Genomic DNA, 65,105 nt, shown 5'->3' on the forward strand with positions numbered 1-65,105 from the left:
GAGCAAGCTCCAGGAAATGTTGAAGGACAGGGAAGCCTGCTGTGCTGCAGTCCACGGGGTTGCAGAGTCGGGACACGATTTGGAGACTAAACAACAATCTGTTCTTCAGTGTTCATGAAGAGATCTGAGATCACGAATACAAACTCCAGAGAATGATGCATTCATGTTTAAGTTAGAAAAAAAATCAGAATGTCCTTCTCAGCCACAAGGAGTTATCTTGGCTAAGTTTGACACTTAATGAGTGACAGCTTCCAAATGATGGCCTGTGACAGCCGTTGTTCACAGTACTTAGGCTAGAACAAGCTCTCCCCGTTGGACTGGGTTGCTAAGGAAACCATGCAGACCCTCCCGGGGTAGACAGGAGACAAGGAGGCAACCGATGATTCTTTATCACTTACAAAGCCATATGGCTCTCCCACAACTGTTATCAGAGTTACTGCTTTTGCACCTCATTTCATTTGATATTATTCAGTTTGCACATGCCTGATTTATTTTCGGTCATCCCTTAGTTTTTAAAACTTCTGTTGAATCTTACACTTTGTGTCTTTGAAGGAATTTGTCTATTTCACCTAAGACATCTTTTTCATGTCTGGGAAAGGGTTAGTCTACAGTGACCCCCTCCTTCCTTCACTCTAGATGTTGATAATTTGTGTCCTCTCTTTTATTCTTGGTGAATATGGCTAGAGGGGTTTTCTCATTGTTTTATTTTGTTTTTTTCTGTGATTTGGGGTTTGCAGGATCTTACTTCTCCAACCAGCGACTGAATACAGGCCACTAGCAGTGAAAGCGTCGAATCCTAACCACTAGACTGCCAGGGAACCCCCTAAGCTTTTTAGTAAAGTTCTCTCCTGTTTTGTCTGCTAACAGAACCCCAACAGAAACAAACCTGTTCTTTTTAGCCAGCCTGCTCACCCTTCCTCACTGGCTGCCTCTTTATGGGGTGGGTTCCCTCAGCCCCCACAGAAGTCAGGTTATTGAAAACCACGGTGAGTTTTTGTTGTTTTGATTTGGTTCTGGTTTAGGTTTGCCCTGGTTATATCTGAAGATTAGTATTTGTTTACAGAACAACTACAAAAATTACTGCTTAGAAATGGATACAGTGAAACGAAGACAGAGAACAGTGGTCTAGACATTCTTTTCTTGCCCTGATGCAAGAAATTTGTTCTATGAAATTTATTAAACTTCTTAGCCTATGTGTTCATTTATATAATCAGTGTAAATCAGACCTCTTACAGATCTTTTTAAACTTCGGCATTCTATAAATTGAAAACCATACTGTTACAAACATCTAAAGACACTCTTGAAACTGACAACAAACAGATCTGAGAAGATATCAGGTTAAGCCTCCATGTCTGGACCCTGCATCCCCTACCCCACCTTCTTGCTAGACACACTCAACAGACAAGGTAAGTATAATATGCCAGGAGGTATCCATGGCTAGGGGCAGTGGCCCAGGGTGTGCTTTACGGCAGGGCTCTCCAACCTCCGGTATCTAATGCCTGATGATCTGAGGTGAGCGGATGTCACAATAATAGAAATAAAGTGCTCAATAAATGTAATACACTTGAATCATCCCGAGATAACCCCCCACCCCGCCCTGGTCCATGGAAAAATTGTCTTCCACGAAACCTGTCTCTGGTGCCAAAAAGGTTGGGGACCGCTGCTTTAAGGAATAGACATTATCTGGGACCTTCTTATTATGTACATTTCTTTCCAGTAGACCTGAGGCAAGGAATGAGATTCTTCATTCTACTCCCCCAACAACAAAAAGAAAGAAAGGGAAAAAGAAAAGAAAGGATGGGATGGGAGGAAGGAAAAACATCTGGTAAATGAAGTATGAAGTCACACTTTCAAAATTGGATAGCTAATAAAACTATATTTTATAGTTTTATTAATTTCAAAGTCTGATAACTGTATCTTTCTCTGAGACACACTCTTGCAGGACTGGGTGAAAAACAGCAGAGAAAGAAAATTGCCGAGTAAATCAAGATCTATCTTTCATTAGATGGAAAGGAATGTAAGAGTACTTGCAGGCTTACCAGAGAGTAATTTGCTGCAGAAAAATGAACAGCCGTCCAACACTTTGATCACAGTGCAAACCCGCTGAGAAGGGTGTGTGGTAGGGATGGGGGCACCCGTGGGCATAAGAGGCGGGGCAGAGATGCCAGAGAAAGCAGGTACCAGAGGTGTGATAACAGAGCCTGGTGAGCACCTGATTGAATAAGCTGGGCAAAGGTTAGTATAGCACAGAAGGAAGTTACTAGCTGCTATCTTTCTTGTTAGAAACTTAATGTGTGAACAGACTGACCCCAAACCAGAGGCTCCAGCTCTGCAGTCTTTATCTGTACCGCTGGTGGTCCCTGCTGGTGCTGATTCTATGCTGACCTTTGCCACTACCCTTTGGAAGATGAAGAATAATAACGGTAAGTGACACGCCAATAACGGCTGTGCTATTTTTTTCTTGCTCTTTCCCTTTAAGATCTTCTACCCTGAGTCCCTGGGGTACACTCTTTGGAGAAACAGTAAAAGCAGTCAGGATGACTCATTTTGACCAGTGACAACAACATTTTAGAGGCTCGTTAGAAATGGAAAGTACTTGTTAAATGGAAAGCGTTAAGTGACACAAATTTGGGCAAGAAGTGCAATCAAATGGCTCCACAGAATGGAAGATTCCCCTAGAAACATGGTTCAAATCACTGGTGTAGAAGCAGGTTGTCACTTAGAGTGGGACAAGGATAGCAGCTTCTAAAACATCTCATGTCACACCAGAGTACATTAGCAATCTGTTAATCAGATGGCCCAGATGGACACCAGCAAGGGAGGCTCTGAAAAGGTGATTCTCTGGTATTTATACTCAAACAGATGGGTTCTTCCAAAGTAATTTAGTTTGCCACATTGCCAAATCAACAGCTATGAAAATTAACACAGATTGGGCTTGCTGCATAAATGGTCCTCTGTAGCAGGCTTCTTTCTCCTTTCAAATTGCTGCTTAAATTTCACCTCTTTCCTATAATCTTTACAGGCTGATATCGCCTGGCAAGTCATCATTCAATATTTCTTCCTTTTAGCTGTTAATACATACATGGATACCCACATAGTTCTCTGCTACCCAGCATGACAGAGGGTGAGGTGTTGGTGAATCAACTCACTGATGGAGATTCACTGTGCTTAAACATACATAAATTAGCAAATTCCAAAGTTAGAAAATAACATGCACCTAACACCAAATCAGCTGATAAAAAACCCACTTGCCAATGCAGGAAATGCAAGAAACTTCGGGTTCAATCCCTGGGTCCAGAAGATCCCCTGGAGAAGGAAATGGCAACCCACTTCAGTATCCTTGCCTGGGAAATCCCATGGACAGAGCAGCCTGGTGGGCTATAGACTATGGGGTTGCAGAGTTGGACATGACTGAGCGTGCACACACACCACCAAATAAATCGCTTTAGTATCAATTTTTAAAGTATTAAGCTTCATCACAATTTACTATATCATTTTGTTATTATTATTTATTGTTAATTGCACACTTTTGAACTTCTATCAGCACCCAGCATTCACAACAGTCATAGTATGGTTATTATTTATATGTATACACTGTGCTGACTATACACTCATGCTCTCATTAGTCAATGGAGGGGGTACAGTCTATTAACCACACTATATTTCTTTAATACAAATTTATATTTATGACCAAGTGAGATGGATTTATCCCAGGAATGCACAGTTGCTTGTAATGTAAACTCCTGACAATTATTATTTTTTTTATTGTACTCTGAGAGCCTAACATTAAGCTTTTTGAATGCCAGGCATCCACTTGGAAGGATGCTATCTCCACAAAACACATTGCCAAATACGTAACCACACAAAGACCAGGCCACCCCACCCATGCAGCTCCGCTTTTTAGAAAGTGCTCAATGACTTAAACGACTGACCACTTGTCTACTTTTCCATTCCTGTGCTTTAATTCCTGCTCTTATATTTAAAATTCACCAATAAAAATGAAGCCTCGAAACAGTAGGCCCCGCCACTGCCAACCTCAATAAAGGCAAAACCCAGGTCCACACTTTCTCTCTCGAGACCTCGCAGTGCCTCTGGGACCTGTGAGAAATAAGCCTTTTTTTTTTTTTTCCCAAGTTCTCTCTCTGGTGGTTGTTTTGAGGTGCTTCCTGTAATCAGAATAAAAACCACAAGGGCTGGTCCAGCCACACTTTGGCTGTGGTCTGGGAACTGTCCTTGGGGGCTGCCAGTCACATAGCCCAGGTGAGTGCCGCAGGCATGTCCAGTCCATAGCATCACTATTGATAGACTGAGACTGACTCCAAAACTGGTCTAACATCTGAAAAGTGGATCAACATAACGCACCATATTAATAGAATGGTGGTGGTGGTGCTTTAGTCGCTAAGTCATGTCGGACTCTTGCAACCCATGGACAGTAGCCCACCAGGCTCCTCTGTCCATGGGATTTCCCAGGGAAGAATACTGGAGTGGGTTGCAATTTCCTTCCACAATATGAACATAATAAAGGATCAAAATCACACGACCATCTTGATAGGTGCAGAAGAGGCACTTAACAGAATCTAACTCCTTTTCACAATAAAATTGCTGAACAAACTAAGCATAGAAGGAATTTGTGCAGGTGCATCTATTAAAAAAATACATTATTTCATGTAACGGACAAAGGCTGAATGCCTTCCCTCAAGGTCAAGAATATTTCTGGCTCCAAATTTCAAGATCCAGGGGAGATGAATCAGCCAAGCCAGGTGCCCACTCCCTGCCGGGTTGGGGAGGACAGAAAAGTAATCTGTCCTTGGGTACCGGTAGGAGGTGGGGACTTGGCTCCCACCAAGACCACAACAGTGAGGAAGTAATTCTCCACAAGGAAATTCAGGGGCTGCAGGGAAGGGGCCCAGATATCAAGTGGCAAAAAATCCACACAGTATTGCTTTATAGTAATAGTCAGGCCTTCTCACTCCTGTTCCATACCATTTCACAATATTTCAAAAATATCTTTGATAACTCAAAATATTTAGAGGTCCTAATTATGAACATTGATATCATTAAGCAGTCTACGGCCCCACTGAACTGTAGAGTAGAAAAGAGTTAAAATAGTATGCTTTGTATTATGTGACCATTATTTCACCACAATGAAAAAAACATTAAAGAAAAAAAATCTATGGCCATTGGGTTTTGAAATAAATGTAGTTGCCGGTTCTGGCCTCCAGACCATTTCTTTCCTGGCAGATTCTGTTTATGGTGGCTCCATGCTTCTCCTGGGGCCAGTGAAGGGAAGCCTGTGGCATGTATGGGTTCTTTTGTCTTCAATTGCTGGACCACTGCCCCCATCTGATCGGAACTCCTAGAGTAGCTCCAACTGGGTCCCCTCTTGATGTTCTTGGCCTGACCTTAGTTGGAATCTTTGTACTCCTACTTGACGTGGAAGTGAAAGTCGCTCAGTCGTGTCCGATTCTTCGGGACCCCGTGGACTGTACAGTCCATGGAATTCTCCAGACCAGAATACTGGAGTGGGTAGCCTTTTCCTTCTCCAGAGGATCTTCCCAACCCAGGGATCGAACCCAGGTCTCCTGCATTGCAGGCAGATTCTTTATTCTTTACCCTGAGCTATCAGGGAAGCCCATGTACTCCTACTTAGAACTGGCTTTAGAATGCCAGCTTATCACCTCGAATGGCCCAGTCTCAACCAAGCTGCAGCCCTAATTCTCTCCTTCCTTCTTCCTCCCCTCAGCTCCCTTACCCTTCTCCTTTGCAAGATGCTATGGAAAAGATGGCCAAGGTATTGTTTCTAAATCACTGCTCCTGGGAAGTCTTGAGGAGGTTCAGAGCAGTCCTCCCAGGAGGTTATGAATTTACTATAATGACATTTCCATAACATGTTTACTTTTTGTTTTTTGGACTCTGAAAATTTTCTGCAGGACCACTTTACAAGTCACATACAGAATGAAATTCCACTGTAACTATACCTTGAATATTATTAAATTGTTCTTTTGAACAGTTTAGGCCCCTCCCCTACTACAAAAGAAAATTTATGACAAATCTAGATAGCATATTAAAAAGTTTTGCTGACAAAGGTCCATACAGTCAAAGCTATGGTTTTTCCAGTAGGCATGGACAAATGTGAGAGTTGGACCATAAAGAAGGCTGAGCGCTGAAGAAATGATGCTTTTGAACTGTGGTGTTGGAGAAGACTCTTGAGAGTCCCTTGGACTGCAAGGAGATCCAACTAGTCCATCCTAAAGGAGATCAACCCTGAATACTCATTGGAAGGACTGATGCTGAAGCTGAGTTCCAATACTTTGGCCACCTGGTGGGAAGAGCTGACTCATTGGAAAAGACCCTGATGCTGGGAAAGATTGAGGGCGGGAGGAGAAGGGGACGACAGAGGATGAGACGGTGGATGGCATCACTGACTCAGTGGACGCTAGTTTGAGCAAGCTCAGGGAGATAGTGAAGGGCACAGAAGCCTGGGGTCCATTGGGTGGCAAAGAGTAGAACACAACTTAGCAAATGAACAACAACTGCTACAAACTGTCCCAAAGGTTCCCCAGAACTTTCCTTGCTCCAGCCCATGGCACTTCATACCCTGGGATCTGCCCATTTGCCGAGCTTCATGGCTATCCATCACCCGGTGAGAACCCTCACTCCAGCCATTCTGCAGAGGCAGCAATTTCTCAGAACATGCTTCCAGGCCTTTGTGTTTTTCTAGTGTCTGCCTGGAAGTTTCTTAATCTGGATGACATCTTTCAGAAATATGCTCAATGTCATGCTCTCTGTGAAACCTGCCAGATCATGCCTCTCCCAGGCCCATCTCTGTCTCCTCTTTGTTTTCTCAGAATATCCACACATTCCCCTGTCACACGTATCACACCACACTGCAGTCATGGGGATGGTAAACTGTAGGCATGTATCTTAAATTATTTTGAATCTCCAGTGCTGGGTGCTTCTTAAAATTATGGAAGTGTCTACTGAATGGGGAGAAGGGTGGTGCACCTTAACATTATTTTCCCTTTAAATCAAAAAGAACTGATAGTAAGTGCAGATTTATTATTACTGATGATAGTCATGAGACTTTTAAAGATTAGTTTCAAATCAACTGAAGTCATAAAGTATCTTTTAGCTTTCAGGACAACACTTATTTTCCAGATCTGATCAGAAAGTTTTGGCATTAATTAAAAACTCAGGATTAAGGGGGGGGGGGGGAAACCTCAACAGCAGATCATCAACAGAAGTTCAACCCAGTTTAACATTTGTTGTGTATATCCTGTATGCACAAATGGCAACCTACTCGAGAATTCTTGCCTGGGGAGGCCCATGGAGAGAGAAGCGTGAGAGGCTACAGTCCATAAAGTCGCAAAGAGTTGGACATGACTGAAGTGACTTAGCACACAGCCTTATATGCAAGACACTGGTTACTAAGATATTGGTTCGGTTTCACCAGACACTGAATTTCATAAAATCAGTGAAAATATAAACTTTCAGAATGAAAATACTTTCAGTTTTTCTGCATAAATAGATTCCAACTCTAAGTGTCCAGCAATGCAAATTATGTTACATGATTCTTCTCTCTTGTTTTGTTTATACGAGTTGAAATTTTGGGATATGACCAGAAATGCAAATATCTTGTTAGCGCATATATATATATATATATATATATATATATGTAGGAGAACAAATAACAAAATTTTTTCTAGGCAGAATCCTGAATATGCAAAAAAAAAAAATTTATCTACTAGAACTCTAGAGGCCCAGGGGCTAAAGTCTAGATTTTGGTTTTACACAGAGTTCCAATTCAGAATGGCATTCATTTCATAACACAGCTGTATTAGGGTTCTGCAGAGAAACAGGTACTTTCCTTCATAGCTCAGTTTGTAAAGAATCTGTCTGCAAAGCAGGAGACCTGAGTTTGATTCCTGGGTTAGGAAGATCTGGAAAAGGAAATGGCAACCCACTTCAGTATTTTTACCTGGAGAATCCCATGGACAGACGAGCCTGGCAGGCTACATACACCCTGTGGGAATCACAAAAGTTGGACATGACTTAATGACTAAACTACTACTACTAGAGAAACAGGGCCAATAGGATGCATTTAGATCTATGTGTGTGCGTGCTAAGTCACCTCAGTCATGTCTGACTTTGTGACCCTATGGACTGTAGCCCGCCAGGTCTTTCCATGGGATTCTCAGGCAAGAATACTGGGGTGAGTTGCCATACCTTCTTCCAGGGATTTAGATCTGTAAGAGAAAGTTTATTATGGGAATTGGCTCACATGATTATGGGGGTTCAGATATGCTATGAGATGCCATTCACAAGCTGGAGAGCCAGGAAAGTCAGTGATATAATTCAGTCCAAGTAAGAAGGCCTGAGAACTGGAGGTCTGCTGGTGTAGCCGTCTGAGTCCAAGGCTTCTGATACTGAAGGGCAGGAGAAGACGGACACTCCTCTGCTTTTTTGTTCTATGGGGTCCCTCAATGGACTGTGGATGCTCACCCACATGGGAGATGGTGGATCTTCTTTACTCAGTCCACGCATTCAAATGCTAATCTCTTCGCTTCTGGAAACACTCTCAAAGACTCACCCGGAAATAACGGTTTCTCAGCTATCAGGGCATCCCTGAGGCCGGTCAAGTGGACACACAAAATTAACCATCACAGTTGGAGCAGGAGGCCACACTAGGAGACAGCAAGATGTGCCTTGTTGGGCCACACCAAAGGTCAGTTACACATTTGTACACCAACTCCTGGAGCACCTGGGCTATTACAAGTGCCTTCAATGGGAACAAAACAGTTGGCGCCTCTGTTTAGAAGTCATTCACTCACACATTCACTCACTCACTCACAATCATTGATTCTTTGTTTATCATACATCGAAGATGTGTTAGATGCTGGAGCTCAAAGATTATAAAGACAAGGTTCATGCCTTGAACCTCAAGGATATTAGGGAACAGAAGTATAAAGAGAAAGACTGCAATAATATCAGAAGCAACGGTAGCATGACCCCATAAAGACTGCCTAAGAAAGTCTTTAAATATTTTGAGTTTATTGCTTATCATGTAATCAAAGAAATGTTTATGCAATTAAGGTCTTCATATCTTAAAATATGTATGTATGTGTGTATATATATATATATATATACTTCATTAATAGAAATATACTGTATCTAATATATACTTAATATTAATAAAAGTCAGTACATTTTTATAGCTTTAGTATATATCCCGTACTGTCATTTTTTACTTTTTTTGCTTTTCCACTTTGACTGCTTTACTTGGTAGCATAGACAGAAGATACCAACTGTTACATTGCTTATAGGCATATTAGCATATTCTCTTATTAATTTCTTTTTTGTGTGTGGGGGCTCATGCGAGGTCTTGGTTCCCTGACAAGAGATTGAACCTGTACCTCCTGCATTGGAAGTGCAGAATCTTAACCACTGGACCACTAGGAAAATCTCTCACTAGTTTCAGCATAACTTAATATTTATTAAGTTTTATGAATATAGCAAATATTTTCTTTATTTTCTAATACTTTTTATTATACTGCTTATTTTATCTTGCTGCATTAGCTAGGATTTCTAAGACAATGTAGAATAATCATGGAATTTATGTGTTAGCATTTCATTGTTTATTACAATCCTGGCTGTTGTTTTCATTTAGTCTTACACTACTTGTGAAGATTTCTTTATTCCTATTTTACTTGTAAAAATTTATGAATGGCTGCTGAATTTCATTGAGATTTTGAGCATATATTTACAAATGATATGGATAATATAGTATTAATCCTTTAATATTTAAGGTAATTAATAAACATCTTAATGGTGAATCAACTTTGCATTACCAGAATAAACCCTACTAGCTATTTAGTATTATGTTCTTTTAAACTACTTGACATAATTTCATCTAATTATGTTACTACTTAATTTTTTAGACTTTTACCTCTATTTTCATATGTAATGCTTGTCTATTATGAAGAATTAAAATTACAGTAATCTCATAAGACAAATTGGCATTATTTCTATATTTTTCTCTGATGTGTAATTTTTTTATAGACTGTCTTAGTAGTTTTCAAATTATTTATCCTTTAAAGGTGAGATAGGATTCAAGTTAAAAAAAAAAGTCAACTGAGCCTAATTCTTTAAAAAAATAAAAAACCATCTCTTCAAGTATAGTTTACAATAAAATGCCTTTAATGACAGTTAAATGAGTTTCAACAAATCAATATAGCTGTGCAACCACTATCTCATGCAGGATGTAAAATATTTCCATCAACTCCAAAAGTTTCCTTGCATATTTTTTCAGTTAATCTCACCAGTCTCAGGCAACCAGTAATCTGAACTCTAAAACTGTAGCTTCCTTTTTTCTGTTCTAGACCATCATATAAGTGGAATCATATAATATGTACTCTTTTGGGTTTGTCTACTTTGCTTAACACAATGTTTCTGAGATTTATCCATGTTATTGGACCTATCAGTAGTCATCCTTTTTTTTTATCATTGAATAGTATTCTGCTGTTTGGCTATACCCCGCACATTGCTGAACAACTCATGTTTTGATGAACATCTATGTTATTACAGTTGGGGGCCACAGTGAAAAAAGTAGCTACAAAATTAATGTGTATTAATGTGAAAGTCTTTTTACAGACACATCCTTTCTCTTGGTTTAATATCTGGAAGAGGGATTGCTGAGTCATATATTAAGTGGATGTTTAATTTCACAGGAAACAGTCTGTTTTCCTAAGCTGGTTGTTCTATTTTACATCCTCACCAGCAAAGGATGACAGTTCCAGATGCTTCACATCCTGCCTAATACGTGATGCAAGTCTACAAGGTCAAAAAGGGAAAAACAAAACAAAAATCTCTATAACCTAAAAGTATAGTTTATAGGTCTGCAAGGTCAAAACTGTTTCCAAAATAAAACCAAAGTACGATGCACATTTTTGGTGTGCTGACATTTGCACTGATGGTAAAACAAACAAAAAAAACTAATGGTGGGTAAAACTACTGACTCCTTAGTATGCATCAAGGTGGTAGCATCAACCCGTACTAGTGGTCATACCTTTCACCACTACACGCTTTGAGTTTTAACAACTGATTGACTAGAGAAATATTAATATGTCTTTTGTTACCTGAACGTTATTAATTGGAGACAGTTCAATATTTGCTTACATAGCAAATCACCGGCCACAGCCATTAGTTTCTACAGATAACCCCCAGTCAATACTGTGTTAAAATATACCCGTTTCACTTAAGAATGTATTTAGTGATGTAGTAAAAATTATTAACTTTATTAAATTTTAACCCTGATGTGCATGGCTTTTTAACATTGCTACTACATCAGCACAGCACGGCACATAGTACTTACTACCTGGGACGTTTGCATAAGCCCTTCTGGGGAATGTCAAGATTTGAGGAGGAAAAAATCTTGTGCATTTGCAAGCGTACCTAGCAACTCTTTTCACAGAATATCATTTTTACTGGAAAGAATGACTGATAGACATCTGGTTATTCAGATTTGTGTGCTTGGCACACATGTTTCTCAAAAAACAAGGAGTGTGTATGTGTCACTTTAAGGAAAATGACAGTTTTTTCCCCTAATGATAGAATTTGAGCTTTCAAGGGAAAATTAGAAGTTTTGAAAAATTGAATCCATCATCATGAGCTTGATAGTTTCATGATAGTTAACATCGCTACAAAAGTCATCAGAAATTAATTTAACAGGTTCAGTTTTCAAAATATTGTACAGTGGAAGGTGTCAACATTTGGAATATCAGCGTAACTTAATGAACCAATATTTTTCAAATGAGCAACGTATGAAGTTACAGTTTTGCATGGTTAGAAGATCCACTTAAAGTACAAAACAAGCCAATAGCATTTTAATGAGGACAGTATGAAATGCTTGTTGATATGGTTTCAGATTTCACACGACAGCTAACCTTTGAGAAATTATTTCTTAAGTGTTGGTATCTACATTACTTTCATAGAGCTGACATACCCACAAACTAGATGGCTTAGAAGAACACAAATGTATTACGTCACATTGTGGAAGCCAGAAGTCTGAAATTAAGCAGGTACGTGCTCTCTCTGAAGGCTCCATCAGTAGTATTCAAACTTCAGGATCTCATGCCTGATGATCTGAGGTGGAGCTGATGTAATAACAATGGAACAAAAGTACACAATAAATGTAATGTGCTTGAATCATCTTGAAACCATTCCCTGCAAACCTAGTGTGTGGAAAAATTGCCTTCCACGAAACCGGTCCCTGGTGCCAAAAAGGCTGGCGACCACTGCTCTAGGGGAAGAATTCTCCCCTGCCTCTCCTAGCCTCTGGTGGCCCCAGATGGTTCTCGGCTTGTGGCGGCCTAATTCCCATCTCTGCCTCAAATACCGTCTCATAACATTCTCCCCATGTCTTTTTCTCTTCACAGTGTTTTCCTTCTCTGTATGTCTGTGTCTGAAATTTCCTCTTATCAACACACCAGTCATAATGTATTAGGAGCCACTCTAATGCCCTCATCTGAACTTGATGAAATCTGTAGAGAACCAATTTCCAAGTAAGGTCAACATTCTGAAGTCCTGGGAGTTAGGACTTCCTTCCTGGGGGGGAAACACTATTGAACCCATAACAGTATCAAAGAAGAATATTTACAATGATCTGAAAAGGCTTGTGAAATATTTCTGTGGCCAACACCTATCACTGTGAGGCCAGATTTTCCTCATATACGGCAACCAAAACAACATATCATAACAGATTGAATGCAAAACCACACATGAAAATACAGCTGTCTTCTATCAGTCTCATTAAAAAGATTTGCAAAAATGTAAAATCCTGCCGCCACTCTAACTTTTTTTGTAGTTTGGGAAGTGTGATTATTTTTCATAAAAATATGTCATTTATGTTAACATGTAATCAATTTATTATTCTGTCTAAATTAATCATGTTTAAAATTCTGTTTTAATATGATATAGAAAATATTGATAGGTAGAGGGAAATACTGTACCTCTTTGATTGGCACCTAAAACCTCTTTGGTTGTGGGGGGAGTCTTTAATAATTTTATGAGTAGTCTTAAGGGCTAGTGGCCTTGTAGGCATCAATAGAATGTTCCAGGTGTTCAACAACTGCTCCAATGTCTTGAACCCTTTCAAGGGCAGGAGTTGTTCAGGTTATAACCAACTCTTCAGTGGTCATTCTTCATCTGGACCCACAGAATCTCACTGTGTACACAGACAGCTTAGAATTCAGCCGATGAACCCCTCGGCAGAAATTTTTCTATGTGGCGCCCTACTCTCCAGCACTCGGCTCCCCACAATTCAGCTGCGTCCGGCTCTCTGGACTCTGATCTGTCCCTCTGGCCCCGAGACCACCTGTCTCCCCTCCCTCTGCAGGTTTGGCAAATGCCTCCAGGGAGAATGCTTTTCTCAACCTACATGTTGAGTCTAGAGGATAGAGCACAAGAGAGATTGCTTTCATCATTAGGCCTGTTGTTCTGCTTTTGGGTCAAACTACACATACCACTGCCCCTCCGAATCATTTCTGGAATGTAAACCTTATTGCTTTTGTTCCGTGATGTATCCTCAGGGCTTGAATAGTGCTTGGAACAGAGGAGGTGTTTGAGAATTTGTTAAATGTGCAATGATGTAAAGTAATTAGCCTCCAACTAATAAAAATAAATGGAAAAAAAAAGAAAGAATTTGTTAAATGAATTCAATGAAGGTGTGAATTTTCATGCTTGTCACATAGGACTTGCATGAAAACGTTCGATAGAGAGAATATAATGATTTAAAGATAACCTGCTAAAAAAAAAAAAAAAGATAACCTGCTTAGTGGCTAAGTCGTGTCTGACTCTTTCATGACCCCTGTGGACTGTAGCCCACCAGGCTTCTCTATTCATGGGGTTTCCCAGGCAAGAATACTGGAATGGGTTGCCATTTTCTTTTCCAGGGGATCTTCCCAACCCAGGGACTGATTTCTGCATTAGCAGGGGGATTCTTTACAGTTGAGCCACCAGGAAGCCCAAAGATAAAGAGGACCCTTATTTAAATCACTTGTTTCTATCACCTGTGTCTGTGGCATCCTCAGACGGTATGGGTTAAGAGCTGATGTTGGCTGTATCAGAGCATCAGCTTTTAACCCGTACCATCAATAAAGCTGCTATCCTCTCTGTGCATATGGTCTTGTTTAGCTAAGACTGGAACTCAGGTCTTTCATATCCCCATCCCAAGTACCTTACCACTAGCTTCAAAGCCTCTTTGAGGACCAGTGAGGAAAACTGGTCTATATTCTTGTACCTCTGTGTCACTGAACACTATTAAGCATCTCAAATAATCTTGTTCCAAAGCAGCAACATTTCAGCAGAAATTGATACATCTTAGATTTTTGTTAAAAGCAGAAGGGTCCTTTTAATTGGCTTATGTAATCAGAGCCTATGATGACTTTAAAGTTCCATAGCATATGGCATTCCGATACCTTCAAAGTGTGGTTTGATGGGACCAGCAGCGAAAATGAAGAGGAGGTATGATTTAAAAGAAAGCTGTTGGAGGACTGTGTTGCAAATAAAACCTAAGAAGGCACTTTGCAATTCGATTTTCTATTTTTTTCCTGGTGTTTTACTGCTCCCTTTCATTCCCAGACACTGTAACTGTTCCCTGCCAGTTTCCATCTAAATTCAAACCTCATCGTGTTCTCTCCAAGAATCTGACACTTCTCCTGGTGGACTGGAAAGAAGGAATGTCACAGCTGAGCTGAGGAAGGGGGTGGGAGGGCGGTCTGAGCCTCTCTGGCATGTGTCACACAGTCTCATTTTTATCCAACATCTCATTCCTAAATGGCAGCATTTGGGTAAAATGACCCCTGAATTCTTCCAGTCTTCTAAGTCAACCATCCTACAGGGATTATGTGCGACTCTGATTCAGATTCATTAAATTTGATACAAGTCCATATCCAACTTTTTTGGATGTGGACCATTTTTAAAGTCTTTGTTGAATCTATTACAATATTGTTTCTGTTTTATCTTTTGATTTTTTGGGCCCTGAGGCATGTGGGATCTTAGGTCCCCATCCAAGGATTGAACCCACACCCTCTGCCTTGAAAGGCGAAATCTTAATCACTGCACCACCAGGGAGGTCCCCCAACTGTTTATTAAAGCATTTTCCTCCTGGCTGTGACAGAGGCTAAAAGGGGAAGAGTGTTTTTCAGGACTTTTGCGCTGTTACTCGGTATTAACAGCGTGCTGATCGCCAGCTAAAGAGGACGGCTGTCTCAGCTGTCATTACAGACCCGGGTCAAGAAGGCCTCACCGCCCAAGTGGGAAGACAGGGGGCAGCAAGGGGTCCAAGCAGGCCAAGAGCCCAGAGCTTTGCAGTCACAGTGATGCCCTCAGTTTGTGGCCCTCACACCCCTGCTTTTTCAAAGTGAGGTCTGAGGGCGACCAACAAACCCATCACCTAAGAGTCTGTTAGATTCTCAGGCTCCTCCCTGGGCCTGCAGGAGCAGAGTCTGCTTATTTAGGAGGTTTCCAGGTGTTTTCTGGACACATAAAAATCATACCAACACACTCCCCCTCCCCCCCAAAAAAACTTAAGAGGTGAAAATTCTAATATGTTGAGAACTATAAAACATGAACAAAGGAAATTAAAGATGATTCAAATAAATGGAAATATATCTCATGCTCTTGGATTTGGAAGACTATTGTTAAAATGGTCATACCACCCAAAGCAATCTACAGACCTAATGTGATCCCTATCAAATTACCCATGACATTTTCACAGAACTAGAACAAATAATCCTAAAATTTATATGGAACCATAAAAGACCCAGAATAGCCAAAGCAATCCTGAGGGGAAAGAATAATGCAGCAGGCATAATCCTCCCAGACTTCAGACAATATAAAAAGCTACAGTAATCAAAACAGTGTGATATTGGCATAAAAACAGACACATGAATGAATGGAACAGAGAGGCCAGAAATAAACCCACACACCTATGGTCAATTAATCTTCAACAAAGGAGGCAAGAATATACAGTGGGGAAAAGTCTTTCTAGCAAGGGGTGTTGGGAAAGTTGGACAGTCAATGGAAATCAATGAAGTGAGAATACACATACACAAAAATAAACTCAAAATGCCTTGAAGATTTAAACATAAGACATGCCATTATAAAACTCTTAGCAGAGGACAAAGGTAAAACATCCTCTGACATAAACTATACCAATGTTTTCTTAGGTCAGTCTTCCAAGGCAATAGAAATAAAAGCAAAAATAAATGGGATCTAATCACTTACAAGTTTTTGCCTAGCAAAGGAAACCATAAACAAAATGAAAAGACAACCTATGGACTGGGAGTAAATATTTGCAAACAACGGACTGACAAGGGCTTAATTTCCAAAATATACAAATGGCTCATACAACTCAACAAGAACAAAAACCAAATAGCCTAATTGAAAATGGGCAGAACTAAATAGACATTCCTCCAAAGAAGACATACAGATGGCCAACAGACACATGAAAAGGTGCTCAACACTGCTAATTATTAGAGAAATGCAAAACAAAACTATAATGATGACACCCTGTGATCAACTCTTCTCTTGACTGGGCTTCCAAGGAGGTGCTCCTGATCCTGAAAACCCCCAGGAACTTGTTCACAGTCTTCCTCATCTATCAGTGTGTATCTGCCAAGACCCTCTTGTTCCTACTCCCACCAGCATGGTGGCAAGCATTTTCTTTATTGATTGTTCTGAGAGACAGAGTGGCTGCTTGGACAGAGCCAGAGGCCAGATCAGTCCGACACCCAAAGAGTGTGGGGGCAGTGACTGGATGAAGGATGCAGAGTCTGCTTGAGTCATCCCGCTCCTCTGACATATACAAGCTCAACCTTCTTAGCCTCTTGCCCTTACTGGGGCCTTATGAGGCCTGACTATGGCCCAACCAGGCCTAGATGCTTTAGCTCAGAGCCTTCTAAGTCCTGGAGGCTGACATGTCACCCAGAGTCCAGGACCGGCTCCAAGAAAGCCAGGCCTGTTTCCCAAGAAGAGGGGGCCACCTTCCCAGCCCTGTATGGGAGCCCCACAGCCCCAATGCCATCTTGTTTGAGACACAGATACTTAGGCTTTTTGCTATCTTTCTTATTGTTACAGTGTTTTTTAACACAATGAACACACTATATTTTTTATTACTCACTTGATTCCTCAAGTTTATTTCAGCAATCACTTGGACAGTCCGTTTGTGTGAAAGCTCCCCTTCTCCCCCTTTTCAGATATATTTTCCATTTGGCTATACACAACATATACCTTGGCAAGAAATACAATTCCAAAATCATTCACGTAGCATGAGTAATAAATTTGAAATGTATTTTGAAAGTGTTAAAAAAAGATAGTTTGAATTGCAAAAAAAGAACTACATAAAGGTACCACCTCACACCAGTCAGGATGGCCATCTTTAAAAAGTCCACAGATAGGGCTTCCCTGGTGGTCCTGTGGTTGAGAATCTGCCAGCCAATGCAAGGGTCATAGGTTTGATCCCTGCTCTGGGATGATCCCACATGCCAAGGAGCAACTATGTGACCGTGTGCCACAACTATTGAGCCTGTGCTCTAGAGCTCAGGAGCCACAACTACGGAGCCCATGTTCCTCAACTGCTGAAGCCCACGCGCCCTGGAGCCCGCGGTCTGCAACAGAAGTCACTGCAGTGAGAAGCCCGCGTGCCACAAATGGAGAGTGGCCCCCGATCTCCACAAACAGAGAAAGCCCGCGAGCAGCAACGAAGACCCAGCACCGTCCAAAATTAAAAAATAAATCTTAAAAAAAAAGTCCACAAATAACAAAGCTGGAGAGGGAGTGGAGAAAAGGTTACCCTCCTACACTGTTGGTGGGAATGTAAGTTGATGCAGCCATTTATGGCAAACAGTATGGAGGTTCCTCAAAAAAACAGAGTTGTCATGAGTCAACAATCCTACTCCTAGGCATATATCCAGATACGACTACAATTCAAAAAGATACATGCACTCCTATGTTCATAGTAGCACTATTCACAATAGCCAAGACATGGAAACAACCAAATGTTCAACAGATGAATGGATAAAGAAAATGAGGTACATATATATGATGGAATATGATTCAGCCATAAAAAAAGAACAAAATAATGACATTTGCACAGTCCAGCAGGCCCCTATGGGACCTTCCCAGAGCAACTACCCCCACCTTCATGTCCTCAGCTTGCTTTTTGTCTGCAAAAAAGACTTTAGTCAAAGAATAAATTTAATCAAAGAAGTGAAAAAATTCAGAAAAAAAGGAAAAACAATGAAGCAAGACAAAATAATAATGGTTTAACCATTAGACAAAATCTAGGACCTGTAGTTTCTCAAGGGCTATAAGAGACTGTTCTGAGCCATGTCCTGGGAGTTGTTTTGCAGATACTGAAAGGGCCATCAGGTGGGAAAACTTAACTATTCATGTTTCCCATAAGCAAGCAGATGACAGACTGGTTGCACCCAGGTTAGTGATGTTGACTCCTGATTACCTTATCATCAGCCAATCAGAAGAATGTCCAGGAGCTGATAACACCCCCCACAACCCCCTCCCTAACTCTGTCTTTAAAACCCTTTCCCTGAAAGCCTTTGGGAGTTTGGGTCTTTTAAGCACTAGCTGCCCTGGAAGGCTTGCTTGGCCTTGTAATAAAGGCTCTAAGGTCCTTTTACCACAACCAGGTGTTTGAAATTAGATGGACTTTACTGCCCTGGGGCAATCAGACCCAAGTTTGGTTCAGTAAAATCTGCAGCAACATGGATGGAACTAGAGATTATCCCACTAAATGAAATAAGAAAGGAAAAGGCAAATACCATATGATATCACTTACATGTGGAATCTAAAATACCACACAAACGATATCTGGGAAACAAACAGGCTCACATGGAGAACAGACTTGGTTGCTAAGGGGAAGAGGGATGGGGGCACGATGGAGTGGGAGTTTGGAGTTAGCAGATGCAAACTATTATATATAAAATGCACAAACAACAAGGTCCTACTGTGTAGCGCAGAGAACTATATTCAATATCCTCTGATAAACCGTAATGGAAAAGACTATAAAAACCTATATATAACTGAACCACTTCTCTGTACCGCAGAAATCAACACAATGTTGTAAGTCAACTCCACTTAATTTTTAACAAACAAAGTTTGACAAGCCTTAAGTATGGTCGACCATCCCTACCTTGACCTTAAGTGTGACAAGGACCTTGAACCAGCTGAGCGTCGGCTGCCCTGCTGCAGGAGGGGCGCGAGGGTGCCAGGCACTCACGGTCCCCGAGCACCTCCGAGGGAGACGGGTGCGAGGCGCCCCGGCTCAGTCTGCAGCCCCACTGCGTCCCTGCTGCTCTTCTCGGGGATCTGGAGACGCCAACTCTCCTCACACCACGCCCTCAGGCGCCGGCGTTCCCCCTGCTGGGCGGGAGCGCGAGTGAAAGCCTCCTGGGCGCCCGGGGCGCTCCGCCCGCCCGCGGCATCTACGCGCAGCGCGCCGCGCGCCCGGGTCCCGCGCTGTCCCCTCGCGGCCATGGGACGCCAGACGCTCCTTCTGCTTTTGCTTCCCGTGCTGGCCGCTCTGGGCGGCCTCGGGGGCTCCGCGACCGGTGAGTGGGGCCCCCGGGGAGGGACACTGAGGGGCGGGGGCAGAGGAGAGCTTGGGGCGTCCTCGCTAGGTGCGCGCGCGGCGTCTCCCCGGTCCTGCGGTGACCTTTTATCCGGGAGGGCGAGGCTGGACCATCTGGAGGGGCCCCTGTTTCTCAGTCCTTAACTCCTTAACAAGCCCCGCTGGGTGGGTTGGCTCAGCAGACCAATTGGCTGTCTTGTCCTCTCTGGCCCTCAAGCCGCAGGGTAAGGAAGCTCCCTCCGCACCTGAGTGCTTGGCACACCCGCCCTCCTAGGTTCTTTCTTCTCCGAGCGTCCCGGGGACTGGGGTTGGCTTTCTAGCCCGGGTCTCTGATGCTCCCGCCGCCGAGGTTTAACCAGGCAGCAAATTTAGCCTCTTGGAGGCCCGAGACCTTGGGAGGAGATGCTTCTCTCTACCAACAGCCGCGGGGGCGACGGAGCCTGGTCCTAAGGTGTGGTCAGCAAGCAACTTGGAGGGGCACTTGTTAATACCACTTAGGTGCAGGCGGACCGCAAGGCAGAGGAGAGCTGCGCCGGGTCCCAGGGTGATTGAGACACTCTCAGCTCCCGTAGGGTCGGTGGCTGGTGACTTAGCCGGTGCAGGAGCTGCCCAGCGTTTGTCAGACCACCTGGCCTGCAGGAGTGCATCTCTCCTGACAGGTGCTCCTGATTGGCCCTCAAGGATGAAGGCAGGCTTGAAATCATTTGTTAAAGTACGCAGGCGCTTTCTTGGTCAAGGTACTGTGAACTGGTTTGCAGGAGATGGCCCTTCATCTCTGAGTTGTTTGTCTTCCAGGAGCGATTGTAACGCTCAGGGTTTCCCCCTAACTTGGTGGAGGGTCTCTGTTGTGGCAGGAAGCCCCTACCTGTGTGTGGTCTGTCTGCCCCACTCCTGAAATGGGATTTAAAGTTACTTGCATTTTACACTAAGCAGTGTTTCCTGAAGCCTTCTGGTGTGAAGACATCTTCATGACGTCTGTTGTAGAACAGTGTGTGATCTGCTCTGTATATTGTACACAATACACTTTGTATATTGACAGACTATGAGAATGCTACTGTAAATTTAATATGTAATTAGATTAGTAAAGTTTAAATTTATTCACAGCAAGCCTGTACCTAAATTTGAAAAGTCATGTTTGAGACTCACCTACAGATGGTGTGTAGAATCCATGTGCATACTGTGTCATCAGACTGAGAATCCCCAGGGCAGAATAGTGTTCTAGGTGGGACTTGCCTAACAGTGCAAGTCTCTGAGGGTTGACTGCAATCCTAATTGGGATCCTTCTGGAAGAATCTGCTAGAAGAGGTGGCAAAAAAGCCCAGGAGCATTTATTTGCTGGGTTTATGCCAAGTGATTTTGTTCTCATTTAATCCTTGAGTTTTCCTCTTAGAACTACTTATTCACTATCCTCACTTTATAGACAAGAAAACCTGAGGCAGCAAGTCTCCCAGGATGATGTTGTTAGTATTCTAACCAAAACTCCAAGTGAGTAGCCTGACAACTGAGCCTGGGATACATCTTAGGGGTTGCTGACCTTATCTGCTCTCAGATGGATGGTTTTGGTCCAGTTAAATGGGATCGCTTGGATAGTATGTGAGTAGCTGGCAAAGTTGTGAGCTATTCAGTAATAATCAGTACCTTCTGAGTCTTTCAGTTATAATGCAATTTATAAACCAGCATTTAAAAATCAAACATTGAGTAAGTATGCAAAAAGCACTACCTTAGATGGATATAAGTAAGGCTGAGGTCTGGTCCTTACCAAAGAAGGTGAAGTCTATGCAGTGGGCTTCCACTGTCAACTCCCATCACATGGCTTTGCACACAACTTTCTATCCACATGTACACACTGTCCCTGGGGTAGGACTGCTGGGTCTTCACTGTGTCTTGCAGAAACTTCTACTGAGTGGGTCATGTAGTTTATATTTTCTTGGAACCGGGGATTGGCTTTTTCTCTTTGAAAGTTAGGACAAAAAAGTAAACTAAATACGGTCAGGCCTTTCCAGTGTTTTCCTCTGAGCACTGAATCCATAACAGAATTATATTTGACCATTAATCATTCAGAGTTGATAAATTCAAGTTCATGATGTGAATAAAACCAACAATATAAATCAGTGTCCTTAAAATAACTGAAAACTTAAGTGTATGTAACCAGGATGCTAGAGGCTTTCTTATAAAGATGCCATGTAGGACCCCCAAACCCTAACTTCCCTTGAAGTTATATCTGCACATGTCTAAAAGCAAAGTATGGTCAAGTGCTTTGAACCCAAACCTCTAAACTTGCAACTCTTCATATTCTGAGTTTTTAAGAGCAAATCAGACCTGGAGGAAGTAGTCATATCTTGTCAAAGCACAAGTGCAAGTCTCAGCCATTCTAATAGGACAACGAGGCGGCGAATGACAGCCCTCCAGCAGCAACTCCACAGCATCAGAAAGAATGGTCCCCGAGGCTCATCACTGGTGAAATCGCATGGGTTTTTAGGGTACTGAACTCGCTAGTGTTCTCAGTAGTGGTCGAAGGAAGGTCTTCCAAAGAGAACACTGACTGCAGCTTATCACGAAAAGGTCTCCTGGACCCCAGGGAGCTGGGAACCCTGATGGCTTTGCTTCTTGGTCATCCAATGCAGATGAAATGCAGTGTCATGCGACGAGGCAAGCTGCATGTGGTGGGAGGTGCATTCCTGTGGCCTGGCTCTGCAACGGAGAGCGGGAGTGCCCGGATGGGGCGGACGAGCAGTGCGGTAAGCAGCCTCCCAGCTGTGCTGTATATCATGCACTCACCCACACCTGGTCCATAGTGCTGCATGCCTTGTTGACAGTTCTCCTGGTTTTCACCCTCTTGGGAAGTATTCTAAAACCTTGGGAACTCTGAGTTGTTGCAGGCTTTTGGTGGGGAAGCCAGGGATGTGTCTTCAAGTGTTGGCAACCTTGCTATGCAAACATGTGGAGGGAGATTTGGGATGGAAAAATCCAGCAAGAGTCTGGCTCCTCATCTTCAATTCAGACCTAAACATCTGAGACAGTGTTACTCAAACTGGAATAATACAGGGATTCCTTGATAGAAAACCCCTGCAGACCACAGTTTTGTATACAATAAACTACTTCAACTTTTATATGCTTAGAGCTCTTATGTGACTGAAAAACAGTTTTCAAGTTGGGGACCAAAACTATAAAACCAACAGAAGTCAGTTAGCCATTTGGTAAATGTCCTCCTGAAATAAATTTCGAGTCCGTCTCTGCTGAGAGAACTTAAAACCCCAGAAGGGAGGCTGGAGCGCTTGTGTGAGAAGAGCCCCTCACTCGGTGCCTGGCACCTGGGGATGCAGTGACTACGGGAGGGGACGTTCCTCATTAAAAGAGGAAACCCCCCACAGCACTGGGTGAGTGCTCCCCTCACGCACATTCCTGGGGTAGTCACTTACTGTGATTTAACATGAAACCTTGGATATCGAAATGTGTACTCTTACAGGTTAGGGTAAGATTTCAGACTTTCAGAAATGCCTTGGGCTCGAGCCCCCAGACACTTCAGCCCAGCTTCTCAAGTTGACTTGCTTCGGCCTGTAGTCAGACTTTGGTGGAAACACTTGAAGGTCTAATTAAGCCCCCAACCCCAGTTCCCAGGTTGCCTGAGGTCTTAATAGAGTCTCAAATGTCAAAAGAAATCAGAGTAGTAAACCTAGAAAACTGAACTAATTTAAGGGCAACTAGCCACATGTGAGGATTTAAATTTATTTAAATGAATACAAATAAAGTTCAATTTCTGGATTGTACTGGCCACATTTCAAGAGCGCAATGGCTGCGTGTGACTGGTGACTGCCATTTGGGACAGCAGAGATGTAAAATGCTTCCCTTGTCACAGAAGGTTTCAGTGGACACTGGTGTTCTAGAAGAATAATGGGGAGGAGATGACAGTTTTTATTTTTTAAACTTTTTATTTTGTACTGAGGTACAGACGATTCACAATGTTGTGATAGCTTCAAGTGAACAACAAAGGGACTCAACCATATATGTATAGGTATATGTGTATCTATATATATGAGGCGATGTCTATTGATCTGCTGACTGATTGCCCCTAAGGCAGGGCTACTGAGTGATGTCGTCAAAAGTAACATGAAAAGGATGGGCCAGTTTAGGGTTTACTCCAGGGGCAAATCAGCAATGAATTATTCCTTTGCTGATGAAAATACCTGATAGGAAATCCAAATTTAAAAGCTGCTAGTGCCCTGATGAGCACTTCTTCCTTTGTTCCTCTCCCCGGGCACCGCGCTGACCCACAGAGGAGGTGTGTCATGGACACCCGCAGGCCTGGCAGTGTGATGACGGAAGATGTATTTCCTCCCACTGGCTTTGTGACGGTGTTGGCGACTGCTTAGATGGCTCTGATGAGGCTAACTGCGGTGTGTACAGCCTATCTTCTTATCTTCGGGTGCATTCTGTTTATTAGCTGCATTGATGAGCAGCAACTGTCTTAAGTGAAGTCCATCACAAAGTAGCCTTCTGCCTATATGCCAAACCCAGACTTTACATTGTTTTCCATATTGCAGGTGACTGTTTTCACTCACTTCTCCATTTTTCAAAACTACCTAAAATTAAGAAGATTACTAGCTTGGGACTTCCTGGCAGTCCAGTGGTTAAGACTTCACCTTCCAATGCAGGGGCTGCGGGTTCAATCCCAGTTGGGCAACTAAAATCCCACATGCCTGACAGCCAAAAAATCAAAATATAAGACAGAAACAATATTGTAACAGATTCAATAAAGACTTTAAAAATGGACCACCTTAAAAAAAAAAAGTCTTTAAAAAACAGATGATTAGCTTTATTGACTTAAAACCTATTTTGGGGTGAAACTTCAGAACACAAAATTATGGCCACATCTCTGACAGCTCCCATCCCCTCCCATTCTTGGTTTTCTATGGACTGAATTCATGAGCAAATCGTAAATCCCTAAATAACAAGGCTGTGACAGGGGGTTCTACCTCACCCAGCCAACTCCTGCCTTTTAGAGAGAAGGACGGCATGTCCATATCCCAAAACCCAGTGTCCAGGAGATCCGCAGTGCCAAGATGCCTGGGACCCCTGCGATGTCAGTGAGGACTGTGGAAGGCGGTTCGGGGATGCGCTCTGCCCCCAGCATCGCTGTCTGAGTGGCCAGTGGCAGTGCAGGAACGGGCTGTGTATCCCGGACAGCTGGAGGTGTGACGGCGAGGACCACTGCGGGGACTCCTCAGACGAGCAGGGCTGTGGTGAGTCTCGGCCCGCCCCACCTTTCGTTAAAGGCGAGGTTGGACCATGTGGGCTCCTTTCTGCAAGCGGTGCTTTAATCCCTATGACTGAGACTCCCATCTTATATCTAAACATGGGGTGTTTCCTAGCAATAACCAAGATTTCCTTATCCATGGAAACATAAAGTAGTGCTTAAATAGCAACTGCAGTGGACACTCGCGGCACAGCCTAGACTGTTTCCGCTGATCAAGTCTGGCCAACTTGCAGAACACCTGAGCGCCAGCATCCGGAGGCAGTCTCCTAACAGATGCCTACATCCTTGTGTGGTGAATATGGAAAGAGAACATTCGTCACTAAAAAATAGAAAGCCTCCCCAAAACATGGTGACTGCTACATTCCTTTTTTTTTTTTTTTGTACCCTCAATACACAGTGTAGCAGAACCTCCAATTTTTTTAATGAACTTCAGTACCTTTCACTCTTCTTCCCTAGAGTTAAATCTGTAACAGTAAATGTGTTCAGATTCTAACATTTTTATAGTAATTTATAACCTGGTTTCTTAAGAGAGTATTTTTTTTAGGGCTAATGTTATCTGACTTTAATATAATTTCAATTAGAACTATTTAATGCTAGCTCAGTTCAATTTTAATACAATTTCAATCCAGCGCCCTGATGTCTTAACATTGTTGCTATCAAGTCTTAAGTCCCAGTTCCTGAAAACTCTGCTTAAAAAGATAACTTCCTTTCCAGCCTAGACTTGCCTTGGGTTATAGAAATAGTGCCACCTCCCTTCCTGGCTGTATGACTTGTCTATTTTTACTACCACTCCAAATATTAATGAAAAGGATGCTTAACTTCCTACACAGCTTCCTGTCCAGAAGGCATGGTTGGATGTGATGAGGGGAAATGCGTTCTAGAATCCCTGATGTGTGATGGGCAAGTGGACTGCACAGATGGTACTGATGAACCTGTCACGTGTGGTGAGAAGCCAATCGCTCTGCTTAACATGGGAGAGAGGAGAGTAAGATGAAATAAGCCAGCGCCTCAGTTATCATGGGGTCTACTCTCTGAGATGACTCTTGGGCTCAAACTCCTTTAGAAGCAGTTATCCTTCAATGATGGATCCCTTACAAGTCCCAGCCCTTGGCTTTGGTCTCCTGAATGCGAGGAAATGTTACCTGAACTGTAAAAACTGAGGGCCATTCTTATGTTGTAGCTTTATGGAACTAGATTAGCTAGATAGCCCCCAAACTACAGGGCTCCTAAAATTCTGGAATAAGAAACATGAACTTTGCCACAAAGAAGCAAATCATTTGTTCAAGACAAAAGGGCAAATTCTCTAAAGATTTAGCCAAAGAACTGAGGAATGATGAACCTATTTGCAGGGCAGCAATGGAGACACATCGGAGAAGGCAATGGCACCCCACTCCAGTCCTCTTGCCTGGAAAATCCCATGGACGGAGGAGCCTGGTGGGCTGCAGCCCATGGGGTTGCTAGGAGTTGGACACGACTGAGCGACTTCACTTTCACTTTTCACTTTCATGCATTGGAGAAGGAAATGGCAACCCACTCCAGTGTTCTTGCCTGGAGAACCCCAGGGACGAGGGAGCCTGGTGGGCTGCCGTCTATGGGGTCGCACAGAGTCGGACACGACTGAAGCGACTTAGCAGCAGCAGCAGCAATGGAGACACAGACACAGAGAACAGACTTACGTACACAGTTGGAGGTAGAGGGGAGGAAAAGGTGGGATGTATGGAGAGTAACATTCCCACATGTAAAATAGACAGCCAGTGGGAATTTGCTCTATGACTCAGGAAACTCAAACTGGGGCTCTATCAACCTGGAGGGGTGGGAGGGAGGTTCAAGAGGAAGGGGACATAGGTATACCTATGGCTGATTCATGTTGATTGGCAGAAGTCAACACAATACTGTAAAGCAATTATCCTTCAATTAAAAATAATTTAATTAAAAAAAAGAACTGAAAGATTCCAGTTGAGGCAGAGGGAGACAGGCATCTGTCCCCAGTCATTTTGTCATCTGTCTCTCATATCCCCCCAAATCGATCTTAGACACTATGGTGAAAGCTCTTTTAGTACTGTTAAAGGCCGTGAAAGAAGCTTTGCACTTAAGAGATACTAAAAGCATAAACAGTAGGACCCAAATATACAGGCTTCTGTTCCTGTATAGATAATTCATTGGGATTAATAAATTATTATATGACTTCCTGAACTAATGGTCCCAGCTGTCTACAGATTCTAGAGAAAATAGAAGAGAGGTCGCTGGTCCCTCCATGAGTGAACCGCACACTAACACTCGGAACAGTCCAGACGGTCCACCTTTCCCCATCTCTGTGATTCCTAACTTTCTCTCTTCCTCTGGTCTCCCCACAAAGCCTCCACTTTCCTAGCTCATCTTCCTAGGGAAGGGGGGTGGGTGAAAGGTTATCTTTAGCCAGTCATCTCCTCCTCACACAGGTATGGAAGGTTGTGACACAGCATGGTTTATAAAGCATTTGATCTTGGCCATGTTCATCTGTACTGACCACTGTGCTGTCTCTACCAGGGAGAAACTGCTCTCTGGCCAACGGGGGCTGCGAGGGGCAGTGTGGGGACACACCCTGGGGTGTCCGGTGTTCATGTGCAGCCGGATGGCGCTTACAGCCCGATGGCCAGAGCTGTGGAGGTCAGAATTTATTTGGTTCATCTTTACAAGTTCTTATTAGACTAACTTAACATTTACCATTTTCATCATTTTCAATGTGCATTTTGATGTACATTCACAGTGTTGTGCAATCATCACACTATTTCCAGAGCTTTTTCATCATCCCAGACAGAAACCCTGTACCCATTAAGCAATAACTCTGTCCCCGCTTCCCTGGTAAACTTGATTGATTTTCTACCTATGAATTTATCTGTTCTAGTACTATGTATTGGGCTTCCCTGGTGGCTCAGATGGTAAAGCGTCTGCCTGCAATGTGGGAGACCTGGGTTCAATCCCTGGGTCAGGAAGATCCCCTGGAGAAGGGAATGGCAACCCACTCCAGTACTCTTGCCTAGAAAATCCCATGGACAGAGGAGCCTTGTACACTACAGTCCACGGGGTTGCAAAGAGTCGGATACGACTGAGCAACTTCACTTTCACTTTCTTTCAGTACTATGTATAAGTGGGATCATACAGTGTTTGTTATTGTTTTCTGGCTAACTTCACTTAGCTTGTCTTTAAGGTGCATTCATGTTGAAAAGATATTTCCCTCCTTTTTTAAGGCCAAATAATATTCCATTGTATGCATACAGTTTGTTCTTTGTATATGCAGGCTCCACATCTGCAGATTCAACCAACTGCAGGTTGAAGATACTGGGGTGGGAGTGGTGTGGGGGGTGGGATTCTAGAAAGTTCCAAAAAGCAAAACTTGAATTTGCTGTCTGTTAGCAACTATTTACATTGTATTAGGGATTATGAGTATTCTAGAGATGACTTAAAGTATATGAGAGCATGTGCATAGGTTATATGCTGATACCAAACTATTTTATACAAGAGACATGGATTTTGGTATTCTCTGGGGGTCCTGGAACCAATCCCCTGTGGATACCAAGAGATGACCGTGTGTCACATTTTGTTTATCCATGCATATGTTGATGCACAGTTGTGTCATTTCCACCCTTTGGCTACTGTGGACAATGCTGTTGTAAACACTGGTGTGCAAGCGTTCATTGAGTCCCTGCTTTCAATACTCTTGGGTATACAACACTAGGGGAACTGCTATGTCACATGGTAAATTCTGTGTTTAACTTTTTGAGAAACCATCAAACTTTTCCACAGAGGCTGCGCCATTTGACATTCCCACGAGCAATGCACATGGGTTCTGTTTTCTGCACATCCTTGCAGCTCATTCTAAATTGGGCTCTGGTTGGCTTGAGATGGGTCATGTCCCTGGGAATTCTGCTAGAGTAACAGGGATGCACATCTAGGGTCCCTGTATTGATGGTTCTGCTGCAAGGCACTCACGTACATGGGAATCCTATGGACATGGGGATTTTCTATCCCAGGACCCACACAGTCATCTCCACTTAATGCATGCTCCATGAGCATCTGAAAAGTGGCCCCAAAGAACAAAAATACTTGAGATCGTTCCTCGGTCTTCACTAATTTCCAACTCTCCGTCATCAGATGTGGATGAGTGCTCAATGGCATACAGCCCCTGTGGCCAGCTATGTCATAACACGCGCGGCTCTTACTCCTGTGGGTGTATTCGAGGTTACCAGCTCCACAATGGCACTGACTGTCATGTTACAGGTGAGTTTCAGCACCGGAAGCAAAGCAGAGCCCCTGCCCTATCCTTAGCAGCATTTAGGTAAGAGTGATATAGACAATTCACTTCAGGGTCTGCTATTAGAGATGATGCCACTCTTTCCATAAAGAACTGCTATTATAATGTTAGTTGATCAGTTTTGAGTGTCAGTTGCTATTATGTGTCTTTAAAATGATTGGGCTTTCCAGGTGGCACTAATGGTAAAGAGGAGGAGACAAGAGACATGGGACATGGGTTCCATCTCTGGGTTGGAAAACCCCCCTGGAGGAGAGCATGGCAACCCACTCCAGTATTCTTGCCTGGAGAATCCCATGGACAGAGGAGCCTGGTGGGCTACATTCCCCTGGGTCACAAAGAGTCAGACATGACTGAAGTGACTTAGCACACATGCTTGTCTTTAAAATGATTTAGTTTTTTTGTAGGATCTACAGCTCGGTGCTGTAGATGATCTTGTAGGTGCAATTGATGATCTTACTTTGTCCTGTAATACTTCCATGATGGGACACTTGATTATATTTGGCTGTTGTCTATAAGGCCTGGAGAGGACCTCTGTCTAGGGGTGAGGGGCTGAATCTGAAATCACGCAGAAAAGTTCCAAAGATTCACTTCAGTGTGCTAGAGTTCAGAGGAGGAATTAAGGCTTCAGGTGGTCAACCAGGTCTCCTCTAGATCCACCTTAGTCCAGACTTCAGAGATAGTAGGTTTTGGCGTGGGCCACTAGCCAACGTCTTTAGTTAAGGAGAATGGTGTGAAAGAAAGTTTAATAGTCATGTGTCACCTTCTACTTCTATTGCAGATGATGCTGTTAAAATTCTTATTGCAGCAGATAGAGAACTTGGTATCCTGGATCGAGGAACAGGCATCTATGAGACACTGGTACCTGTAAAATCAAGGCCTACTTCTGTTGCATATGATCTAGAGAGAAGCATGTACTTCTGGGTGGATGAAGTCTTAAATGTGTTTGTTCTTGGGAAGCCAAACCCTGCTCCTCTCTATCCAGGTATATTCCTTGATATTAAGAGCCCTAGCTTCTTTAAGCTACTTAAACATTGTGTGAGAAATATATGTTCATCTGGACATCTTCTGTGACTCACTTGTCATGAATCATGAGAGTACATAAAGTCTTTATTTAAGTCTATGTAGCTGGATTCTGTAGGAGCTTTGTAGAGCATAACCTGAGATGAGATTGTTAAGCAGTGTGGAAGGTATAGAGATGTGGGCTCAGGCCAAGGTTAGTCTCAGCTCCATCACTTGGTGTATGATCTGAGCAGGTTGTTAACTCCTTTGAACCACCATGTAAAAGATGAAGATAACAGCATTTGTCTCGTTGGGTAAGTGTGGGGATTAAGGGAAAGAAGTGCTTAGCAGAGTCCTGGATGCACAGAAACCCTCTGCTGGCGATTAAGAGGTAGCATTCATCACAGCATTCCCAGAAAAAATATCAAAACTTTGATAGTGAACGCTGTTCCAAACCGAGGTCACATTCTCCTGGATGTCTTAGTTATACTTCTCCTGAGGCCTTTGTCTTTCCTTACTGCCCACTGTACATTGGGAATAACTCACATAGCAGTAGCTCTGATTCATTCCCTGTGTCCTGTTGGCCTCATTATATGACTTGGGATCAGAAGGTGTGGAAAAAATTTGTCAGAGTCTCTTTTTTTAAGGTGAGACGGTGTAGGAGAACACAGAAACATAACACTGTCTCTTGTAATCCCCAGAACTTAAAACCATCAACAGTATCTCTTTGGACTGGTTCACGGGGCAGTTATATTGGGCTAGCAGCTTTGCCAGGGTCATCTGTGCTGGTTTAAGTGATGGCAGAGGCTACGTCAGAATCTTGGAAAAGGATCTTGTGCCAGAGCAACTCATCGTGTTTCCTGCAAAGAAGTAAGTCGCGCTTTCTTCGGAATATATCCCAAATCATTTGTTGTCTTAGGTATTTAAGTTGACAAGAGAGCAGGTCAACCTTTTTGACCTAGGTCTCATTTGCTCCAAAAAATTCTTAATTTTGAAGTCTAAACTGAATACCATAGAGCCAAACTTTTCAAAGTCTACTGAGTCTGAGAGCAGAAATCTCCAGCATTCTGACCAGTGGAATGATGAGAGGTCTGTGCTAGCCACCAGGGCAGCCTGGCTGGTCAGAATCGTGTACATGCCCTGGAGCGGATCCTCTAACCCTTGTGTCTCTGCTGTTCTCAGGTACTTGTATTGGGTAAATCGAGGTGGGAAAGGCCTGAGGACTATCGAGATGGCAGGGATGGATGGCTCTGATAGGAAGGTGCTGGCGGTGGTCAGCATGGAGGAGCCCACAGGACTGACGCTGGACCACGTGGCTAGCAGACTTTACTGGATCAGTGGATATAAAGAGGTACCATGGATGGGTCAGGAGGAAAAGGTAAACCTGTTTAGTAGGGGTCAAGGGTTCTTTTGAGGACAGAGCTCTCTTATGTGTTGCATTAACTCGGTGAAGTACCTTCTGGCCATGAAAACCGAGAAAAGCATAGCATCTTCAGACGGAACTGGACTGTATCAGCACAGGTTGGGAGACTGTGGGACTTTCTTAAACTCTCTACAGTCAAACCCAGCATTGGAATTTCCTGGTTGTCTAGGTCATGCTCTGTATGGTACCGGGGATATAAAATGTTTTAAGGAGGCAACAAACAAACAAACATGCAGTTACTTAAGTACCTCAGTGTCTTCTGCCCACATTTCTAGGTTTTCATATTACAGGTCATGTTATCTCATTTTTGAAACCACCAAACTAAAAGACCAGTTGGACATTGGGGCTGAAAGCACAGGCTTGGGAGTCATATATTTAAGCCTATTTCTTCCAGCTCTGATTTCTGGTTACTTAGGGTGCCTCTTTGAGCTCTTCTTGCCCTCTCTGGAAAGAGAGAGAATGCCTGCCTTGGGAGGTAGTTGGGGAATGTAGTAGAAGGATTTGGTACATGTCTGATGTAGACACTATGTTATAGTAGCTACTTGCACAAGATTTATGATCCTAACTGATATAAGAAGCAGCTCAATCCTCTGCCTTTGGCATTAGCCTCTGCGGATCCCAAGATCACTTTATCTCTATCAAATTAATATCGAAACATGTTTAATCGGTGTCCAAGAAACTGAGGTGCACTAAGGTGGTCACCCCTGTTGATGCCACGCTCTTAAGAGACCCTGTCACCCTTTCAGTCCATAGAGACGGTGAACGTGGACGGCTCTGGGAGGCATACCTTTCCCAAGGTCTTCCGGGAAGATGATGATCCAGTGGGACTGGCCATATTTGAGAACTCTTTCTTCTGGGCAAATAAACTGCAGCTGTTTCGCACTTCACCCCACACCACAAAGGAGAGAGTGGTGCTGCTAAACGCTTCCATATCTGCCTTCTTGGTACTCCACCAATCCCAACAGCCTAAAAGTAAGTCTCATCACTTGCTTTGAAAACACTTATGAATCAGAACTCACACTAAATGGAACCCCCCCAAATTACTACCTCCATCTGTTGTTGGAACTTGCTATTTTGGGGCCGGGGAAATGTTCTGGGTATCGTTCCAGACGTAACCCAGGACTTTTGAGTAGGATGAACAGAATGAAACTATCTGCTGGAAAACTTGTTCCGGGCACATACCTGGCTTTTATCTAACATAGCAACCAGAGTTTTTTTTTTTTTTTTTTAGCAACCAGAGTTTTAATACACAAAACATCTGAGTTTTAATACACAAAACGGGGTTGCGCTGTTCACAAAAGGACTAGAGTAGCTTTCTCACTGATACGTCAATTGATAACAGAAAATGGAACCAAGCTTGGCATCCTGCTTATAGGGGGAAGTCACATGTTTGTTGACTAGGAGTTAAAAGCTTGTTAATCTGAAATTGTCAGCTTCAACTCAGATTATACTTCTTCATGGTCCAAGAAACTAATCAAAGTGGAGAACTGCAACCACTATTTACTTCCTATCAGCAAGCTAGACAGTTATTTTGCCTTAACTTGGAGGGGGAAGATACTGTTAGTTGAAGGTTTCTTAGCCTGAGCTTACTGTACAGAGGTCATTGTCACCCTCTGAAAGACAAGGGACCCCAGGAGTTTAAGGTCAGCATGCCTAACTTAGAGGGTGACAAATATATTGGGATTCCTTTTAAAGCAAAAATGCCTTAACTCCTTTGAGTCTTAAGTTTTGAATTGGTTTGGATAAATCCATGTTTTTACTTTAAAACAGGTAAATACCCAGCATATGTTCCAGGTTCTTGCAGCCACTTGTGTCTCCTCTCCCCCGTCCATCCCAAGGGCTATAAGTGTGTTTGTCCAGAGGGGATGTTTCTTTTACCTTCCGGCACGTGTAGTGGTAAGGATGCTGGGTGAAGTGGGTTTGGCTCAAGAAGCCACATTCTGTGGTAGGTCTGGAAATAATATCACTTCTATTTTTGAATTAATCACTTTTGTCCTGAAAGCACAAGTGTTGTTATCTAAAGACCTTGTTTAGGTTTTTTATTGTGTTAAAATAGATGTAACAAATGGTACCACTTTATTTTTAAGTGTAGTATTCAGTGGCATTAAGTATATTCATATTTTGGGGCAACCATCAGCACCACCCTTGGTCTCCAGAACTTTTTCATCTTCCCAAACTGAAATTCTATTCCTGTTAAACAATAACTCCTCATTCCCCTCTCCCCCTACCCCTGGCAATCACCATTCTACTTCCTGTCTCTGTGAATCTGAGTACTCCAGGTACCACATCTAAGTAAAATGGTACAGTATTTGCATTTTATGACTGGCTTTTTTTGACTTAACATCATATCTTCAAAGTTCATCCATGTTATAACACGTGCCAGAATTTCCTTTTTAAGGTGGGATAATATTCCATTATATGTAGATACTACATTTTGTTTATCCATTCATCTATCAATGGATATTTGGGTTCAGTAACTTTTAAAACAAGAAAAAATAGCTTATACTACTTTGTTTTACATGAAAGACTAATGACTAAGTTGGTATAAGAAAGAAACCCTCTACAGTCTTATGACTATAGTACGTACTGACTCATGCTTGTAAGCAGAGTGTCTACGTTAACATTGTTAACATAATTCCTCATGTCACTGTTCCATCTTTGAAACTGTAAGGGCTACATAATTGGTTGAACATCACTGCCCAACTCCTTGAATTTTTCCTATAGAACAGTGAGGTTGTAAGAAGAATAAATGATATAAATACGTTGCTGCTCTAACTGCCTTTGTAGAAGGCAATTCACAATAGCCATGGAGCATGATTATGGTGTAAAAAGCTGTTGCGCCAAACACAAGTCTTTAGCTTAAAATGTTTCTGAACCTTATATACACAGTTAAGCACCCAGGTAACTTTTCTTTAGATAGGCAGCCTAGCTTAAAATTCTTTGTGTTGAGATGTGTGTGCTACAGGCAAGGATTTGATGACCTTACTGAATCAAACAGTAATGCTTAGGCCCTAATCCTCAGGATTCTATGTTAATCTTTTTGCAGAAATTTAAAGGACTTGGTGCCTTGGGGAAGCTGAGCAGTGCTTTCATTTGCCCAAATGACTTCCTTCTCTAAGGAAGCCAAGGCATTCATGTTGTGTATATGTGCTTCAGAAGCAAACTTTATAAGATCCTAGAATTCTTGGGGAAACTCAACTTGAGAGAGCAATGTTGTTTCAAAGGGGAACATGGGGGTCCCTGACAAATGTTCAAACAGTACATCTCTCTTTTCCTTCGGTAGAGTTAAAACTAGTGTTTTCCTCTGGCAAACGTCTCTACTTGTTGAAAGTTGGTTTTATGGGAACTGCTATAGAGAGAAGCCTAGTTCAAGAGCATCCAAGGAACATCTACTTGCTGGATATTGACTGGAAAAGAAACCTCATCTACTGGACAGATACCCAGGGTCATCTGTTTCGCTCAACTGGCTACCTGGGGGACAAGCAAGAGATTTGGACAGAACATACAGGTATCTTGGGTTGGTTATTTTGAATTTTTTCCTTTTTTCTCTGGCTCTAGATTTAAGTAGGCTCCCAAACATCTCCAAAACCCTACCTGTCTCTGATCTGAATCAAGCTTAATACCAAAGAGTAGTTCTTAACTAATTTAAATATTAAGTGTCTGTGATTTACCCTTGTTCTTATGAAGGGTGTGTAGACTCTTAAAAGGCTACCGTGATTTGGGAAATACTGAGGTCAGTGATAAAGGTTTTAAAATTCGACTTTTCTGGCCTTACATCTGGATAGGATGGAAACAGACCTTAAATACTTCAACTTTGCATTGCAGATTTTTCTTACACTAATTTAGAAGCAATTTGCAATGCAGATTTCAGAGAGAACTAGCAAGATATTTTTTTAATTTGATAATATATACTTTCTCTCCCCTCCCACACTCCTCCATGGCATACCCCACCCTTAGCTCCCTGTACTCAGCCTAAATGAAAATATCTGCTTTATAAAAGAAAACTGAGAGGTGAGTTCCAGGGTGAGTAATCTGATTTCTGAATGCCTGTACTGTGGGTATTCTAAGTGCCAAGGAACTGCTTTACTATATGAAGTGCTGTATTGGAATCCATGTTCCTGAGACACCCTTCAGATCAGTGGCTGATGTCTTAATCCTTATGGAACTGGAATGGCGTCAGACAATTTTTTTTTCTTTGTTTAGGACACCCAGTTTTTGTTGCAGAATTGCTTGGTGGGGGGGTGGGGAAGAAGCACATGTCTGGTGTCTCAAGTATTGAGTTATAGTAAAGGGCTTCCCAGGTGGCACAGTGGTGAAGAATGCACCTGCCAATGCTGGAGGCACAAGAGACATGAGTGCCATCCCTGGGTTGTAAAGATCTCCTGGGAAGATCCCCCAGATGGCAAGCCACTCCCGTATTCTTGCCTTGGAAATCCCATGGACAGAGGAGCCTGGCAGGCCACAGGCTGTGGGGTCACAAAGAGTCAGACATGACTGAGCGGCTGCGTGCTTATATATACAGAGGAGACACAGAGTGTTTTTCCTACACAGTTAACTGGAAAGCTTGGCAAAGCCAGGCAGGCCTTTTCTGGGTAGTAATCAGCTTGACCTCTGCTCTCAAGGCCAGTTTGCAGGATCTCAGGGCCTCCTTACAACTCTTGGGTCTGCAGCGTTCACCTTATTTTTGTATCAGCGTGTACACGTCTCTCGTGTCTCCTGCCTCGGCAGGTGCATTCTTTACCACTGTGCCACCTGGGAAGCCCTTTACTCCACCTCAGTACTTGTGACACCAGTATGTGTCCCCCCACCACACACCAAGCAATTCTGTAACATAAACTGGGTGTCCTAAACAAAGAAAAAAATAAACATTGCCTGAAGCAATTCCAGTTCTATAAGGATCAAGACAACAGCCACTGATCTGAAGAGTGTCTCAGGAACATGGATTCCAACTCAATGGACATGAGTTTGAGTAAACTCTGGGAGTTGGCGATGGACAGGGGTGCCTGGCGTGCTAGAGGCCATGGGGTCGCAAACAGCCGGACATGCCTGAGCGACTGAATTGAACTGAACTGTACTGAAATCTGTGTTGTTTTCTCTTGGTGTGTTAATCTTGTCCTCAGACTGAAACTTGAGGCTAGAAAAAACAAATGAAGTTCTGAATCAAAAATGGGAGGGCTTCAAAATTCCACTTTAGGAAAGAATGCACGTTTTTAAGAACTTGTGTAGAGTCACTCTGAGGGCATTCTGTGATGCTCGCATGTGGGATTTTTGTGGTTACATCCAACTCCAGAGGAAAGCACGTATTTTCTGCAGAGGGCAGAGCCCAGTGAGGTCCAGAGGAACGGAACCCCATGGGGCCAGTGTGTTCTTAGGACCTTGCCAGTCTTCCACCTAGCTATCCAACTTACAAAATGCAGTGAGTGTCTACCTTGCCTAGGGGTTGTCAAGGATCAGGGGAGCTCATACTGACAGACAGGAAACCAGAGCAGGCATGATGGGACCCTTGTGCAAACCAGGTGTGGAGGTTTCTAGGAAATGATCTTTGCATCCTGCAACTGTCTGACTTCATCCCTGGCCCAGAGTTTAAGACAGAATGAGAACACATTTGAATGTCCTTCCTAACGGGAGTGACTTGTCCTCCTTACAGTCTGCTCAGCAAATGTGGACATTCCAACTGGGAACTTGTACTGGCTGCCCTGTGACCGAAGTGCTATTCAGAGGACCAGACTTGCTGGCCCAGACACCCACACCCTGTACAAAACGGGCAGCGTTATAATGCATCTCCTTCTGGACTGGCCAAGGAGGCTGCTTTACTGGGTGGAAAGTGGGGAACCCTTGCAAAGTATGACCCTTGATGGCAAAAGCATACAGACAGTCTGGAGAGGCACTTGGACGGCAGACACCCACGTAACCTTAGATCTCGGCTCTTCCAGCATCCTCTGGACCACCAAAGGGTTAGGTAAGCGCTGCGTAACCAGTGAGGTTGGAAGAGGCTTGAGGGGCTGAATGAGAGTCTTCTTTTTAGTAGTAATGACCCCATTTTTAGAATTAATTAGATATAGCGTCAAACTCTGATTTTCATAGTTAAAGCTTGGGCACAAGTCACTGGTCTCAAACTATTCTCATCTATGAGTCTAAATTTATGATTGAAGAGATAGAAAACTTCAGAAATAGCATACTTAATTTTTAACACTGCAAAAAACTATTTGTTTCTACTTCTGTAAGTAGAAGTAATGGAATGAAACTTCCATTATAAACAAAATACAGATACTTTGGTTATAACTTGACAGCAGGTACATATTACACCTTTGTAGCTGAATATGATAATCTACTCACCCAGAAGTCTCAAGGATGACCTGATGGCACTGTGCTAATGACTGGGGTTGTAGGACTGTGGTGGTCAAGTCACATCTGATGTATCCATGCAGTACCCCTCACTTTTCTGGAGCTTTAAACACTTCTTTGGATTATCTTTAACTATAGAACTAAAACTTACAAAACTTCATAGACAAATCTGTGCATATTTTCAGTGCAAGGTCATTGAAACTTTCAATCCAATGGTGCCCTTGCCTCCTTGCTGTCACAGGTTACTTGTTCTGTATCAGCTTATAAGGACTTGACTCTTTCTTAGGGTTGCAAAGTCTGAGTCTCCTAAAAAATAGAACCTACACTTTGAATGAGACTTGGAGTGATGGCATGATTGCGGCCCATGAGCCCTACCTACTGACTCTGAACAGAACCGCTCTCGTGCTATGGAACAGGAGGAAGCCAGAGCCCTTCCCAGTGTCAAAAGAGGCCTACGTCCAGAAGATGATCATCTTGGCCGAGAACCTGGAGGTTCCAGGCAAGTCTTCCCCGGGGGGTTTTCTTAGAGATCCATGTTACCCTGCTCTCCTCAGTGTTCGGCAGGCCTTCTGCCGAACTTGTCCTTGTACTGAAGCTTGTTCAAGTAAGAATCTAACACATTTCTCAAAGTTGCTAAACAACACCAGTTCCCGAGTAATACTCCAAGGAGGGTACACACCCTAGACCCTTTTGGGAATCATCTTTCACGTTAGCATGTTGAAGCTCTTAGTTTGGCAGTAAAGAGATCAATTTAACTTGCTCTAAACAGGTTTCCCGGGCTTCCCAGGGGGCACAGCAGTAAAGAATCTGCCTGCCAATTCATGAGACCCAGGTTTAATTCCTGAGTTGGAAAGATCCCTTGGAGAAAGAAATGACAATCCACTCTAGTATTGTGGCCTGGAAAATTCCATGAACAGTGGAGCGTGGTGGGCTACAGTCCATGGGGTCTCAAAGAATGGGACACAACAGAGCACCGATGCACGCAAACCAGTTTCCCAAGCTGGCCTTTTTTTTTTTTTTTAATTAAACCGAGGAATCCCTTTTCTCATAGCAGTGACATCTTGCAGGGTATCTTCTGTGAAGCTGCTCTGGGTCCTGGTTACCAGGGGAAGCAGCTCTTCTGTTAAAGCTGTGCCTTGATCATTCAGATTAATCTGCTTAAAGCTGGTTTAACTATTTTCATATAAACCATGCCAAAAAATCTGATTTCAGGTCTTGAGGCAGAAGAAAAAGTCTTACCACAGGATTTAGGGCGCTTCCTTGGCGGAAGCAGCTGAAAACCCCGAGGAAGAGTAGAAACAGAGATGCCCAGACCTGTTCCTCCTCCCATGTACCTGCCCCCTAGAGGTCTTTCATCTCCCCACTGCAGTCTTAACTATTGTTTTCTGATTCACTGGTTTGATTGACTTGATTTTTCAAGGTTAAGAAGTATTAGAGGTAGGCATGTTTCCAGGTGGTAAAATATGTTAACAAGAGGTTAACTCTTGGTTAAAAAAAAAAAAATCCAGTTTTGATTATTCTTCTAGCATATCCATTAGGTTTCTGTGACAGATGCTGAATAATACTAATTGGTAACTTCTGGAAGTGCCTAACTCAGACATCTCACTATAAAACGGAAGTCCCATCTTCAGAAACTTACTTTATTCTGCATGCCTAGAATATAGCATCGGGTAGTGGAAAAAATTAAATTTATAGGCCTAAAAGGAAAAAAAAAATTCCCCCAATTCAAAACCATGAGATAATGGGCCAACACACCACACACGTGGTCTAAAGATCCAGGGTCTTTACTTTTTCTTTCTACAAGGTAGACAAACATAGCTATCTGGCTATGACTCGGGTTTTTGGGGGGCTGGGAGGTAGAAGCCTGTCTCCACTGCTGACACCTGATGGACTGACCTGCTGACACTGCTGATTCTAGATCCTGAGGTCGAAGGAGAGGCAGCCCCCAGCCCTCCTCCCCCACCCCCGCCAGCCCCTGTCCTCTGCACCCGATCCTCTGTGCCCTGTCGGGATGGGCTGGAGTGCGTCTCCCGGGGGTACCTCTGTGATGGCAAGCAGGACTGCGGGGACGGCTCAGATGAAGAGAACTGCTCCCGCTTCTGCAACAGACCAGGTGTGTCACCACCTCCTGGTCTCTTGTCCCAGGTGTGCTAATTCTGCCTCGGGTGCATGCGATGAATTGCTGGAGTGTTCATTATAATCACACTTGCTTTCCCTATAAATTTTCATAGATTACATAGCCTACCAGGACACAGACTGTCTGATTGCTCATTTTATCACATTTAAGTCCACAGTGTTTTACCAGGTATAATTTGACTATGTTTCCTTGCTGCCTCAAATTTGCCTAAGTACTCCAATAGCTGCCTTTATATTGGCACAGAGTGACCTAAATGGACCACTTATAACTGACTTGGTCATATTTTAACAAGTTGTTAAAGTAACCAAACCAATATGAAGCCTTAGTATTTCAAGGACCTAGTTCAGCTTAATTAACCTTAGCACTTTATTAAAGCTCACTTATGGATCAGTTAAAATATAGAACTCAGGGGACTTCTCTGATGGTCCAGTGGTTAAGCCTCCGCCTTCCAATGCAGAGGATTCAGGTTCGATCTCTGGTCAGGGAACTAGATCCCACATGCCACAACTAAGAGTTAGCATGCTGCAGTTAAAGATTCTGCATGTCTCAACAAAGATTAAAGATCCAATGTGCTACAACTAAAACCCGGCACAGTCAAATAAATAAAAAATTTAAAAATATGTATATATAGAACTTAAATGGGCTTTCTAGGTGGCACTAGTAGTAAAGAATCCCCCTGCCAATGCAGGAGACATAAGAGATGCAGGTTCAATCAATCCCTGGGTTGAGAAGATCCCTTGGAGGAGTGTATGGCAACTCACTCCAGTATTCTTGCCTGGAGAAGCTCATGGATTGAGAAGACAGGCGGGCTGCAGTCCATAGGGTCACTAAGAGGCAGATATGACTGAAGCAACTTAGCATGCACACACAACTCAAATAAGATCAATCTACCTACCCCTCGAACTCCAGAATGAGGGTGAGTTTAATCCAGTAATAAAACTTCAGCTTGATGAACATATATGGGCCTTGCTTTTGACTTGTTCCATGGAAGGGGTCTTCCAGTGTCTGGATGGAAACAAGTGCATCGAGGAGAAATATCACTGTGATGGAGCCCAGCAGTGCTTGGACGGCTCCGATGAGCTGGGCTGCTGGAAGCCCGTTGAAGACTGCTCTCTGCGCTGTGACAACAAGACCCGCTGTATCCCCAAGAGCTGGCTGTGTGATGGCCACCCTGACTGTTCTGATGGAAAAGACGAACAAGGATGTAGTAAGTTCCATGGAAGTTATTGGAGTTTTTCCAACTACATTGTAGTCAGTTCTCCTTATTTGTGGGAGTTATGTTCCATAAAGCTGCCATGAACACTGAATTAGAGGATATTGGATCATTGCTCCTGGAAATATACAGGGTGAGGTTTCTTAGAGTCTCTGGTCACATTTTTGTCAACTGATCAATATAGAACCTTTTTAAATTGTGTGTTTCTGTTTAAAGATGACTTAACATGTATTGTTGACTCAGTAATACCCAGCAGTAGTGAAACTCATGCTGAACAGAGCTTATTGAATGCATGTATATTTTCCCATAAGATACATTGTAGACTTCTTACCCTTAGGAGCACCAAACAGCACTTCAGCACTACATTTGGGGTTATTTTAAATAGAAAAATCACTAGAAAGTTAAAAAAAAACATGGTCCTAAATGACTGCAAGACATCCCGGATGACTTAGTAGTAAAGAATCAGCCTGCCAATGCAGGAGATGCAGGTTGATCCCTGGGTTGGGGAGATCCCCTAGAGGAGGAAATGGCAACCCACTCTAGTATTCTTGCCTGGAAAATTCCATGGACAGAGGAACCTGGTGGATGACAATCCATGGGGGTCACAAAGAATCAGACACGACTTGGCGGACTAAACAACGAAAAAGGATTACAAGAATACTTCTTTTAGTCTAAGAATGGAAACTTGAGGTCAAAATAGTGCCTTTTCAGCCCCAGTTGGAAAGATGTGGTGGGAGCAACTCACATTAGGGTCCCAGGCAGGAATCTCGCTCCCCTGCCTGTCCGAGCATCCTCCTACGTGTCCTCCCGTCCCTGTCCCCCAGCTCTCATCCTCCAGGAAAGGAGGATTTTCTGGGCTAACTGATAGGCCTTTTCTGCCCTAACAGTCTGCATGAACCACCTTCCTGCCCTAACCCACCTTCCTGCCCTAATTAAGCTGGGGCTTAATTCCTAAGGTGACAGAAGACTGGGAGTCTTCAAACCATTTTATTTGCCATCAGATTGCTTCTTCTCCATCTGGCTGAGTTGTTACCTAAAGCTTTGTTTTTCAGTTCACGAAAAATGCAGCCCACCTGAATTTAAATGTGAGAATGGCCAATGTGTATCTTCTTCCCTGCGTTGTGATGGGAACCGGGATTGCCTGGACCACTCGGATGAAGAGGGCTGTCCTGCCTGGCCCCTGCCATGCCCATCAGGGGAGGTGAAGTGCCTGAGGAGCGGGGAGTGTGTGTTGGCAGAGTGGATATGTGACCATGACTTAGACTGCAAAGATGGAACTGACGAGAAGGTAGCCCACTCTTCCTTCAAAAAAAACACAGTAGACTTCTAATCACAACAATAACATGTGCTTCCTCACTAGAAAACTTGGGAAAACGTATGAACAGAGGTCTCCCACAATCTCTGCCCAGAAAGCCACTTTTAACTGCATCAAAGTCTCCAAAGTGTTAAGATCCTCTGGTTGAAAGTCAAACTTGTAAGATCTTTATTGAAGGAGCTTTGCAAATGTTAGGTCTTGATGGTCATAGTTTGAATGTCTCGTTTAGAGATGCTTTGAAGTTCTGCCTAACCAGTTCCCATGACATACACCATTGCTTCTGCATTGTGCGAGATGCAGTCCAATTTTGAACCTATTGCTCACATTTGACCTTAAGAAAGCAGTTCTGCTGTGATGTTCTGTTTTCTCATCAATAGAATGGATAGTGTCTGCTAGGCTGAAACTGTATCTCAAGGTGCTGCTATATCATAGGTGCACAGATCTGAAATATCCTTCTCCCTGCACCAGTTCTGAGAATCCCAGTCAGATTAGGTACAAATGCTGGAGTGTGCGTTAGAAATGGTGGGAATTCAAAGAAGAGTTTCTAGAGCAGATTCTTTTGCTTATGCTTTTTAAAAATTTTTTTATTTTTAATTGGAGGATGATTGCTTTACAATGTTGTGTTGGTTTCTGCCATATATCAATGTGAATCAGTCATGAGTTATTTTTTTATATAGTTTTTTCTTAATATATATATTTTATTGAAGTATAGTTGACTTACAGTGTTTCAGGTGCATAGCAAGGTGATTCAGTTATACATATACCCATATATTATTTTTGAGATTATTTTCCATTATAGGTTATTACAAGATACTGACTACAGTTCCCTGTGCTATATAGTTAATCTTTGTTGCTTGTTGCATATCTGTTTTTTCCATTAGAAATACAGTATTCTATTCATATTAAGTCAAACAAGTGGAATCAAAATGTCATGAATTTTTTAGTTAGGCAAAAATTCATAAGTTTTCTAAAATAAATACATATATATATATTTATATATATAATATTATATATATATATATATTAAATGGCTCAGACAGTAAAGAGTCTGCCTGCAATGTGGGGGACCTGGGTTTGGTCCCAGTGTCAGGAAGATCCCCTGGAGAAGGAAATGGCAACCCACTCCAGTATTCTTGCCTGGAGAATTCCATGGACAGCGGAGCCTGGCGGGCTACAGTCCATGGGGTCACATAGAGTCGGACACTAGACTGAGCGACTAGCACTTTCACTTTTATATATACTATATATATATATACTTTGTATATATATTATATATATATATATATATATACACACACAAACAAAAGCTTTTCTACTATGCTTGATAAAGGCTTGAGAAAGAATGTTTAAAAAAAGAGAGAAGAGAAATTGAAAAACATAAACTAAATGAAATGGGGCCATTGAATATGAAATAGAAAAAGTGAAACAAACTAGGTACACGATCATCATATTGTGTCTAGTTGTTTTTGAACAAGCGGTAGGTTCTTAAATGAATTAAGACTTCCCGGCTGGTCGGTTTACAGAATAAGGCATCTCCTTTCCACTTTCCCATCCACGTTGGTATCACCCACAATTCCTCCTCTGAACTCCAGCTGAGGAAGGCGTTGCTTATCACCCACATCTCTGGCCTCACTGCAGAGGGGACTTGAGGTTCTCTCATAACCCACGCCCCTTCCTGGGCCCTGAACCTGGGTGTTGTTAACGGAGTGGCTCACTGTCTCCTCAGGACTGTGACCCCAAGGAGCTGCGCTGTGGCTCCAGGCAGTGGCGGTGTGCCAGCGGGGAGCAGTGCGTGCCCGAGCCCTGGCGCTGTGATGGGCAGCGTGACTGTGGGGATGGCAGCGACGAGACGGGATGTAAGCGCAGGGCGCAGAGGCGGGCGGCCTCCGAGGGGCGCGGCTGCGGGGGAACCCGGCTCAATGGGCAAATGCCACGGCCCGAAATCCATCCCTCTGCCGGGATGGAGGCGTCTGGATTGCAGGTGGGAGGGGTGGGTGGCGGAGGGTTTGACTGTAAAGGCAGAAGGTCGTTCTCCAGGCCCGCCGGAGGAGTGTGGGAGCTCCGAGTTCCAGTGTCAGCCCTCCGCCTGCCTGGACCTCAGCCTGGTGTGTGACGGGAAGCCAGACTGTGCCAACGGCGCTGACGAGGGCGGGCAGTGCTCGTCGTCCGCCTGCCGCCAGGGACAGTGTTTCCACGCCTGCTACCCTTCCCCACGCGGACCTGTGAGTGCTTTCTGCTTCTGTGCTCCGGCGGCTGGAGACGCGGTGTGGGGCGAGGCGGTCATCCTCAGCCGGGCTGTCTGCTCCCCACGCCGGGTCGTCCACGGCGGAGCTGCCCGGAGCCCTCCTCCCAAGTCCCCGTGCTGGAGGCTTTCTGCCGAGTCCTGTCTAGTCCCTTTCCCCTCTCCCGTCTTCTGGAACTCTGCCCCCCAGCTCCAGAAAGCCCCCTACTGCGACATTCACGGTGAGGCAGTAGGTTTGGGGGGATTTGTCCCAAGAGTCAGGTAACTCCCCGCCATGCCGCAGCTCAGGAAACGAAGTACCTGCCTGTGAGGAAGTCCTTTCTGTGTGAATAGTTAAAATATGACTTGCCCTTCAGTCAAGAACTGTACGTGTTCTGGTCTGGCATTATTGGTTGGCTGAACATGGTGAACTTGATTCTGACAGGCAAGGGGAAGAAAACCATGCGGATGTCTGGTCCTGTTGGCAGACAACCAGTTCAGTGAAGACTAGGGGTCTCCTCACTTACAGGTTCTGATGGGGTCCTAGGTGGCCTGGGCTGAACTGGACACCTTTGTTAACTTAGGACCCCTGGGGGTGGCAAGGGTGTGGGGTGAGTGGCAGGAGATGGAGAGAGTGACTGCATTCAGAATGAAGTTGGTTCAAATCACAGTTTGAGTTGCTGACATGGAGTATATCGCCGTGTGCTTTTTATATCAAGGCTGAGGTCTTTTTTATCAACTGTGTACCTTGCCTTTAGAAAGTCTTCATGTAAAAAAAAAAGAAAGAAAGTCTTCATGTTTTCCAACCTCTGTCAGGTATGTGCTTGTGAGCGAGGCTTTGAGCTGAAAAGCAGTGGCCAGATCTGCGAGGATGTGGATGAATGCCGGCGGCTGGGTGGTCACCCTTGCAGTCAGACCTGTGTCAACACGAAGGGTTCCTACACCTGCGCCTGTCATCCCGGCTACTCACTGGAGCCTGATGGTCATACCTGTAAAGCAACAGGTAAATGGAGCTGGGACTATCTCAACTGTAGGTTGAGAGCTTGAGGTCCTAGGACATCCAGGAATACCACTGTAAATCTCTTTCTCAGGCCTTAAGTGTTCCTGCCTGCTTTATTTGTCTTCAGAACAAGACAAGCACAGTTCCAAAGCCTCCTGTTTATACTTTGTGTTTTATACCTTGAATTTGAGTCTGAAAGTATCTACAAATAAGGCATTATTATAACAAACCCATAAATTAAGCCTCTGTAACCATGGGTCAGCCTTACCTGAAGTTAGAATAAATATCTAAAGACCAGACAAGTCCTTCTTTCCTATCCACCTAACACCAAATATTTAGTTATAAATGTGGTTTTCAGTTTAGGCTAATTATGCCTTTATTCTAAGTGTCTTCAAACCATGTTTTAGCTTAACCATTACATCAAGGGAAGAACTACTTAGATGCCAGTGAGCTGGCACCACAGCCCTGTCAATGAGAAAGCAAAAACTACTTTGTCCTCTGATTCCTTAGCCTGTGTTGGGCTCACCATTCAAACTCCTTTTTTTTTTTTTTTATTTTATTAGTTGGAGGCTAATTACTTTACAATATTGTAGTGGTTTTTGTCATACATTGACATGAATCAGCCATGGATATACATGTATTCCCCATCCCGATCCCCCCTCCCACCTTCCTCTCCACCCGATCCCTCTGGGTCTTCCCAGTGCACCAGGTCCAAGCACTTGTCTCATGAATCCAACCTGGGCTGATGATCTGTTTCACCCTAGATAATATACATGTTTCGATGCTGTTCTCTTGAAACATCCCACCCTCGCCTTCTCCCACAGAGTCCAAAGTCTATTCTATACATCTGTGTCTCTTTTTCTGTTTTGCATATAGGGTTATCGTTATCATCTTTCTAAATTCCATGTGTATGTGTTAGTATACTGTAATGGTCTTTATCTTTCTGGCTTACTTCACTCTGTGTAATGGGCTCCAGTTTCATCCATCTCATTAGAACTGATTCAAATGAATTCTTTTTAATGGCTGAGTAATATTCCATGATGTATATGTACCACAGCTTCCTTATCCATTCGTCTGCTGATGGGCATCTAGGTTGCTTCCATGTCCTGGCTATGATACCATTCAAACTCCTTAAGGCCAGGTTGAAAGCAGTTCTTTTTTGACAGGTACTGAACCAGTCCTGCTGGTGGCAATCCAGTTTAAGCTGCTCCTCTATGGGATGCGGAGCTTGAAAGAAGATATCCTGGCAACTACAGACAAGAACCTGATTATTTTCTCTATTGACTATGACTTAGTGGATCAGAAAGTCTTCTGGACTGATCTCGGGGCCCAAAGTATTCAGTGGATAAGCATGGACATGAAGAAGAAAGGGACTATGGTGAAAGGTTTGTCCCCTTATAAGAGGCTCTCATCTTGCCCTTACCAATTACACATAGCATGAAAGATAGGATGAGTGGCCATGAACTTTCTAAACATTGGTTTATATCTCCTTAACTACAAGTGGTCAAGTCTTGCTATTATCAATAGTTAGCTAGAAATGAGAAGTTGCCATTTCTGTTGCTACAGAGTCAGTCAAACTATCAGCCAGTGACCATTACTAATAACGGTCATCTTGTTCTGCAAATAGTATTTTGGATCATTTAAAAGACTGCTCTGATAGAGATGCATATATCAGTTGGAAAATGAACTAACATGGCATGCAAGTCTGAGGCCTGTGAGCTTCAACCTTCTGAAAAGCTGTAATTTAAGTACACATGATGAATAGTTTCCTCTCCTCAGGGATAAAGGCAGACTGCATAGCGGTTGACTGGATCGGGAGGAATCTCTATTGGACAGATGGGACAGCTGGTCAGATTTTGGCAATTCAGTTGACTGCAATTTGGAAAGGAAAATCTGAGTACACGGTTGTCCTGGACAATGACTTGAACCAACCACGGTCTTTGGCTTTAGATCCCCTAAATGGGTGAGTCCGGGTGTCGCAATGCCTGGTCAAGTCTGTCAGGTCTGTTCCTCTTTAGTTCTACTTCGGTTGTGTTCCCTCAACACAGAATGAGTGAATGGAAATCTTATATGACTTGACTTTGGATCTTATGATGTGAGTCAGCCATACACATAGTAGTTGTGAAAGCTCCTGCAAAAAGACCTTTATTTTAGAAAAGTGAGATAGAGGCTTGCTTACTTGGTGGCCCACCTATACTTTCATTGGCTAAAACAAACAGATGTACCTCTGAGTGGAGAATTTGTATGGCTTTAAAATGGCAGGAGGGAGAGAATGGAACTAAAGCTGGTGTTTAATTTATAGTAATGTGATTTGGGGGTGGTGATGGGGGCAGAGGAGTTGAGTGTGGGGGTTGAGCTCTTCTGTCCAGAGCCCCTTCTCTCTGCAAAGGGCCAGGAGCTTAGAGGCAGCATTTCCTACTTGTCCAGGCAAAGCCCTAACTGGGATGGCCATGTGTGTATCAAACGTAAGAATAAGATACAGCAAAATTCAGGATCCAGAGGTGACCTATGTCAGATACTGTCCCTCTTTTTTTCTCATCTTTTCAAAACCTCCAACCAGGAATCTGGTAACATGGTCCTCAGGAGACTGGCAGGAGTTTCCCGACGGATCTAATGGGTTATGACCAAGAATGTGATCTGAAGCACCCATTGCCCATGGAACTAGTGGACTTTCTAGCCCAGAAAAGACTGACAGTTTCCCTGGATGTTTTCCAGGCTAAGGTCTAATGTATTTTTTAGACTTCTTATACAGTGGTCGTAATAGATATTATATCCCTAAATAATGAACAATCACATAAAATTTCAAAGAAAACCTTTTACTACTTCATAAATTATATTTAAGGCATAGACGAAGTTTGAGGGAAAAAAATAATTGGGCTGTAAAGCAGAGTTTTGAGGAATGAACTGGTATTATTTTCTGTGAGGTAATACTTTATCTTAAAGCTGACTTTAATCCACATAGGCTAATGTACTGGTCTGAAATTGGAGGAGAGCCTCAAATAGAACAAGCTGGAATGGATGGGAGCAGCAGAAAACTACTCCTCAGTCAAGGTCTTGGCTGGCCAACTAGCATAGTTCTCGACCAATTGAGTTGGAAGATATTCTGGTCTGATGACAAATTTCACTGCATTGGCTCTGCCAACCTAGATGGTACTGGTATTAGCGTAAGTGTTCTTTTGGTAATAGGCTTGTGTGAAATGTCGTGTGCCTTGTGTAAAACTCATCCCAGGAACCTCACCATCACCGTTTCAGATGTTGCAGCTAACACAGATCAAGAGCCCCTTCTCAGTGGCTGTGTTCGAGGATGAAGTCTTCTGGTCTGAAATGAAGACGAGAACAGTACAACGCATGAAAAAGATGACTGGCAAGAACCGCGCTGTCCTCATCAAGCGTTTGGAACAGCCGTACGGACTAAAGGTCTATAGTTGATGCTTCAGAATATCCTCTGATCCTCCCTGGGAAGGCTACGTGTATGAGTTGCCCAAGGACAAACTGCAGGGACTTCCATCTATAATGATTGAAAGGCAGGGTTGAGTTACTTGCTGTTTTTAAGGATGCAACAACATGTAGTGACATCTAGGTGTTTTCTTCCAGGTAATGCACGAAGTGCTACAGCCCAGGTCTTCAAATCCTTGTCTGGATACTGGATGTTCTCATTTGTGCCTTCTGAGCCCACAATCTAAGGGAAGCTGTCGCTGTCCAGCTGGACTCCTGCTTGCAGATGATGGTGTCAATTGTGTTCCCCTCAAGGAATCTGCATTTCTGTTCCTTGGGTTGCCCACAGTTATCATGCAGGTATTATGCTGTTCTGTCACATGCTTGGGCCACAGTCTATTTCAGACTTTGGGTAATTTGAATTCCTTGAATTTCTTCCCTTTGGAATATTCTTTAAATACAATTTAAATTTGAATATTCACTATGTATTGGGAGCTATGATGACCAAAAAAAAAAAAAAGTAGCTATGAAATGAAGACCACTCCTACTCACACTCCTTAAGAAATGCTTAGCACCTCAGAACACCGTGAGGCTAAGGATCTGACATAGTGTTTAACTCAGTTGAATTGTCCAGGCACCTAGCTGATGATGGAGAGTAATTCCAAATACAAGCAACTTGTCTGGGTTCTAGCCTGAGAGGTAAGTACATTTTGTGAGGACACTTTTCTTAAATCATAGGAGGAGAAAAGGTACTAACAAGCAAGTCACCCCTAACTTCTCATATCCAGAGGACTTGAAGACTCTGGCATTTTAAAATGACAAAGCAAATTTTGGGGCTGGAAGACCAACTTCAGTTTCAGTAAGATATTCAGACTGAAGTCTCATTTAAAGAGGAGGGCCTTTCATATATATAAGTGTATCAAATTCACACATTGTACAACTTAAACTTACAGAGTATTGTATGTCAGTTTCATCTCAGTAAAAATAAATTTAAAAAGTTAAGGGGGGAGGCCTCTCACAGAGGAGTAAATATTTCAACCATATGAATTCAAGGAATTTTAAGGGCCTGAAACTCCAGGAAGGGAGAGAAATGCAATTTGCTTTTAGGCAATAGACTGTGTGAAAATCTGAATGTATGTATCGGAACATGAATTCAAAATCAAGATGAAGAATTTGACAAGTCTCAACTGGTGTCATTCCATTCATTTTTCCCCACAGATCTATCTGAAAAATCTAGATGCTTCACGAGGACAAGCAACTTTACCAGGACATAGGATTCTTCCCTTTACCAATGTCAACCAGCTTGCATCAATGGACTATGTTGTCCAGGAGAAGGTGCTCTACCTGGCAGAGTGGAATACGGGTGATATTTGGCTACTGAGGCTCAAAGACTCTGGAAAGCTCTCTTGGAGGAAAATCATATCCGTGGTGGGCACGGTGACTGACCTTGCTGTGGATTGGTTGAGTGGAAACGTATACTGGATTGGCAGTGAGAATGCTCACATCAACATAGCTTCCCCCAGAGGCCAGTACTCCACCGTCTTGCTCAGCGGAAGTCTCTACCGCCCGACCTCTGTCGTGCTCCACCCGCCGACTGCAGTCATGTGTTTTGTGGACCTGGGTCCCCAGGATGATGGTAGGCATGGCTCCAGCATCGAATGCGCCTCCATGGACGGCAGCAGGAGGAAGGTGCTCTGGCGGAAACCCCAGGTCCCTGTGGGCCTGAGCTTTTCAGATGCAGGGACTCGTCTGTACTGGGCTGATCCTGGTGAGCAGTTATCTTCTCCACCCTAAGTGTGAGGGTGAGGTTCCTTGGCCAGAGAAATAGTGATGGTTTCTGGTCTTCAGCTGTAACTTCAAATGGCTTTTAGGTCTGTCTGAGTTTACATTTTCTGCACCACTTTCTAAACAAATACAATCAGTCCCCATCCTGAGCAGCAGTCATGTAGTTGCCTGGTTGAAGGGGTGAAATCAAGAACCTAACAAATATGCATGAGCAAATCTTTGTGTAGTACTCTTAGAATGAATAAGAACTAGTTTTCAGGAAATGCATGTATCCTTCTGGAAGGGAGGCAGGACAAGTCATAAAGAGCCCCAGGATGGAGTATAGCTGTTTGGGCTCCAAACAGAAATTAACTGAACCTCTCCTTCTAGGAAGAGGACTCATAGAAAGTATTCAACAAGACGGCTCTAGATACAGAGTAGACCGCAGAGGAATTCAGGGCCTTAACCTGTTTACATATGGCCAAGGCATGATGTTCTGGACCACTGTGGATGATGGTAGGTCTTAATTCTACCTCTGATTGTCTTTGTGAGCTGAATTTACGTCTGGATATCTAAAGCGAATGTGCTACTGCTTAGCACTGATCTTTGGCAGTGTGTTTCTTGCAGAGGAATAGCTAAGCAGCTTCCCTAATTTAACATGTATAAATGCCAACAGTGACTGTGTGATTTGGGGGAGCTTTTACTTATTTGGTTTTTCTTTACATGTGAATGTACTTTATCTCATTCTGCCTGAAATTTCTGGCTTTTGTAGGAGGCTCTTGGCTTTGGAGGACACCAGGGTATGGCACAGAGAGAACTGGGCCAGGAATTGGGACCAGGTGGCTTTGTCAGTTAGTAGCTATAACACCTTACCTGTATCCCGATCGACTAAGTACACATGAAAGTATTAGGTGACTTTTAGAGCATTCTATACTTGCTGGGTATTTCTAGTATTCAAAGAGATTGTCTAAACCACAGTACTCTATCTAGTATGTTATTTCTGACTAGAGTCTAGATCTGGTAAAACTGGAAAAGGCTGTTTAAAGTAAATCTGTCTCTTTATATTTCCCAGTGCTGGTCCCTTGACCAGTTGGGCTGGCCTCATGAGAACTGCAAAAATAAGTTATCAGATCCTACCGCAAAGATGCTAAACTGTTAGGTATGTGGTGAGACCTTTGCCATTGAAGATCCTCTGGTGACTCTTGTTACAAATAAGCCATTTTTAGAAATGCTGTTCTGGAAGAATGCCTAAAATCATAACCCATCAATTGCTTGAGCTGAATTTTCATGTATCATATCCTACTTTCCTCTCTGTGTATCCAGATGTATATGAACATGCTGGACATAAGCTCACTGGACTTTATTTTCAGCAAAAGCATAAAACTGCTTTTACTGATCTTTAAGTTTCTTCCCAGGAACTAGGTTTAGAAAAATGCATGTCTCTTCTGTAAAACTCCTGTTATTTAGCTGGAGTTTTTGCAGATGAGTGACAATTTTCATACTGAGCAGTGTTATTTGCCCAGGAAATTGTAAGATAAATTTCACTTTTGTTAATGATTGTCCACTGCCTTTTGTTTTAGCCCAGATCAGTAAAGTTTGGTACAGCAAAGCAGAACTTTCAGAAAACCGGTGGTTCCAAGTAGACCAGAAGATTGTGGATTTGAAAGTTTATAGTAAACTTAGCCAACAGGGTAAGCAACCTTGCAGTGATTATAACAACACTGAAGTCTACTGAATTTCCCTGTGAAGGAGTTGTTCCATCCTATAGTATCTCCTTGGAATACCTCTGTGTTTCCCATTAAAATATTTCTCTGACACATTCCTGTAGATCTATATAACTCTGTTATCTTCATGCAGTTATGTATGATCTGCTTCTGTTTATAGCTAGTCCTGTTGCATAGCTAGGAGACACATGGTGGTAAGGATATTGGGCTTGGGTTTGGTATGAAGTGAAGTGAAGTTGCTCAGTCGTGTCTGACTCTTTGCGACCCCACCGACTGACTATAGCCTACCAGGCTCCTCCATCCATGGGATTTTCCAGGCAAGAATACTGGAGTGGGTTGCCATTTCCTTCTCCAGGAGACCTTCCTGACCCAGGGATTGAACCCGGGTCCCCCACATTGTTGGCAGACGCTTTACCCTCTGAGCCACCAGGGAAGTCTGGTATACTTGGGTCCTATTTTAAGTTCTCTTATTGAAGACTGAATTACAGCTGTGATATAACCCAAATCCCCTTTTAGTTCTAGAGTGAAACTGGTCTTCATTCTACTCATTGTCACTTACATCTACTTTTGATATTAACTTATCTTTCAAATATCAACTTGAGGGTGCTTGCATGTGTTTCTCCACCTTTCTTATAGACATGAATGCCTAATTGAGGGTCCCTGTCATTTCTGAAATACATTTTATCTTCATTATATCCATAATCTATTCCAGAATTCCTGGAATATGTCAAGAGATAAAGTCTCACCAGAAGTCAAAGCTTGAGATAGAAGCCTTGGAGAACTATGGGAAGATATACATGGCTGACTTAGACTCTTGTCCCCCACCGTCCAACCCCCACCTCTTGTGCCCACCAATCTGTTCTCTGTTTCTGTGACTCTTAGAGGGATGAGAGAGACCACAGCCTTTGAGTTCTCATCTAAAGAGAGCTTTATTTCTAAGGGCCTTCTGGTTAAGATCTTGGCTACATGATGTGAAGGGGAAGGAGAACTTACAGGAGATCTTGGATGAGCCAAGTTTACCTCAATTTTTCTTAAAGTACCCCTTTATGTGAACTACTGGCTTGTTTTGTTTTGTGCACATGCATGTTTATTGCAAATTTATTCACAATCACAAAAAACTGAAAACAATCAGGATGTTCCTAAATAAGTGAATGGATAAACATGCTGTGGTATGAATGGACAGACAAGCTGTGGTACAAATGGAATATGAGCCAGCCACAAAAAAGAAACAAGCTCTCAAACCAGAAAACAACATGGATTAATTTTAAGTGCATAATACAAAGTGAAGGAAGCCAGTCTGAAAAGGCTATATACTTATGTGACATTCTGGAATAGTGTAATTATAGACCCTGTAAAAAAAGATCAGTGTTTTCCAGGAAGGAGGGGGAAAAGGGAAGTTGAATAGGTGAAGCACATGGGATATTTTTAAGGCTTACATTCTGTATGATTATGTAATTGTGGATACATTAAATTATGCATTTGTCAAAACCCATGGAACTTCACAGCACAAAGAGTAAACCTTAAGACATACAAATTTTAAAAAATCATTTAGAAGGTCAGGGGATTCTAGGATGGAACACAAACTGTGACAAAACAATCTAATTGTTCTACAAATGTATGAAATGACGTTACTGAAAAGACAGGAAAGGTGCTGAGCAAAGTAACTCTGGAAATGAGTGGAGTCTCTAACACTGAAGCAAAAGAAATTGTACATAAGCCCTGTACTCTCATTGATAAATTTGTTTCCCACTGGGGTACAGACTAACAATTCTGATACCACTATATATGTTTACTGGAATTGAGCAATGAAGTAAATAGATGGCAGGTGATAGGAGACAGTTTTCTCACTATTGAGAATTTACAGATAAGCAAGTGAAGGAAGCTAGAATGATCCATATAGTAATAGATTAGAGTTGGAGACATCAATATAAACTCATGTTTAGCTTAATGACAGTTACAGATGTGAACTCCTGATATTCTAAAGCCATCCTTATCCATGAAGAAGAATCACCAGTCACTTGGTTCTCAGTTGTCTAAAAGGAATTAAACTGAAAAGCCATCTACTCTGGGGAAAAAAATCTGGGTCCTCTAACTGATGGTCTGTTTGCAGAAAGTTTACAGAAGATCCTTCTGAAATAGTCTAAATCAATATTTTTTGGGGTATGGGGATCCACAGGTAGTAACCATTGCTCAAAAGACAACGGAGGATGTAGCCATATCTGTTTACCAAAGCCGGAAGGACAGACTTGTAAATGTCCCAGTGGGTACTACTTGGATGACATAAAGAAGTGCCTTGAAGCTGTCCGATGCTCTGCACCATCACAGTCCTGTAAGGATGGTCAGAAATGCATTTCCGCCACACAGGTTTGTGATGGTCATGCTGACTGTCTGGATGGATCTGATGAAATGGACTGTGAGTAGCTCCTACCCAAGACCCACCATTGGTCACCTTGGTGATTTACCTTTAATAATATTTAATTCTACAGTGTTCCTCAAGATTTTATCTTTTAAACTGTTTCTTCCTTCTCACTGTGTACTCTTTAAACTGAACAATATGAAACTAACTATGGGCAATTGTATGTAGATTATGGGGACTCTTTGTAAAAAGCTAATGTCCCCTCGATTCGATTTTAGAGTAGGCCATATGATAGTTCACTCCATGGGGCTTGGCAGTGTATGTTGCCTGAAAGAGCACTCATCTAACCCAGATCCGATTCAGCCCATGGAAACTGATCACAAGAGCATCACCTGCAATGTAAGAGGTTGGCAAACTAGTTGACTTATCCTGGTTCCCTAGAAAGAGGGAACTTGTCCTATGCTCCTAGAAAGAGCATATTCTAGCTCAGAGTTATTAAGGAATTAAAGAGGATGTATAGAAAGCTGTCACATTATTATAACACTGTCAAGTTAATTCTTAAATGCTAGCTGTAGGAGGTTGTTATAGAAATATTGTTCCAAATCATGCCTTCATGGGAAGGTGTTTTCGTGGCCAGACAGATGAGTAATCATAATACCTAATTCTGCTGGAATCATCAGCTATAGCTCCATTGGTATCTAAGTCCCCTTCACGGTAAATCAAAGAGACAGTGGGCTTAGTCATAACCAGCAAAGGAAGAGATCTGAAAAGAAGCCTTACAGTGAAGAGTTCTCACTGACTTCTCAATGTAAATTCTTATTTCTGTAAAACCTGACTGGCTGGAAGACTACTTATTATCTCTAAGCACTTCATCTTAAATGGGAAAGATAAGGGATTTTGATTCCCATAGTTGATTCTATCTTTCAGCAATTAAGGGTGCTTTTGTTGCTAGTCCTGTGTTGGAAATGACTCAAGGATGGGGGTAAATGAGTGAGAAATTTATCACCTTTACCACCTTGAGGTTAGGTTAGGTTTCTGGTTTAAAACCTAACCTAACCTTCTTTTGCCCTCCCATTCCTGATGTGCTGGGCCCAAGAGCTGACTTTGCTTCTTAATGATTTCACCCTGACTACATATAAAACTTTTTTGAGGGAAATGGTACTGGGTATATAAAATTAAGCTGAATTCCCTTAGATGTAACCTACCATCAAGGACCCCAAATGCCCAGGATGGAAATGCTCCTGTGAGGCCAGCTTAGGACAGAAGCAAGAAGCATTTTTATTGCTAATTCTTCTCTTTTCACTCCTGGTATTTTGGTCTTCTATGTGAGGAGTAACACTTGTGTCAACAATGACAGAGAACATGGTGAAATGCCTTAAACATAAACTTAACTCTTGGATTGCTCTTTGGATAGAACCCTGTTGTCTGCTCCCTGCTTTATGAGTGTCCCTCCCACACTGCCACCAAATTTGGTTCAATATTTGCAGCTTGTACGTCTTGCTAAACCTACAGTTTACTTAGACTCAAAAAATGTGAAATATTTACAGATAAACTTAATCCTTATAGTCTAGATATATACTACTTTGATCTACTACACTCATCCTTATAGAGAAAACACTTTTGGAACTGGTGGCATCTACCTTGGCTAAAATTCTGCATATCATCATTTGAAAATGGATTGGTATGATAGACTACACTGGTCCTGAAACCAAATATTTTAAGTGCCTTTAGATATGTATTTTTTAAATTAGCTTTTGATAGTTTTTGTCAAAAGTATGGTGCTGTGCTTAGTCGCTCAGTCGTGTCCAACTCTTTGCGACCCCATGGACTGTAGCCTCTCAGGCCCCTCTGTCCATGGGGATTCTCCAGGTAAGAATACTGGAGTGAATTGTCATGCCCTCCTCCGGGGGATCATCCCAACCCAGAGATCGAACCCAAGTTTCCCGCATTGCAGGTGGATTCTTTATCTTCTGAGCCACCAGGAAAGCCCAAAGTAATGGTAGTGACTGTGATTTCAAAAATTCAAACTTATCCAGTTAAGGTCACTGGAATTCTTGTTCTTCTGAAATAGTTACTAATTGGCAATAACAAACCTGCATATACACTCGTACTCACACCTACTGTTTTTGCAGGTACCTATCCAGATACAACCCATTCAACACCAACACCTAAAACATCAGAGTCTGGAAAGAGACCAACACCAAAAGCTGTCCAACCGCTCCAGGGTGCCAGGTCCACCAAGACTAGGTCTCCAGGTCCAGAAGGAATGAATTACCCTGTCAGAAAGATGCTAACCCCTCCGATTCCTGCTCTAGAGAGCGAGGCTCCGGAAACCAAGGAAGGAGGTCAGCCCAAGGACTCACACAGGGGAAAAACTTCTGCTCTGTAGCAGCGATTTCTGCAATGGAAGGGGAATCTGTACGATGCAAGGAGAGCTGAGAAAATGCAACTGTCTGATGGGCTACGGCGGAGACTTCTGTGAAGAAGCAGCCCATGGACCTACCCCTGGCCACATCGCCCTCAGCCTAACCATAGCCCTACTGGTTGTTCTGGTCATTCTGGGAGCATTTGTATATTTCAGGAGAGAACACAAATTAAAGCGGTGAGCAGCCACTTTTGTCCTCGTGGGAGAATTTTATTCTAAAGGCAGCTTGTTAAATAAAACTAAAACAAGATTAATGAGATCAGAGGTATGAATCCACTGTAGAAATTTGTTCTCTGAGAAAAGTTTTGAGCAATGGAGCAGCCTTATGTGATAGATGACCTGGAAAAATCATAATTGGGACCATCTTTGTGTGAGACCTGTAGCAAACCGTAATGTAAGGGGCAGTGCTTTCACAATAATGTAAAAGCAGTCAAGGGCATAGTCTCAGGGATAAAGTGAGGAGAGTCCTCTCTAATGAGGAAGTGTGTGTGCATGCATGCTCAATCGTTAAGTTGTGTCTGACCCTTTGTGACCCCATGGACTGTAGCCCACCAGTCTCCTCTGTCCATAGGATTTCCCAGACAAGCATAATGGAGTGGGTTGCCATTTCCTTCTCCAAGGGATCTTCTTACCCAGGGATCAAACCTGTATCTCCTGCATTGGCAAGCAAGTTCTTTACCACTAGCGCCACCTGGGAAGCCCCCAGTGAGGCAGAGTCAGTGCCAATGACTGTTTGGAGGGAATATTCCTTGGGTGTATTAGTTTGCTAGTGCTGCTATAACAAACACCCCCTAGTGGGTGTCTTAGACAACAGAAATTTATTTTCTCACAGTCCTGGAGGCTGGAGGTCTGAAATCAATGTGTCGGTATGGTTGGCTTCTTCTGAGGCAGAGGGTTGCTTTTCTCCTTGGATTGTAGATACAGACTTCTCCTGTGTCTTCATGTAGTCTTTTGTCTGTACATGTTGATGCCCTAATCTCCTCTTCTTATAAGGACACTAGTCCTGTTGGATTAGGACCCTACCCTAATGACTTCCTTTTAACATAAATTACCACTTTGAGGACCCTATCCCTAAAATGGTCACATTTGGAGGTATTAGGGGTTAGATGTCAACATATGAATTTTAGGGGGACAAAACATAGCCCTTGACAAGAAGTGTGATAAGCTCATAAGAGAGATTTAAGGCAAAAGCATAAAGTTTTATCTAACAGCAAGAGTCACTGGATTAAAGAGACAAAAGAAACAAAAAAGAATGACCCAAATGATTAAGAATGATGACAAAATAAGCTTTAGGAAGATATAGTAACTGAAGAGAACTGATTGAACATATTGGGAGGGGATATTAGGCAGCCTATATATCAAGAAACATTGGGGCTTCCCTGGTGGCTCAGATGGTAAAGAATCGGCCAGCAATGCAGGCAACCCGGGTTCGATTCTGGGTCGGGAAGATCCCCTGGAGAAGGGAATGGCAACCCACTCCAGTAATCTTGCCTGGGAATCCCAGGGACAGAAGAGGAGCCTGATGGGCAGCAGTCCACGGAGTTGCACAGAGTCGGACTTCACTGAGTGACTAACACACAGTACCTGCCACAGCACAGAATACATATCAAGAAACATTATGGAGATAACTAAAATCCTTTAACATCTCCTCTGTACAGCCTTCACTTTACAGACTGGAGAAAAGCCCAGGAGAAATGGTATATCTTTGCCTAAAGTAACACTGGTTAATGTTAAGATGAACTGAGGTGCTTCCCTTGTGCTTCTGACTGTCAGTCGGGTCTGTCTTCTGCATTAACCTGCTTTCTTAACTCATCTATGTCCAGTTGCTACTTACCTGTTTTTAGATTCAGTTCTCACTGACTAATTTCCTAGTTTCCTCTCAACTGAGAAGATACAACATTTTGGAAGTTCAGTGAATGCCTAGTAACAAATCATAACTGACTCAAGTGTTGGCCATTCTAGGTCAGTTCCTTGTTATAGAGACAATAAAAACACAACCTTGTTCCCATAACAATAACTTTTCATAGGGGACAAGTTAACGTCTTCGAACCATGCCCCATTCCCAGCTTCTACCTTAAGGAACAACTCTTTTGACTTTTTCTGATTTCTAGAAACAGTGCAGCATCATCAAGAAATTTGACCTGCCATAAAGAAAATGACCAAGAAGAGGAGAATCTAATGAATAGTGAGACTTTTGTCAATGAAGCTTATGATGAACAGGTATGTCTGGGAAGTATCTTTGAGGAAAACAGGTGGTGAGATCCAGTCACAGAAGGCCCTTACCAAAAACTCCTGGCAGAGTGAAAGTAGGCCATATTAACTTAAAGAGCTTTTTGTTATTGGAAAATGATGCTATTATGTAGACCAAATGAATGCTCAGTAACTTTTTTGATTGCTGATTCTGTTTAGTCTCAAGTTGTTCACACCAAACTGAAACATACATGTAATCAAGAAATCCAGCTTTTGGTAGACTTCCAAAAGGGGTTCAATACTACTTGGGGTGAAGCAAAGTGTAATTAGGGTTAGTTAACATTACCCCTAAAATTTATGTTTCCCCCCCACAATCCTGCAATCTCTGCTCACTTCTGTGTAGCTCAACCATCTTTGTGTTTTTGCTTTGTTTTAATGTAACACATATTCTCTAATTTCAAGTCTCTTTTCCTACAGGAATTGTTAACGTCTTTACAAACTGACTAACTTGACATAAGGAAGCTGAAACATCTCAATAAAAACTGTTTATATATTTCACTGTGTACTGTTTCAACTTCTGTAACAATTTGTGGTAAATGGTAACTTCCTATTAAAATAACTGCTTTTTTTAATTTTATTGGATTATAGTTGATTTACAGTGTTGTGTAATTTTTGCCTATAAAGCAAAGCGTTTAAGTTATACGTTTATATACATTCTTTTTCATATTCTTTACCATTATATTTTATCACTGGGTGTTGAATAGAGTTCCCTGTGCTAAACAGTAGGGCCTTGTCCGTCCATTCTCTATATAACAGTTTGCATCTCCCAACCCCAAACTCCTAATCCACCCCTCTCCCTACCCACCCACCCCCACCTCGGCAACTACAAGTTTGTTCTCTATGTCTGTGAGTCTGTTTATGTTTTGTAGGTAAGTTCATTTGTGTCATATTTTAGTTTCCTCATGTAAGTGATATAATATGGTATTTGTCTTTCTCCTTCTGACTTACTCCACTTAGTATGATAATCTCTAGGTCCATCCATGTTGCTGAAAATATGGCATTATTTCATTTATTTCCTATGGCTAAGTACCATTGCATTGTTTGTATGTACCACATCTTCTTTACCCATTCATCTATTTAAGGACATTTAGATTGCTTCCGTGTCTTGGCTATTGTGAGTACTGCAGGTATAAGAATAGGGGTGCATTCATCTTCTTGAATTATAGTTTTGTCTGGATATATGCCCAGAAGTGAGATTGTTACCAAAAGTAGGGTCTGTCCAGCTGTTTGCTGCCCAAAAGCCAGTAAAGAGGCAAGGTGGATGGAAAGGAAAAAGTCTGCTTTATTTCTGAGGCTGGCCACTGAGAGTGGAGTCGGTTGCCAAAGGCCAACTACCGCCCATTGGCAATCAGTGGACAGGAGCTTTTATTGGTGAAGGGACAGGGCTACATGCAAACAGCACAGTCAGCTGTGACAGCCCTCTTGAAATTGGTTATGCTGTGGTCTGACCAACATCATCTTGATTTTGTTTAGGTACAGTTAATCTTCAGTTCCAGAGTCATTTTGTTCCCATTTTTTTGAGGTCAGCTCTTGAAACTGTGGCAGCTTATGTCATGGCTTACAGTCTGGTCATCACATACTTAGCTTCTTCCACCTGGTGGGGGTTTTAGTGTCTATAATATTAAATACTAATGCATTTTTCCTTAATCAGTTCAGTTCAGTTGTTCAGTTGTGTCTGACTCTTTGCGACCCCATGGACTGCATCACGCCAGGCTTCCCTGTCCATCACCGACTCCCAGAGTTTACTCAAATTCATGTCCATTGAGTAGGTGATGCCATCCAACCATCTCATCCTCTGTCATCCCCTTCTCCTACCTTCAATACTTCCCAGCATGAAGGTCTTTTTAAATGAGTCAGTTCTTCGTATCAGGTGGCCAAAATATTGGAGTTTCAGCTTTAGCATCCGTCCTTTCAATGATTATTCAGGACTGATTTCCTTTCAGACTGACTGAAAGGAAGTCCAAGGGACTCTCAAGAGTCTTCTCCAACACCACAGTTCAAAAGCATCAATTCTTTGGTGCTCAGCTTTCTTTATGGTCCAATTCACACATGCATACATGACTATTGGAAAAACCATAGCTTTGACTAGACAGACTTTTGCGGTTAAAGCAAATATACAATGTATGTTTAGTAGGCTACAAGCAGGCTGTTTCAGTTAACCTAAAGTTCAAATTAAATCATATATGAGCCAGAATGACTTCGCTATACCTCAATATGTGAAAATTTCTTCCATCATTTCCCCCTTTTAATTGAAAATCTCTTCATAGGAAGCTCTGATAATATATTTTTCCAGCATTGCCAGAATGCCTTAGTTGCTGGTCTGGGTCCATTCATGTCCCTTGGTGCTAGGCCTACATTTTGCTTATATATTGGCCCAGTTATCCACGTTGGATTCTAAAGCTAGACATGCGGAGGTATTGACACAAAGGGTCTTTGGACCGGAAGTCATCTCAACTAGCTCATGTCTGCTAGGGAAACATGTAAATGCTACTTAGATACCAACACCCCTTTGTGCCAATACCTCTGCGTGTCTTCCTGGATCACTGTTTTATCCATACCCACATAAGGAATCAAAGGAATTAAATCTGTGATGGGACACAGGTAACAAAGCAGGAATATGGTCTAAAGTTCAACAGCAGCAACCTTGGGCTAATCACTTAATCATGAAACTGTTACCCCAGAGATAAAAATTAGGAAGGGTTAGCAGAATCTACATCAGGCCATTTGGGTACTGAATTAAAACACAAAAATGCCTGCTTAGCCTAGTACCTGAGACTGGTAACAGGAGCCTAAATCATAATAAACACAACTTGACTTGGAAGCTGTCTTGCTTGTATCTTTTCTAGACTATTTATACTTAGTTTCTTGCAGCATGAACTTGTATAGGATGCTAAGCACAAAGAGAAGTCCAAGGCTTATTACTAGGAGTGTAGTGCATAAAACAAACTGTGCTTTGCAGTCAAGTGTAAAAATTCCCAAGTACAGATCAACCTGACCTGACCTGGAGAACACCCACTGGGGGCTCACCTTGCTCAAGGTGAGGAGACACATGGAGCATAATCAGATTGCCTCTGGGGCTCAGCTGTCCTTGAGAGAACCCATCTTCACCCCACAGTACTAGACCCCTCTTACCCACAGGGTCAGTCTCGCACTGCTCTTGCCATCTTGCCCAAGAGCCCTCCTCACTGCTAAGTCTGCCCTTGGCAAGGTTCTGCCTCTACCTGTGCAAAAGGGACTCAAAAGCATCCAGATATAAAACCTATAACACAAAAGCATCCAGACTGAAAGCCTGCAGAGACGAGGTATGATGGAATTACCCCTTTCTGAACGTGTTGAGGCCGCTCTCTTGGCTCCTTAGACCTCAGGCCTCCAGCAGACTCGCAGGGCTGTGTCCTGGGTGGCTCAGTCTGCTTCTGCGAGCTCTGTTGGAATGGTACTCCCAGCCTCCCTCCTGCTCTAAAGACCTGTTTCGTGTTTGGGCCCCAGGAACACCCCCCGTTTGCTCTTCCTGGGAAAAAGGGAGCTGACTGCAGCTGAACTGTCATATATGCACTCTTTCCATCCTGACCACTCTTATTTATATCTTTCTTGTCTTTGGTCCTTTATGAATGTGTGCCTATTATCCCATCTGAATGTACTATAACACATCCAATTGCACTTTCTCTATTCAAGAATTCACAAAATATCTGAATGTCCTTTTCACCAGAAAAGCGTAATTTTATGAACAATATTTAAAACTTTATACTTAATTTCTAACCATCCCATCCCCTAAATTGATTGTAATATGCCCATTTCACGACCTTATCTATTTGCAGCAACGGGCATGTTATGAAGCATAAAAGCCTTCTAGTGTGATCATCTCCTCATTAATTTCTCAGTTCCTCTACAGCTGACAAATGGAGCGGTAAACCTGTAGAAGGAAATTCTGCATTTCATTATAGAAACTCAACTTCTATAACCTGGTAAATAGGCTTGAGTTTTCTTCTGGAAGAAAAAAAGAGTCTTGGAAAAGTTCATGTTTTTATGCTTTACGCCCCAAGGGCCCTACACAAAACTTGACCTCTTGTATCTACTGCTAGCAATTAAAGAATTAAATTAAGAATTCATACTGCTGTTCCTTGGTATCCATGAAGAATTGTTTCCAGGATCCTCAAGGAAATGGCAACCCACTCCAGTACTCTTGCCTGGAAAATCCCATGGACGGAGGAGCCTGGTGGGCTATGGTCCATGGGGTCGCAAGAGTCGGACACGACTGAGCAACTTTACTTACTCATGGATACCAAAATCATGGATGCTCAAGGCCATTAGGGCCAGCCCTCTGTATCCATGGGTTCTGCATTGAAAATATTCCATTTGCATTTGGCTGAATTCATGGATGGAGAACCTATAGATACAGAATGTAGACAGTGCTTATTTTCTTTTTTTTTTTTTTTAGTGCTTATTTTCTTTAGGAAACAAATTAGTGGACAATGGGCTTCCCTCAAAGTTCTGTTGGTAAAGAGTCTGCCTGCAGTGCCAGAGACCTGGGTTCAATCCCTGGGTTGGGAAGATCCCCTGGAGAAGGAAATGGCAACCCACTCCAGTGTTCTTGCCTGGAGAATCCCAGGACAGAGGAACCTGGCAGGCTACAGTCCATGGGTTGGAAGAGTCAAACATGACTTAGCGACTAAACCACCACCACAATGAACAATGATGAGTGTGCTGTTCTAAGTTCCTACCATTTTAATTGTTGACAGGCTTTGGAAACTCAGAGAAACTGAGAACCAGAATATGGAGTTCGTTGCTTTCAGGCCAGATACTAATTTTATGTCAGTCAGCTTCCCCAAGTTTCACTGTTCAAATTTCACATCTCTTCTTCCAGCCTCACATCTCTTTTTCCAACCTTCACTCTCAAAATATTTAGATTTGGGAAGACCTTCTGATAACATCTAATCCAGTCTTCCCGGTTATGCAGCTGATAAAACTGAAATCCAGCGAGGGCAAGACTGAAGCTATCATTAGGGAACATATTATTACCCACACTTTGGAAAAATGGCAGTGACTTGTTCAGTTTCCTCAGCCGAGTGGCGAGTGGCAGCGACTCGGGAGGCAACCACAGTGGTGGGCGAGGAGTACAAGGGCCTCTGTCCCGTGGATGGCCAGGGTGTGTGGCATCCTGGACAAGAACGCGGTAGAGCTGCACTTAACTCTCTCCCCCCTCAGTCCCACGGGTGAATCAAGCCCTCTGGTCAATACTGTCTCCCCTCACCCCACCCCAAACCCCCACCCAGCCTTGTTCATATTATCTTTTATTTGTACAAATTAAAAA

General features: G+C 42.9%; 1 protein-coding gene across 1 annotated transcript; it reads left to right on the forward strand.

Moving 5' to 3' along the window:
* The first annotated feature begins 19,189 nt into the window (after positions 1-19,189).
* LOC110137889 (low-density lipoprotein receptor-related protein 2-like) lies at positions 19,190-60,293 on the forward strand. The gene is made up of 33 exons (XM_070460169.1): positions 19,190-19,625; positions 22,270-22,383; positions 23,920-24,039; positions 24,646-24,885; positions 25,730-25,843; positions 27,426-27,545; positions 29,031-29,156; positions 29,969-30,172; positions 30,891-31,059; positions 31,372-31,540; positions 32,359-32,584; positions 33,383-33,508; positions 34,896-35,120; positions 37,260-37,571; positions 38,244-38,456; positions 39,876-40,070; positions 41,086-41,301; positions 42,360-42,595; positions 44,349-44,478; positions 44,660-44,844; positions 45,660-45,846; positions 47,010-47,228; positions 47,623-47,806; positions 48,806-49,007; positions 49,096-49,260; positions 49,438-49,638; positions 50,497-51,046; positions 51,433-51,558; positions 52,623-52,733; positions 54,943-55,179; positions 57,255-57,724; positions 59,659-59,767; positions 60,215-60,293. The coding sequence occupies exons 1-31, from the start codon at positions 19,190-19,192 to the stop codon at positions 57,509-57,511; spliced, it is 6,315 nt and encodes a 2,104-aa protein (XP_070316270.1). The 3' UTR covers positions 57,512-57,724; positions 59,659-59,767; positions 60,215-60,293.
* Positions 60,294-65,105: the final 4,812 nt, after the last annotated feature.

This window comes from Odocoileus virginianus, chromosome 32, assembly GCF_023699985.2.
Source record: "Odocoileus virginianus isolate 20LAN1187 ecotype Illinois chromosome 32, Ovbor_1.2, whole genome shotgun sequence".
NCBI lineage: Eukaryota > Metazoa > Chordata > Mammalia > Artiodactyla > Cervidae > Odocoileus > Odocoileus virginianus.

Bases quoted from the DNA above. Each gene is read 5' to 3' on its own strand.
- LOC110137889 (XM_070460169.1), top strand. From the start codon at position 19,190: ATGGTCGACCATCCCTACCTTGACCTTAAGTGTGACAAGGACCTTGAA. The intron at 31,541-32,358 runs GTACCATGGATG...TCACCCTTTCAG, and splicing joins GGATCAGTGGATATAAAGAG to TCCATAGAGACGGTGAACGT. The intron at 52,734-54,942 runs GTAAGCAACCTT...GGGGATCCACAG, and splicing joins TAGTAAACTTAGCCAACAGG to GTAGTAACCATTGCTCAAAA.